This window comes from Sinohyriopsis cumingii, chromosome 2 (genome assembly GCF_028554795.1).
Source record: "Sinohyriopsis cumingii isolate HCF-2022 chromosome 2, ASM2855479v2, whole genome shotgun sequence".
Classification (NCBI taxonomy): domain Eukaryota; kingdom Metazoa; phylum Mollusca; class Bivalvia; order Unionida; family Unionidae; genus Sinohyriopsis; species Sinohyriopsis cumingii.
The window spans coordinates 110,465,460-110,537,548 of record NC_142962.1 but is presented as its reverse complement, the minus strand read 5'-3'; the positions used below and the strand labels follow the sequence as shown (position 1 = coordinate 110,537,548).

The following is a 72,089-nucleotide window of genomic DNA, read 5'->3' as shown; positions in this document are numbered from 1 at the left end:
AGTCATTAAATATACATATTCAACATTGCATTTACAAATTCATTTCTTGTTTCGCCTCATACATTGTTGCTATACGATGAATTCCAAGCCAATATGTCCGTTTGTATTCCAAATTAAATGGTAGTTCAGTTGCTGACTCCGGTTGTCCTCCTATACCTGCACAAAACCGTCTTACCTGCTTCCATCGGTAAGACGAATATAGATCCATCCGACATAGATAGGAACCAACAGTTTTCCAATTATGTCGTTTGCATTCTGAAGTATTCTCTAGAAATGTAATTGAACTCTAATATGTGCAATGCTACGTTAAAAATCGCTTAGACAAATCAGGTGTGACCAAATCTTATTCATGTACCGGCTACCTTTGACGGCGATATATATTGGGGTTTTTCAATTTGAACAGTTTGTGTGGTCGATACATATCTCGAACTGAATGTACCTACGAATTAATATCAATACAATAAATTGAATCAGACCCTAATCGACATCAAAAGGCTTATCTTAGAAAATACGTTCTGACGGTAACAGAAGTTTAACGAAACGGGGAAAATGTATCTAATATAAATAATATAATTAAAATATTTTAAATTGTAGCAAATATATATTGAAAGGGGGATTAACAAATAACAAACACTCAAACTGAATATACATTTTTAATGAGAGGTGATGATGACGTTATTTGGAAAGGGTGTCTGTGCTATCTTTGAAAGAGACTGATTGGGGAGGGAAGCAAATCGTTGTGTCTTATATTATATACACTTTCTTACATGTATTCCAATAATAATAAAATCAAATACAACTGAGTATCTACAATTCATTTGACACAATATTTATCAAGTTCTCACATATTAATGCGGCGATGTAAAGAAGCTCATATTATCATGTAATACATAGGTACTATATACATGCATACTCCAAGGTTTTAAATGAATATTTTAGACTGTAAAAGGAATACTCAGTTTCCGACACCGACATCAATTTTCAAAGTAATACACTTTAATAGTTATTGTGCGGACTGTTCTTTACAGAGGAATTGCTGTTCATGTACATATTACATTAACCTGGAACAGATCTGGTGATAGTACACGAGTAATTTTTCCCTCGGATTAAAAGGAGGTTCAACCATACATGTACCTTTTACCTGGAACAAATTTGCTAATAGGTCACGAGTAATGTTTCCTTCTGATTAAAATGTGGTTCAACCATACGAATGAAATTTAAATTATAAAACAAATATTATTCCACTTAAAGACTAGTTTTAGGTCACTTCTCACTTATACATTGTGTACCAAAGGTAAGAGACTAAAGTCAACTTAACAAAATTGAAGAATGCATGGGTGGATACATAGGGAAGGGGGGAGCTGCCGTCTACATGCTCCTCTCCCTCCGTGGCATATAAGCAATAATAACACCTTGTCACTACAGTGATTTAGTTGAAATCGTCCCCTGGATACACATACAGTGACAGAAATTCACATGTAACATTCTCGGCACCCACAGTGGTTACATTTTGTAATCCACTTGCCCTTCGTACTTACCCTCCCATGCAATATGCAAGGATCATCGCTAAAATTGATCGTATTACGATACAATGACTGGAACATGAGCTTGCATTGTATAACGGCGTTAAAGCATCCTTCTATATCTCTCATTTTCTGCGTTGACGTTAAAGCTTTAACATCAGCTAGTCTATGTACTGTTATAATACAAAAATGTAGTGTACCTCCTGATATGCCAGACATTCACTCTCCTATTTGTTTTCGAAACGTTGGAGTTCGGAAACCAAGTTAATGGTTCCCATTTCTGCTCGGAAAATGTCGAGCGACTTTATGAATTGAAATCAATTTAAGGCCGAGATTATTTGTTGTGAGCTAAACGGTACAGAGTTGCTTCCATGGTTTCCAGGGAACTAAAGGCATTAACTTTGTTCCATAATTAACAATTTAATAAATCAAAACTTAATTTTCCTTGATGCTTTCATTATGAAGTTTCTGTGAAAGATTTGTTTTTATTAGTTTGTGGCAATTTCATATAGTTATGTCCTTGTTTTATTTTCTTGAAAAAGACATGTTTCAACAATGGCAACTTTGACACTGGATATAAAGTGAGGATCAAGAATTAGGGTCCACTGTCATGTCTAAATAATGCTTGCACTGCGAACTGATGTATGAATTGTTTGCATGGACCCAAGCTCTTTTGGCATAATGTCGTCATATACGCTTCTCTTTGATATATATGTTTATTTAAAACAGTGTCAAGCGGCTTGATCAGCAAACGAGTGTTTTCAAATGCAATAATCAATATTGCAATTATATTTAAATCAAATCATATATAGTGTATTATCCAGAGAAGAAATACAAAACAAAAATTGCTAATACGAATGAAAATTATATTCGAACCGAGGATACATCATGAACGAGAGATTTAGAAAGACATACATAGTTTAAGGCTTACATTATGATGTGTATGTCTCCTTGTGCAAGAAACTATAAATATATTACTAAGATACGCACCACTGTTACACATTCCTCCATCCACCGTTCCCACTACACAGCACGCTTTAAATAGCTCTAAAGCATCACTTTTCTGAGCGTAAACACATTCCTTGAAACCAGGTGATATTTTCCTGGTAATGTTCGTGTTGACTGTAAGAAATCAGATTTATTAATTGTACATCAATTACAAAACCTGTTCAGTTTGCGTATACATTTCAACACTACAGATAGTATTAATATCAATATACATATAAGGGGTACAAAACAATGGGCTCGCTGTCAAATATACATACTTTTTTGAACATGAAAGCCTTCCATTCAAATGATTGTCTTATAAGTGTAATAGCATTCAAGGAATTTATCAAAACTGTTTGCTTTTTTGGGATATATTATTTGAAACTGTATTGAAAATGTAGGTAGCTCACTATTAATGGAGCATATGAGATAAATTCAATATTTGCTGCCATTCCAATATCCATGTTAATTATACTGTCAAATGATAAAAATCTAATACAGCATAGAATATCTTCAAATTAAAAACTCAATTTTTTGAAAGATAAATTTCGGAAATATTTAAAGCTTTATCTTTTCAATGCAGGGAACTAATTCTCATTTCATAAACAAATCAATCTCAAGATAAATTCGTATGAAATCACTTTTGGATTTTCTCCTTAATATTAAACATCTGGGATTTTGAGACGACATTATGCATGTTTATATAAATGTTAACTCGTTAGAATGTTACCATGGAAGATACAAGGACATACTTTAGGTTGAAAAGTACGTCTCGTTGCGGAAACAATGCCCTGTCCATCCATCTTAACCACATTTTGACATCGCTTAGTTTGTTCATTCTTAATTCAGTTGTTATGGTTAGTTCACAAAATACGACATAAATGTGTTTGAAGACATGCTTTGTGTTACAATTAGAAGAAAAAACAATCATGATTTAAAATATCCTTGATGTTGCAGTACAATTAGGTTTTGAGTGACACTCCTACTTAATCATTACTTAACGTTATCTTAACAGTGGTTACGTATGATATAAAATTACCTTTTTCATACAAGGATAATGATTCGTTTCCACCACATAAATGAGTCATATCTTTGTTACACGTGAAATCACAAACCTTCGATCGGGTTAGACATGTCTTATCCATAACACAAAAACAATCTTTTTCCTAAAAAAAAAAAAAAAAAAAAAAAAAAAAAAAAAAAAAAAAAAAAAAAACAAGATCAGCGTCCATCCCGGCATTACTATACACTATTAGTAATTTAAATTATGTAATCATTTATGAATGATCTTTTCCTTCAATGATGTAAAATATCTATATAGCATAGTGAATGAGAGAGAAGTATGTCCTTACAGTTGTCTTCAGCTGAGTTTATGGCATTTGTTTGAATATGTCCTCTTACGAAGTAGTCTTTGTTAGTACAACTTATAATGTCGTAGGTAAACGTTATATTCACTACTCACAACTGGAACGCTGCATCTTGATATTAATTTTTAAACAATTAAGCGAAGTATATATTTCGTCAACGCATCCAGCGAGATAGTCGTACAAAAATGCAACGTCAAAAACGGTGTTTAATCTCTGTGAAATAATATAATTGGTCTGGAAAATTATCGAGCAGAGAAAACTAAAGAAAGGTAAAATATTTGTAGGACTACCTTCAATCCAATATACCGATAATCCTTACAAAAGGTTAAACAATTACGGGTGATGTCTGTTTCAAACGTTTGTATCAAATTAGACTGTAAACATGTTGTTCATTTCCAAACTGCAAGAAAAGGACATATGTCAATGTTACATAGCCTATTTTTGTCTATGAATGTAGATTCTACATTAGTACCAGTATCTGGTCTTATAATAAGTAATTGAATAGGGGAAAAACCAAACAGTATTTTACAATTCAACAAATTATTTATTTTCCTAGAAAAAAAAATGTGACGATGGAGACTCAACATATGTTGTTGCGATTTAAATCACATATATTAATATAATTGTTTACCGAAATTGTAACGAACACAATTTGCAAATAAACAAACATTAGCAATATTCAAAGAAATCCAACTATGTTGATTCGCTTGTGATGGCCTTTGTCAAGCTGATGTGCCAACAATCTGTTTTGAACGCGCACTAATATAATGTAACGTTTCCTTGCTTGCATTCAATATAATACCATGCTAATATGTCATCCTTAAAAAGAATGGATGATAACGTTGTCTTTCCACTGAATACATAATATGAATGAATACATGGGAACACGAAAAAACAACAATAATACTGACTACTGCTTCAGATGTTATTGCAGGATTAACTAATTTTATAGTAAAAACAAATTTAAAAAAAATAATACACAAATCAAGAACCAGGACAAAATAATACATATAATTAGTATTACAGTCATTGATAGAAAGTATGCTACAACGATCATACTAAAGGATATTACATTTTGTCCCTGACTCTATAAATATAATGTCACTGACTATATAAACAGAATGTCCCTGACTCATAAACATACTGTCCCGGACTCATAAACATACTGTCCCTGACTCATGAACATAATGTCACTGACTCTATAAACATAATGTCCCTGACTATAGATATAATGTCCCTGACTCATAAACATAAGGTCACTGACTCTATAAACATAATGTCCCAGATTTTATAGATAAAATGTCCCAGATTTTATAGATAAAATGTCCCTGGCTCTGTAAACATAATGTCACTGACTCTATAAACATAAATTCCCTGACTCAGATCAAGATAATGGTATTAATATATTACACACTGTTATGAGTCTCTTAAAATGAGTAAACGAAACAATTGAGAAGCAGCAAGCTTTGTAAAATTTAACAAATGAAATTTTTTACCTATAATTCAAACTGAAAATATAATAAGAGCTTAGGGTGTTGTGACAAAAGGTATGAACAATCCTTGAATTAGAGTAAGGAGCTTGAATAGGTGCTGATCATATTTTTATATAGAAATCATGATTAAATCCAACGCTGAAGCGTTACTGTGCCTATAATAGTTTATATAGTGATATTTTACCAAAATTATATTTTTGAATCACATTAATATAATTCCAGGTTTTAATTAACTATAAATAACAATGAGTGTATCTCTCCAAATATAGCAATTTTATATTCACACTATATTTCACTCGAACTGAATTGTCTAACAAACTAATATCAGGGCAAATTGAATTTCTAGACAAAACAATAATACAATTGATTCTGCTAGATCTTAGAAGAAAGATAAATAATCATTCCAGCATCAACGTTATACAGTGCTCTACTTGACTTTAGGCCGCAATTAACATTTTCTGAACAAAATCAAATTAACCAAACAATAAAAACCGTCTTGATATTTCTTAATGTTTACAAAATTAAAATTGGGTAAGTGTAATTAGTTACAAATTGTTAAAATTATAGCACAACATATGTAGTAAACAAATCAAATGTAAATATACATAACACCTCCCATCATTAGAAAAACATGATTTCTGAAATAAATGTTTTCTTTTGGATGAACTTTTATGAATGACACACATTATATATAAATCAATATATGCATGTACACATGAAAATTAATCTGCTATTACACTGGTTTTTCATTTGACGTGTGATGTCAATATTTATTGCTGCAACATCAAACTGGACCTTAGTAATCTCTGCCTTTGTTTTCCATCTCGTAAGTGACAGAAAGTAAGGGGGTGTGACCATTAAACACAGTCATCAACGAAGGAGCTGAACTAACATAGACTTTAAAGTGTTGCAATGTCAATATCAAAACGAAACATTCCGTAATGATTTTGGAATAATGTCACTGGGTCTCAGTAAGTTTCTAAGAAACATCTCGCACTTAATGATTAACACCAACCCCAAATCACGATCATCAGCATACATGTTAAATGAATGACTGACATTTGAATCTGTAAGAACGGGAACACTCCTAAATATGGCCTATACCATATTTAAAACCTCTTGCCACTTTTATGACCAAACTTTTCACAGTAGCTGTTTCGCTGTTAGGAACAGTAGATTATTCGACGACCGTGGCCTTAGGATTATGGGTATAATATGTTCATGTTCCACTATGTATCCTATACATCTTAAAAAGCACAGGAAATGTCACATTTTATAAATTAATAGTCAAATTTGCATCAGTGTGTCTTTCAATGAATTGATGAGTTGACTCGAAATGATCGTTCTAAGCTGTGTTGTTAAAAGGATATCATCGATATAAGCAACATAATTATCCGAACAAGATGCAATCATTATCATCAAACTTTAAAAAGTATTAGGCGCAACTTTCATTCCAAATGGCAACACATTATACTGATACAGTACCTCTGGCGTCACGAATGACGAAATTGAGTTTCCCCTCTCCGTCATTGGAATTTGTCAGAATCCATTGGAAATATCTATCTTGTTAACATATCAATACAGTCATCCTGTATTGGCAATGCTAATTAACCTGTGTTGTCACATTATTTACGTTCATATTGCCTTTGCACACGTGGAAAGTTTTATCTGGCTTATGTGCATGAATAGATAGTGAACGCCAGTCACTTTTACTCGGCTGAGTGTAATCGGTTTCAAACATTTGTGATATAAATGTTTCATAATGTATTATTGGTGTTTCAATGTTAACATCATGGTTGACTTTTTTCGCTTGTGGATGACAATTTCTAAAGATATGCTCATATTCAGGTACTATCTGTCTTTCTTCATTGTATTTTTCTGGCGGGATATGCGAAAAATTATTGTCCATATTCTTCATAGTTTCTGAATGACGTATATTGGCAAATCCAAAGTCATTACAATCCGACTGCATGCCATCGATGAAATAGTCCTGTCTGGAAATAATTGCAAGATTAACCTGGTTATTTCTATAAACATAATACATGCTATATATGGTTTGGCCTCAAAATAGCATGTGTGATATAATTTAAAGTTTGTTCTTTCTTTTCAATTGTAAAAGGAACATAGTACCGAACCTGATAAATATTTCGTGGTATGGTCAAGAGAGCAAGATCACCAGGCCTAATTGAAAAACCTTTATCAATGTTTTTACTATGGTTTTAATATATATCAAAGTAATAGCCTTTGTAAATCGTTTAGACTGGCGTATTATGGTCAAGAGGTATTGAAGGCATGATTTGGTTTTAGGTAAGGAGCATACATACTCATCCATTATTCTGCGACATGAATCGTCAAATGCAGGAGTTGATTTCTGATTAGATTCCTATCACGTGTCACTTGCTACAAGATCAAAAGTATTTACAAACGTCGCTTTAAATTTGGTCAATTAAAATGATACAATATGTCATGATGAGTGTAATTGATCATTAGAAGATGAAACGATTGTGTTTTATGGGTTAAACTATGAATTTCAAGTCTATACCACAATCGATCTACATTCTGATGATTCAACGACCACTCACCACCAGCGGGTACATTAACTTGTCAAGAGAGCCAGATCACCAGGCTAAAACACAGTTAGTTTGTATTTTAATAATATCTCAGCTTCATTTTTTATTGAGCGGAGTGTAGTTTAAATAGTCTAACCTCGCAAGCCTTTGCCAACTATATGTAATTTTGGAAGCATAATCGAGAATATTAATTTGCTCGTCTTGATTTGAAAGTTTCCCTTCTAATAATTGCAATGGTCAAATGACAGTATGTCGAAAACTAGCTAAAATGGACTAAATCGTAAAGATTCATGAACTGATTCACTGACAGCAAACAACATTAAACTAACACCTTCATCTTTCTCTTCAGTACCAAAACAATATGACCGAATCATATTTTGCAAAGTTTGATGGGGCCTTCGGCTTACTGGATGATAGGCAGAACATATATAACCTGATGGAAACTTCTATACATAATGCTTGACCTTTGATCAGATTTAGCAGGTCTAAATGAGAAAAACATTATCCAAGAGTTTACTGTTGTTTTGAAATGTATCGACGTAATTCCCTCTGGAAATATTTGAAACTTACGTATTATGGTCAATACTTATTGATGGCCTGAAGTGGTTTTAGGTAAGGAACATGCATAATCAGCCATTATTCTTCTAAATGAATCGTCAAATGCAGTAGTTGATTTCTGATTTGATTCATATCATGTGACACTTCATGCAAGATCTGCAGTATTTACAAACATGACTTTGAATTTGGTCAATTAAAGTCATACACTGTATTATGATGTAATTGTATTATGAGACGAATGTGTTTTATAGGTTAGACTATGAATTTCCAGACTATACAAAATGGAACTACAATCTGATGATTCAGCGATCACTCGCCACCTGCAGGTACATGCAATTGTCGGAAGTGTATCATAATAACCCACATTTTAACAAAATAGCAAACACTTACTTCTCTGGCTTCAATGTCATTCATGACCCTTTGAAACGAACAGGATATATCAGGGTTCGTATATGTTCAATGACAACCGAATGTTTTTGTCATCCGATTAGAATAAAGATAACGAGTGCGTTAAAGAGGATCACTCTGATCGATGCAATTTGATCGATTTAATCCAGGAGTAAGAGTGACCTCATCAGAAGCCTGACAAATATATGTGTCAGCTAAAAATAATTTCCTTATCAACATCAGTCTCACGAATGTTCGTGGCAGTATCTCTAGTAACTGTACACGCTGGGTATAAATCTGTGATTTCCTTGTTTAACAGGATCGACTTAATAATCCAAAACTAGGCTTGACAGTGACAAGTGAATTAACCCAAATCTTATCTGTTCATTGATTTGCAATACGCGAATACTATCTTTGGGAACAAACGGCAATGTTCCATCTTGAGACAATGTCTGATAACAAATTTACACCATGGAGAAGGACGTTGTCTACTCCCTGAATAAGTACAATCATTAGAAGAAATTTTCTTAAAGGCAGGTTCACCTAATAATAAAAGACACTGAGAAGGACCTCTGTCACTTAAACTTTGAATTGGGATAGGATTTGCAGAATCACCTCTGCTTTATATATAAACGCTCGACATGAATCTTCAATTATTTTCATATTACACCCAGAATATTGCAGTGTGAAAGACTTAATAACAAAAGAACCTTTATAAGCTAGGGAATACTCGTCAGCTTCAACGTCCATTTCTGCAAAGTTCTCAAAGTCGGCAACTAATATGACTTGTCTGAGATTTACTCAATATTGAACAACTTTCCTTGCGAGGAACCACGTATCATATAACTGGTAGTTTTCTCTTACCAATTCTATATGCCTTTTTTCCAGTTTCGTTTTTTTAATAGATTTTGAACTTTCATCGATAAGACACGGGTACTGTATCATAGACAGTCAAGGCACATTCCTTCACCGGATCAGAATAAACACTTGTATTTAAGGGAAGTATAGATGTAGGAGCTGAGCCAATACGTTCACTGTGTAATAACACCGCTCAATACTCTCTTCGCCATTTCAGATTTTCAGCAAATATTTCAAAATGAGGATGATATTTATCTACTCCGTTTTCTCTAAATTACTTTATTACAAGCCTAATAGTCTTAATAACTTCACAACCTGGACTAGAATGTATATAGGAGATGTACTAGCCTAATAGCCTTCATAACTACACAACCTGGACTAGAATGTATATAGGAGATGTACTAGCCTGATAGCCTTCATAACTACACAACATGGACCTGAATGTATATAGGAGATGTACTAGCCTAATAGTCTTCATAACTACACAACCTGGACTAGAATGTATATAGGAGATGTACTAGCCTAATAGCCTTCATAACTACACAACCTGGACTAGAATGTATATAGGAGATGTACTAGCCTAATAGTCTTAATAACTTCACAACCTGAACTAGAATGTATGTAGATGTACTAGCCTAATAGTCTTAATAAATTCACAACCTGAACTAGAATGTATATACGAGATGTACTAGTCTAACAGTCTTAATACATTTACTGCCTGAACTAGAATGTATAGAGGAGATGTGCTTTTCACTTGACATATCTATTTTAAAAAATCTTTCTTCTTTCTGTACTTGCATTTGTTTTTCTCTTTCTTCTTTACGGAATAGAGTTTGCATTTGTTTCTCTCCATCTCTCTCTCTCTTTCTGCAAATGAAGTTTCCTCTCCATATCATCATTATTTGACAACACTGTTTTTAAGCTCAAGCATTTTCAATTCGATGTCTTTTATTTTAATTTAAGTTCAATAACGTGTAAGCCAGAACCAAATGGAGACTGACCAAATCAAAGCCAACTCACATTTATCAAAGTTCACAGAATGAGAAGTACATGATTGATAAATAATGTTTTCTCTTTTCAAATCAAGGTAATAATGTCAAATATAACTTAGGTATTGTGAATCAAATTCCAAATAACCTGGAATTAGACACGGGTATTTAAGATTAAGGCACTTAATAAGATTTAATAGAAATCAAAATCGAATCCATCACTGAAGGTGTTGATGTGCCTGTGGTGACCTGTTCCGTTGTTTAATAACATGAGTATGTTGTTGATTCAAAGAAATACATTTCCTGGCTTTCATTAACTACAAATCTAAATAAATGTCTCAGTCCAATATTTTTTCTCACTCTGTCTTTCCTGAGAAAAGTCGCTTGAATCAAATAATTTAGGGAAATAATTTATAGCCCAACAATAATTCCTGGCACAACATTAATGCAATTATTTCTGACAGGTCTTGGAGAATAAATAAATAATCCCTCCAGTTTAAACAATGTATAGCAATCTACTTGACCACATGTTTTTATTCTTTTCTGTATAATGATATAACATTACCTAGATAAACATAAACTTCTTGGAATGAGTTAATCTTAGTTACAATTATAAACCTATTACTTTAACTGTAACAGAAAATGTGTAGCACACGGCAGGTAGACACCGATTTTCGCAGGGGATTTTCAAAGAAGTTTATTCAGATTATGATAAGAATATTTTCTACAAAACCAAACTAAATAATTATAGTCGTGTAGAAAACTAATTTGATTTTAAAAAGATTTATTCCAAACTACAAAGTGACATTATCAAAAGCATATAATTAAAACATGAACATAATCAAAAAATAATTAACAAACAATACCAATTAACGTACATAACACCCTCACTCAATTACAACTAATAGTTATCATTTAATTCTTTAGAGAATTAACAAAATCGATGAAATTGGTCAGTTAGTTAAGGCCCTTCATTTTGGAAAAGGTCGGCTACGGGATTAAATTTTACAGACCTCACATTGCATAATGAATAATACAAGTAAACTACATAGCTTGCTGTGTATATTTAATGTACATAGCAACATTAAGATGCTTATCAATTGTATGTAAACATGCTTAAGTGGCCTTTAAACATCGGAAGTTTGTAAAGTGATAGTCTTTTTGAAATTGAAAGAAATATGACCCTCGTCTTGTTTATGTTACTGTGTTAGTCTTATATTTAGGTTATCTGCATAATATTGTAACATTCCTTGTCTTAACATAAGTCAGTTTTAGTTGTGTTCTGTAAGATTTGAGACGATTTATTAGTTTCATTTACTTATTGGAAATACCATGTGCCCATTATGTTTGGACTAAAACAATATTTTGGAATCGTCGTGAATTCATTGAAGAACATTTGGATGTAGGCTCTCCGATAAATCAAAACTGTTTGCATATTAGCACATTACGAAACTATCGGCATATCAACACATTCAAAATCGAAGTTTATTTGGAACCCAACTTGAATTCATTCGGAACATCATATATTTGTGCTTTTGATAGAACTTTAATGACTATTTAGCATTTGATTAACACTACTGACAATCCTTATACATATTTCACTTTGTATCGCTCGGAAATAACTAATTTTGTAGTATTTTTCAAAACATTTTGGTTTTCGCCCTTATCGGTTACTTAGTTTAAAATTACAGAATCGTAAGACTTATAATTTCTCTTTATCTTTCACTCTCCACCACATCTCAGTCAGAATGGACAGATCCGAAAATGTTTTAAGATTGTAGTTATTATTCCATAAAAGGTAAGGACTTTTAACATCATGAAAGACTAAAGATTAATACAATTACTAATTATAATAATGATAATACTGTCATTTGAACGAACATTTTTGTAGGGTATATATAGAGTACGAATAATGTCTACATAATTCTCAAACTTGCGTTTATCGCATTATTTGTTGCTTGAAAATATTTGGCATACCGCGATCTTGGTGGAATTACTGATTAAGAGTCGAGGAAACATGTGTATTTGTTGATAATCTCGAGTGATGTGATATAAACTTCAGCTGAATTGCTTCATAGAGTCTATGGTAGGGCCATTATGGGAATTTCGTGTTGTTTACTCTCTATCAGAATTTATGAGTAAACATAACGAAAAAGTAGCATGTGCATCTTTGCGTTGCGGGTGTGATTTTCAAGCGTTATTTTCATGGTAATGCCCATCGCCTTTTGTCAGCTAGTTTAGGCCTACCTTTTTAGAGAGACCGATTATCTCCTTATCTGCCTCTACCTCGATCAGTAGAATGAATGGCCTTTATGTAGACGAATTAATTTAATCTGCAAATAGGTTACTATGTTTTCGCTATACATATATCCATCAGTATCACTACGTAGTTTGGTTAAACAAGACTATTAGTCACTGAGTCATTTATTTATGTTTCTTTGCATAAATGAATTTGTCTCTTTCTGTTGGTACGCCCCTAGGGACCTAAACTAGGTAATAAGATAGACCATAACCAATACATTTTGTATAATTAAAATTAACAACTCGTTTCTCTAAATTACAAACTGATATATTTAAAATACCTTACAGTATGAATTCCTAAAATGCTTAAACTTCTCTTACTTCCAAAAATTCCGAGCAATCAAAAAATGTTCCAAATATATTCCAGATGATGTCACAAGTGTACTGTAATTTACAAAACTTCTTTATGTGAATTCACGCTAATTTCTCTACAGCTATATATCCAAATCTCTTTATTTGTTACACAGTAACTTCGTAGAGATAATACATGTATGAATACTATTTAAGTGCATATAATAATACATTTTCATCTCGTATAAATCTTCCAAGATAAATAGTGCTATTAACAATATTCAATACCGCACACTAATTAATTTATATAAAAAAATAATGCGCAATGGAGAAATTTGCAATACCAGGCTTTATTGAATTTGGCTAGTTATTAAGAAGTCATAGCGAACAAATCAGATTCCTTACATCGATCGATAACATGGCGGCGCGTGCAGAACGGATTTTTGAATCTAGACAATGAGCTTGGCAAGCTGTGCAAAAAAAGAAGAGAAGGACTAATGGAGGGAACGGTATCATCAATGCGTTATTATATGGAATAAGATTCGTTCGAAAGCATTTATTTGGTAGAAAAATTACTAGCTCCATTCACGAAGTTTTGAAACAATGACAGCTAGAGTAAACATATATATGCTACTTAACGCTCTCTAAGCGAACTGCATGCGCTGAGCGAAACGATCGACATAATTGAAATTTGTTGGAATACAAGCAGATATGTACGAACTCTAGAAGTAGGAGAGAGAAGCCTTTATTTAGAGTGGCACAGAAATCATCGGATGAACATTGTGTTGACATAATTAAGGATTTTCTGATTCCTCAATTTGACCTAAACCTAGAAGAGATTAAAATGCAACTCACAAATCATGTCGATATAATATGCATAATTAATTGATATGGTCTCGACGACAAAGAATATAATCGTTCTTTAATTGCTGCGTTCCTAGATTATGAAGACAGCTATCTTACCTTGAACAGCTAGGAATCTGCTAAAGAAATCAGTACATAGGGATTATCCCAATGAGAATACCGAAGCGAGGAATATATTATGTATAATATATCAGATGGTCAAAATGAATGACAAGCTTGCCTCTTTTGGATTTTCATCTAAGCATATTATTATAGCAACAGTACAATACAACATCTTCCCAGACTACAAAGATGTGGTGATGTGTAGTCTTGAGGATTTGATATCGGTATTGATGCAAATCATGCTGAAGAGACAGGGAGTGTTTTGCTCTAGCTAACACAGGCTGTTCAGATAGATCGTTCATCAGAGATCTATGATCCATGTCTCTACTCAGAAATGTATGAAACCTGACAATGCTCTCAGATGTCATACAAACCCTGTTGTTTGTATGGATCAGGACCTTGACGCAACGATTGGACCAGACCAGAAGCTGGACGACGAGACGTCATCATTTTCCGAGCCTTTGACCGAGATAGAATAGCAATACTAAATATGGAGAGCCAGAATGATAGAGTTCACACTTTTAGAACTCTGTACTAAATCAACACTTGAAATACCTAGAGGGCGAGTATGCCAGTATTCAAATAAAGGTGAAATTAATTTCGTATGCACGGGAGGTATAATCGTATTTGATTATATAATATGTAATCAGTGACTGTTACCTTTGTTTGATTTTTCCACCGAGTTCTTATTTTGATCATTGTGCTATAACTTTTAGTATGAAAGTAAATACTTCATCTTTAAAGAGTATTCATTTTTATTGACATATAGATTAATACTATATGGATGTAAGACATGTATATTAGTAAATTCTTAACACCAGATAACAAAGAAAAGGACGATGAATGGCCATATAGAAGAAATGCATAACCTAGTGAATATAAAATTCATATTTTGCAATAATAATTTCAAGATAACATATCAATACATATAATAATGTTAAGAATCCCCCCAACAATTGAGATAAGATTACATTAATGAGATAGAAATAAGATTGGATTTTAAGGTCACAATGATTTAGATAAAAACCTTTCGTATTTGTCATATGGTAAACTACTTCACTTTCCTTCAACCACACTAATACATTATCTACTTTCTGGCATATCCACCTATTGCTTTTTGACTTCTAAATCATGGTCATTGTTACTAATCTAGTTATTAAACAAGGCAACACGATTGCAAGGCTAAGAAATTGTATATTGGTAATGGATATTTATTTTGTATTGCGTTTTAGCTCTTGTTTATGATAATATATTATGTATATTTAATTTGTATTGTGTAATTATCCTTTGTCAATAATTGAGAATATGACCTTTAGGCTACCTTACTACTGCACCGTTTAAACAACATAGTACATAAATAGCTGTTGCATGTGATTGTTGGTTATCTTTTGGGCTATGTATTATTTACAAGTAAACTTGTTTACTTGAAGCTGAATCAGGACATTGGAATTCCCCTCGGAAAAAGAACATAGTCAATGTGATCTGTGTCATGTACCTTGCTAGAATTGCAGTAATATACTTGATCTGATTGATAAATAACACATTTTAGAAATGAAAGTGTAACCCTCATTCTGGTCCTCTTAACGTTTTATATAAAGGTAGTGATCAACATAATTACCCAATCGCACTTTAATATATGTGTAGTTTAATCAGTTTTTTTTAGCTGTGTTAAGTTTCAATTTGAGTGGATTTATTTATTTCGGTAATTCATTAGAATTACAAAGCGCTCATTGATTGTTTGCGGACTAAATCACACTTTTGAAACTAGTCTGAGTTCATTCAAAGCTATAATTGTGAATATCAAGACTGTTAGAATATCAACACTATTCCAGGCTATTGGAACATCAGCACATTCAACAATGGAATTCAATCGGAACGCCACTGGAATTCATTTAGATTACTCTATACTTCCGAACGCGTTATGGAACGTGTAGGACTATTTCGTATTTAATTCACACAATCGTGAGTACTTTATAAATGCTCATTTTATATTCTCGGGAAATACATATTGTGTGGAGTTTTACTAGATTTGGTTTTTACTTTTCCTCTTGCTTAGTTTCAGACCATATGCTCGTAATGATAGATTTTATTCAAAGGGTATAATGGCATGTTTTGTTTATTTTAAATTTGATGCATATACGATGATGATATTTTGATACTATGCACAATACGATAGAAATTGCGATAGTAATAAAGGTCAAGGGAAATACTAATTATTGAGCTGCAAATTAATTGTTACCTATGAACTTCTAATTTATATTGCTTCGCCTTGACTATGATTTCCTTAAAGTGTTATGGTAACCAGTAGGCTAAATAATTAGTCACCGAATAGCCTGTACTTAATAATATAACAATTAAATATCCGTGATATAATTTGCCCTTACATAAATGTACGTAACATAGCAGATGTCATTATGGCCCATCAATTTCTAGGTCAATATAAAATAAATTCCAGCATCCGCAACACGTTGAAATAAAATAGATTAATATACTGCATGTAAAGGTTAAGTCCTGTGGAAATAGTCATGTCAAGTTTTGGTGCACTTGAAACGACTGGTATCCGCCATATGATTTGTATATATATATATATATATATATATATATATATATATATATATATATATATATATATATATATATATATATATATATATTACCGACCCGCCAACAGTTGGTCAATGGTTAAGTGTTCATTACTATTTTCAAGCCAGCGTAATAGTTTCCAAACATAATACTTTAACACTTCGACCCAATATATATTTATCATGTGTATTGAGTAAGCCACGGCTGTTCTGAAATATTGCTTTTAAAATTGGGAGCTATATTCATCTTGTGTTAAAAAGTACGCTATCTTTAAGGCCCAATATTTGCATTAGCTCTGGTTAAAATAGGTTTAAATCTTTGTCTAATCTTGCTCATAAAGATATACACTGATAATTGTTCTTAAATTAGCATGTATTCTGTATAAATATGTAAAGACCTAAATGATATGGTATGGCACACATTTACCAAGAGTCAAATTATAGTGCATACATCTGTTTTAGTTCAACCTGGATGCTGAGTACAGTGCTGGTAGAGCGGAGTTGACGTCGTCTCTATTCCGATTATCAACGTGCATTTCATTTGTTGTGTATTATTTGTAATTATTAGGTCTGTAACGTATCCTTTATTGAATATGAGTGACGTTTATATCTACAGAGTTGTCCTAAAATGTATTATTCATTGCATATATAGACCGTTTGTAAAATTATGGGTCAACGAACCAAGACAAAAACTGTTGAAGTCAATTGTTTGGGCAGGGAGTCAAGTGGTTTATACATAGAATATTATGTGTAATATTGATCTTTAGAAAGTATTTTGCCATTGTAAAAGTGTCATGTGCATGTACATATTTTTCTCTACGTCCTATTTACTCAGTTGTATTTTACATTTATTATTTTTTTTTCGTGGCTACATGTCCAACGCTTGTAGTAGTCCTACAATATAAGAGTTAGAATGTGCAGTCCGTTGCTTCATCCTAAACGGTAGGAAAAAGCACATTTTCACAAACTGGTGCTATAATGTATTTATCATTGTATGTATACACCATTCGTAAAATGATGAGTCACTGAACCAATTCAAAACATGTTGATGTGTATTGTTTAGGTAGGGGGTAACTGGTTTATACATATACTATTATGTGTAATCGTTAGAAATAATATTTCCATTGCAAAAGTTTCATGTGCATGTATATTTTTTTCTACTTTCCTTTCTACTCAGTTTTATTGTACTTGTATGTTTTTTGGTCGTGGCTTCATGTCCGCCGCCTTTAGTAATCTTACAATGTCGTTCATACCTGGTATCCTAAAGTATGCCACCGATGTAACCATCATACCAGGAGTGACAACTCTGTAAGGAATGTAAGTATGCTTCATCTCTCTCTTTATGTGTTAGAGTTATCCTTCCAATAAATTAGAGATAGTGACAAGATAACTACGAAAACAACTGGAGGTGAAGATACATGTTTGCTGAAAAAGAGTGCACATCCTAATAATTGGTAGATGAAGTCATCCGAAAAGGTGTTGAAATCCCTATCGAAATGAATTATTTTTAACTGGTTGAATATAACATTACCAACACTTGAATTTAAAATGAAATCAAGCTAAGACATGTCTTGACAGCAAAACATAATTTATATTTGTATAGGTACATACAAATTATAAAGTTTTAGGGAGATACATCTGTCATGTTTATTTTATCCTATTATAAGTTACTTCAATTAATAGCTGTAGAGATGCATATTGCTTGGGATAGCCACCAATCAAAATTCAAGCCACTAGATTCATGAGAACATACATGACATGATTAGGCCCTAGAAACGTATGCTTTGGGTAACACCCCCGTTGCCGCATTGGCTTTAAAAGGTTATGTGTGCACTCCTCTGAATCAATTTCACTTCAGAACAGGTGTAACATCAGTGGCTGAGATATCACTTATGTCTACTTGACTAATGGGTTGGGTGATTTTAATTTTCTGAAAGATTTTCACCCTATAAGCTTGGAAAGCTTTCAGTATAGATCTATAACCATTTCGTTTAAAAATGTGTTATTAAGTTAATAGTTAAATACATATAAATTGAATATTCATATTGAAACAAATACAATAAATACTTAGATAAATAATGCAGAAATGCAAAACAAAGTGATAACGAAAATGCAACCATCTTGAACGCAGACAAACTGAAATTATTAAATTAAAAATCAAATTTGAAAACATATAGTCATTAAAGTTTTGATTTAAAAGAAATATAAATGACTTTATGCATTTTGCGGAGGACAATATTATGATTTATATGAGCGTTTGTTTTGAGATTTAATCACATTTGAAGAAAATCATCAAAAAATAATAAAGTACACTTAGTGTGACAACATACAAAATTCTGTACATGTATTAAGTATGGTCCAGATTGATAATGCTATGGAAGGTGCAACTTGATATTTTGATATTGAAAAATACTGCGGCATTTTACATGCCAAATATGGACAGAAAATAATCTAAAGTAGAAGATGGAGGCTTGACAGGATTTATTATTTCGAAATACATACATATGTTTTAACAACCAAGAAGAACATCACACTAACAAAATAGCTTATATAAGGTAACAAAACATAGACGGATACATTTTTTCTCTGTCCTGTATTATAAAATTTGAAACTCGGAACAAACGATTATCATATCTCACCAATATGGACGTTTGATAGAAATATGTCTTTTAGGCGTCTAGTGTAAATCAAACTTAATAGTCACAAACTGGAAATTTAAGTTCTTGGATCAGAATTTACTTTTGAATTAATTGATGGCGACCGTGTCCTGAACATATAATCTTGCTTCCATGCTACAATAATTTTCAAATAAATGTTATCCAATAGACTGATACTTAGATCAGCTCCGTGGTTTACTCACTGACATAATAAGTAAAGACCATTCATAAAGTAGCGATATATTTGTCATGAATGAATCAGAATTCATAATCTTTCAGCATAAAACTGGCAATATATAAACTTGCAGTATATGATTATCTGTCGGGTGGAAATGTTTATTTGTCTGATTGCAAATAATTGCCTTCATGTTATGCAAATATACAATGCAAATTCCGGTTCATTTCAATCACAAACACCACGCAATTATTTATTTGGGGAACTTCAAAGAGAGAGTAATTTAATTGTGTACCTGAGCAGAAGCATAGACTTTGTAACAGCACAGTACATACCAAGCATTCAACAATTAATATAGATTCAATATTCACAATGATAGTGGTAAAAGTGTTGCCTTATGTCTGAATGAAAGGTATTATTTTTTTTTCTTAGAATTGCAAACATTTGTGACAGCTTCAAAATTTGTTTGGAGGAGACTGACCTTTAATTCTTTGCAACCGCCAATTCCTAGCCCCTTGCTGAAACTTTCCGCGGAGAAATAAATGGATCGCTGATTATTTATCCCTCGTTTCATATATCCCCCGAACAATTAATTAGTTTATTTTGATTTAAAGACTCTTGGATAATAAGTTTAATGCCCGCATGTGAAATATCATACATGTAACCGGTCACTTAACGAATAACGCGATGGTGGACAAATTTGGCTGACTGCTTCTTTCCCTACTACATTCACTTGTTTTGGCTTCAGTGATGGACTCATTACTTCTCTGCTTAAGGCTCACATGTGAAACATAATACATCTAATGGCTCACATTACAAAATCTCATACATTTACTAATTTCAGACTATTAAGGTTCAGAAATGATCTACACGGAATAAGACACAACGTTTATTTAATGACCCTGCGTCTAAGTGACCTAACACTAAATTAAAATGGTTATTTTCAAGGTTTTGTAAAGTAAACTCCAGACTGAGTGAAAGTGTCAAAAGAAAGGGATGCTTTGTACCTCAACTAATCAAACTGCTTAACTCATTTGGAATTTGATCTACTAGCACTATGCACATAAATGTATCTGGATAACAAGTGATGATGCACCAATACTAGCAGCATCAGTTGCCCACATGGTGTTTGATTCCTTATTACTCTCCTGTAAATACTTACTTATACTGTTTTTGAGGTAATTGCTAAGCTTTTTTTTTCAGTAACCATTGTAGAGTGCATGTACCTGACAATGCTAATACGGCACATGTTGAAGCTCTCTATGCTTTCTGAAATTACAAAGCATATAGCTCTAAACATACAATTAACACCTCCTCGCACAATTTGCAATATGTTGTGGTTGATAATTTCTTATATAAATTACAATTTGATCGCTTCATAAAGGTGATGTGAATTTTCCAGTAACAGTCTTTGCATTGCTTTCTGGAGGTGGATTGAAGTTTTCCCATCGTATGTCATTGGACGAGGACAGATAATTTTGATTGCAGACAAACTGTACACTTTGTAATGCACTTATATATGAATCAAAGTAGAGGCTGTTACTGTTGGCCCTAGATTATCTCTACTTCATTTATCATAGTCACTGACCTATTTTATTCAATCTTGCATTGTGTTCTACAACATACAAGTTTCATGAGTTTATTTGTTTCAAATTATACCATCCTTCCCTGGTCCACTGTACACCCAATAGATCAGTTCATTAACATGTAATCAACATACTTGTGACACATTTATTTAATATACATGCAGTAAAGAACACCCACACTAGTTAAGAAATCGTGGTTATAAACGTCCTATTCTAAGCGGGAAAGAACTGGCTAGCTTATTCCTTCCCCAGGAAAAATGTCAAAGTGGAATACATTTGACAACTACACCCGCTATGTTATTATGTCTTCAGGTTTATAACAATATTGCGTTTCTGAAAAAGTGTTCTTTCCTGCGTTAACGTCTGAACGAACTTAGTCTAACTGATGTGTTAAGATTGTAATATTGGTCGATTTATTTGTTAAAATTATTCACTGGAATTAGACTATGTTCATTAACACTTCTGTGATGAAGGAATTATCTGTAATTTTACTGAATTCATTATAGAGATATTGTGGATTGAATTATTGTCATACATCAAAGAACGGTCACCATATCGTCATATTCGGAGTGTTTGTCACGTTCGCACATTCTAGACTACAAGCATATCGACACACTCCATATTTTATTTTGTATATATTTTATTTTGTATTTTTAATGGCAAAGTAATTGAATTAGAAGTCTATTCATTTGGATTTGCAATATATATATATATATATATTTTAAGAGTGTTTGGGATTTAATTCAAAACATTATAATTTCATAATAACGTTTAACTTTCAATTCTAGGGAAATACATTATTTGTTGAAATATACAAACCTTGTTGGCTTTCGATCCTTTCTGGTACTAGAAACAACAGATTCGCAACAGTATTATATAAGATCAAATACAACAAATATGTTAGGAAGCTTCGAATTAATATATGTAGATAGACAGCAAATGGAACAATATATTTGTATTATAGTGTTCCGTGTCTATGCTACTTAAATAAGTAATATAAAAACAACATGCTTTGAAAAATTCAACAAAAAGTGTATTTTCCTTGAAGATAAACTAAAAATCTTATTAGAAAGAAAGTTAGGATATTACGATTCAAATTCAAATTCATCCTAAAATTTCATACTGAAATCCTACTAATGTAATGTCCTGAATAAAGCTCAATAAAAGTCCAAATTAAATCCAAAAATAACGATGGTGATAGGTTTGAGAAAGCACGAACAGTGTGGATGTTCCAACATTCTTTGATTGAATCACAGTAATTTAATATCAGGTTTGAATTCACTACAAATTCCAATGAATGTCAATATCCAATAATTGTATCAGATCACTTTTGTATTTCCGGAGAAAATAATCACTTGGGTTAAATCATTTTAAGAACTGGATTAAAGCAATTACTGGACACAAATATAATGCAACTTGATTGTGCTAAAACTTAAAGTACAAATAAATAAATAAATAAATAAATAAATAAATAAATAAATAAGTAAATAAATAAATAAATAAATAAATAAATAATTAAACTTCATGCACAAATAACAAATCCTCTCAATTGCCAGATTATATAGTTCGCTACAGGCCCTAAGGTCAAAATTAGGATTTTAAATTCCTTTAAATTTTACAGAGACCATACTTTCGTAACATTCCGTTACTGTCTAATTTTAAACAACGGCATTCGCACGCGGAGTACACATTGATTTGAACGGGAATCAATAGAAGCAGGCAAGCATTTTTAAAATGGATATGAGAACAAAAATCGTTCACGTCATAATGATACATGGTAGGCCGAGCAGTTCATCATATGAACCGAAACGAGAACTGTGATCACATACGGATCACATACCCTATCAAACATAGGTTGGTGTTGGCTTCTTATGTTTATAACAGATTGGTCCTAAAATCATTGATTTCATGTTATGTAATGTATATTTTTCTAACTCCTAGCACCTGGTTTCAACGAATTTTAAAATAAAATTCACCTTTCTTGAAATCTAACTAAAGGTTTGAAGTAAGAAACTGATTTTCAAAATAGCTAACAGATATAAACCGTTCTTTGAAATAATGAAGATGCTATTTTTAAATGACGTCGAAACAATCAGTTTATAAGTAAGAGATGCCACCCTTTGATCCTATATGTTGCTTTCTTTTGTGGAATGCTCTAAACGAAGTGATGTGATATGTTCAGAACATTTATTTTCTGTCTAATCTACTAAAAGCGGCAGGCAAGCGTTTTTTAAATGCAGGGATGATAACGATAATTGTACACTAGATAAGAATACGCGGTGGGCCGAGTAGTGGATCATATAAAACGAGAAATGTGTATAACATACAATTCACTTACCGTATAAAACATTGCGTGGTGGTAGCTTCTTATGTTTATTACGGCAAGGTCATACACTTGTGTATATCATGTCACGTAATTTATATTTTTGTAACTCCTAGTTCATGGTTTTTTCTAATTTGTTTATAATATGAATTAACTGCCGTAAATTGTGCGGAATATATTTAGTGTGATGTTGCCTACGTGTCTTGAGTCTTAAGAGCGTATATAATACATATAATCAAAACATAAGTGCTGACTTATGTGTTGAGAATAGTTAGGAGTGTATTATTATTTTGCAACAGTTATGACCCACTCGAAGGAGTTCTGACTGAACTAAGCCATCTTGTCAACATCATGACTATTGGTGACCGGTACATTTCCGGTTTTGAAATGTTTACAAAGCTTTCTTTTAGAAATTTTATATAATTTTACCATGATTATTCTGTATTGGCTTCACAAAAGTATAAGCTCTTAGAAACCTTTCCTTCATAACTTAGATAAATAATTTCGGTAAGTGTTACACAACTTGATAGATTTGCATCTTTATGTTACCTACTTTGTGACCAATGATACGAAACAGAAAGTGAAGGCTTTTCCGGGATATGAATGTCGGAGAAATTCAAATTATTTTGAAGTTACGATATTTTTCATTTTTGAAAATCCTTAGTTCATAATCTTTTGATATTACATAATGCGGCCATCAAGCTTTCACAACTTCATCTAGCATGTAACATTTTATTTGTAATCCTTCCGAAGGACAATTAGAATACTCATAAATATATGAACTACTACAACGTGTCTGACAATACGATTATTCCGAGTCACATCAATCTTTGCTAAAATAAGAAATACAAATATTTCGTTTAGTATTTAGTAGAAAATAATATTTTGATTAAGGTTTGGGTTTGATACGGAAGTCTGATAGATTAATTGAAAAAGAAGAAACATCAATGGAAATGAAAATAGTTCAAGTGCAGGTAAGTTAATGCGAGACAACATCAGTACGAAAAATGGAAGATGTGGATCAAATTGCAATGACAGGAGATACAAATGAAATGACAAATGCATAAAGGAAAATATAAGATGCAAGTAAAATTCCCAGTTTAAAAAGAAGAACGAGGGATGGAAATTCCATTACAATTTAAAAAAGTTCGAACTGTCAAAAATAAAAGGCCCGTTGACAAAAGTTCAGTTTTTGATGTTTCATAAAATACTAGATTGATATATGCTTTTAAAGAAAATAATAAAATATATGTCACCTCTTGAAAACATATGCGATAATGTACAATGGACCACGTTGCACTTGACTTTGCTATTTCAACTGCAACTATCTTCCGTCACCTAGGTCGGTATTTTACAATATCTTGTGCAACGCCCAATGATCGGCATATATTTTACAACTCGGTTATCACTGTCCTCTGCCATGCTATCTTTTCCAGTCCACAGTTAGGCTTACCAGCTGGTGTCCGTCTGATGTATATGACTTCTGTTTGGTTGTCTGTTATCTATCCATTCATGACATTTGATGGTGGCGAGTCTGCTAGCTCATCATGCTATGGCGGGTTTAGTACCTTTTCGAAGTGATGAACGCGTCTCACTACCTGTTCGATTTCCTTTGCTATCTTTAGACCCTTTATTTCCCTATCTGGAATGAATTGGATGGGTTCTTGTCCACCTTACCTTGCTTTCGGACACAATGTTCGTGCACCATTGAAGCCGTTGAAAATTTTAAAAAAATATTTTAACTGAAGACTATGAGTTTATTTGTTTCTTTTTGTCTCTGATTTTAAATACAAACTATCAAAATCATGTCAAATGGCAAGAAATAATATTAAGTCTAACTAATCGGAAATGAAATTACGAGATGGCAAATTAACGACAAAAAGAACGTTTCAAGCTGGTGATACACTTATGGCTCTTTTGCCCATACTTCAAGGTCTTCTTCAGGTTGGCAGTATGGTGCTTACATAGTTAAAAGGAAAGTAAATTACGTAGATTATATCATAATCGATGCAATATCTATAAGTTCTCGGAGTATGTTGATCTAAATAGTTCTCTATATACCTCCATAAATACCCCGTACAATTTAAATTAAAATGATGACGTAAAACTGGATTGCAATAACTCTAGATCAGCCAGTTCTCAACATTATGAAATATTGAAGAATCAAGACAATACACTTTCACATATATATCCGCATATATAGCCACGGGCAAATAATGACCTACAGCAGCTAATACGTGAATATGAGCACGTAGTTCCAGATATTCCAGCTCGAGCAAACAAAGCATATCATGAAGTTGGCATTTTATGTTCATGCCAGTAGAGCAGTACTATTACATGATTAATGTCTGCAAGCATTAATGTTTGAAAAAGGAAGTTTAATATTTTCAGACACCAGATCATTATTTGTATATGTGCACAGACAAGTGAAAAGTGAATAGTGTCAGGAAAACAAACTCATTCCCAATTCCTAGAATTGACAAGTGTATCAGCCGAATTGGATATGCAAAATATGTCAAAACAGTTCACCTTTTAAATAAATTCTGGCCGAATCTGGTTACGAATAGAGAAAGATAAATTTGAAACTTTATTTAAACTCTGCCAATACAAAGTGATGTCAGTTGGTATGCACATATTCCCCATCAACATTCCAGAGGTTAATGAACATAACTACACTTGGTATAGATGGTTGTGATACAGATAGCGACAACTTTAATAATTGCAGGATTCCTATAAGATCACCTGGAATATATCCGGCAATTCTTCGTTCGATTGAGTTAGCACATTTGACAATTCAGTTAAGTAAAATGAGTTTAAGATATACTGTGGAATACTTGTCAAGTTCAGCCTGTAGAATCTATGGTTAGAGCTATCCATGGATAACTTAGGTCTATAAGTACAGGCAAATGATGCAAATGTTTTGTATGACTGCTTATTTCCGGAATTGGTTTTCAAGCTTTTTCCATAATTGCTGTGACACTGAACCATTGATTAAGGCGACCAACACTTATTAGTATGACAATTGTCTGGAGGCATTGGATAACTTAAATACCGCATTTAAAAATAAAGTACTTCTTACAGCTCCCAAACGTTTGAGATACATGTTGATGCAAGTAATGAAAGGGTTGGTGACGTTTTAACTTAAGATAAAAAAAAAACTATGTGAAGCTCCCCTTATGCCATGTTTCTAAAAAGGTAAAAAGCACAATTCACATTGTTCTGTTCTCGAGGAAGTCTGTTTAGCAGTGAATTTTATGTTAATTATGCCCATTCTCCAATTCGTTGGTACATTGATCACAACAACCGTACTTTTATCTGCAAAATTGAACATAACAATCAAGATCGATATTCGGCACATCACAGTAGTTTTATATTATTTTTATGTATACATATTTGGATATTCATTATACATCATTCTGTGTAATTTTGTTATTTGTATTATGATTTGTGCATTTGACTAATATGCAAACGAACGCTTTATTACTTAAATCTTTATATTCGCGTTGGGGGGGGAGGTGTTATGTATGTCAATATTTGTATAAATCTTGGTACAGGATTTATTGTAATATTTGTATTTCTATTCGTGGTCGTAAATTATACAAATTAGCGTAAGTTACCTCATGCCTATGGAGCATCAGGCTTAAGAGCGTACAAATTAAAACAGATCCTTAAATAAATGCTGGTTTATATGTTGGCAGTTGCTAATAATAATCTTAATAATAAGACTTAACGTTAATTTTGTCTTCATTCTCATTGGTTGATGCGGTTTCAACGTTTGTGGAATAATTATGTAACTTTTAATTATTTGGGCTTGATCAAATAAATATTCAAGATAAACAAAACATGAGTTGTAATCTTAATTGAATCGGATCTATTGCACAATATAGTGACACTATTCTATGCAAGTAAAGGGAGGACTATGCAATAGTAAACATGAAAAGTGGCATTGTTTCTATGTTCTAGGCAGAAATCGAATAGTCCATAATGTTAACAAATGTATATGCTACCTAGTTTTAGCTGCATCCAACTATGTTAGGAGCAATAACTTTCAAAATTATGCATTGTCTAGATGATTTGGCATATACAACCGTTTGCACGACACAGGGGCATTGTTGATTTAAAAAAGAAAACATATTTATTGCAGTGTTAAATTGTTGACTTGAGTTATTTTAAAGTTTTTTGCAAGGGCCATTAATCGTACTAAGACAACAATTACAAACAATAGTAGATAAATTATACAAAGGAACTTGCTGAGTCGCGATAGGTAGACGCAGAAACGTTACACACTTTATATTCGAAAACTATTGCATATACAGCCTTATTATTATAGGATGACTTTAATACTTTATTATTTAAGTATAAGAGGTTTACATTAAGACAAAATCGTAACCTATAAGTAGGGTATTTGGTAAACAAACACGGGGACATATGCATACTTGTCAAGGAAAACAGTAATGTTAATATTGTGTTTAAATATATGCTCTTCAAAATCAAAACAAATTCTACAGAAGTATTGACAAATTGAAATAAGAGGGTACATTGCTGATTAATATATTAACACTGTGACGCAATACTGAAAATTATTTTCTTCCGTTATCACCATATTGCTGATTAGAAGACCCTAATCATCGTCCTGATAATCAGGAAGGTGGAAAAGGTTTAAGTTCTAATTCTCTAATCGCCAGTTTTACTACTGATGACGATTGTAATGTCATCAAGTGAAGTAAACATAATAGTGCTTTACAAAGACTGCTCTATAATACATACAAAATACAACGCAAGTATGCGCATGCATTTGTAGATGATAATATCTTGTCATTTAGGTCACATACCTAAGGTGAACATTACTATCGCAAACAAAATTCAATGGATTAGTACAAAATGAAAAAGTACTTCAATGCATGCCAGATAAAATTCGTGAACATAAACAAAATTGGAAGGAAAACGAATTATATTAAAGCTTAAAGAGCAAAGCTGTGGTAAATGTATTATTCTATTTCACGGCAAACAGTCAGAAGTACCAAAATTAATAATGTAATGTGTTTAAAGCAGAAAAAGGATTGGATAATATCAAATGTCAGGCTTCGAAATTTTCCAGAACACGATACGTTTGTAAACGGAATGTACAATTCTTCTGCATGAATACCACATTGTAATATATATATGCAATAAACTGACAATGAACAGTGTACATCTAGTATCTAACTAACAAGAACGCTTTCAAATCTTTAGTCAATCTTTTGTAAAAGGCAAATAAACAACATTGACAAGACAAACAACTAAAACAGAAAAACGGTCATGTTTGCGAATATTTACTTTGATGTTTCTACGCGATTTAAAACCTTTAACTTGATTAAGTTTCAACTAGTTTGTTCCAGTTTGCTGCTGATATTGGATACTATCAGTATTGACCTAGAAATTGATGAGCCATAACGACATCTATTATTTTATGTAAATTGTAAATAGTTTGCCCTTACATAAATTTATATAAAATAACAGAAATCATGACATTTTTGTTTTATCACTAAACGTTATGAACTTTTGAATTGTTAAATGTTGCCTTTAAGAGTTTAATTCAGTACCATTTGTGTATAGATTTTCATTCGGTACCTGTTAGTACGACCAGTTTTGTTTTATTTTAGCTGTGTGTGCGGGTGTAACAGGCTATCGGTCTGGGCGTTTGCAAGTCTATCTGTATCGGGTTTGAAACATACGTGACAATCAAGTCCATACAATGATTGAAGTGCTGATTTGTAAACACGGTTGATCCATGAAAGGGGAGTGTATCAAGTCATAATGGTGGATGACCCCATAGTTCAAGAGAAGTGAGATTTGATAATGGACAAGTGAACTATGTTAAATTATTTTGCTTACAAGGTTTACAAGTATTTAAATGGGTCATACTTTGTTGTGAATATTACATGTTGTACAAATGACTAGATGAGTCATGAGCCATTTGTTTGATTACGATTGATCAAGTATGTTGTGTTTCAATTGAGTACATGGAATATATGTTTTCTTTCAATTGCCTACATTTGAGTACAACTGCGTTGCACCTATTTACATGAGATTATATGAATCTTACCTCCATTACATGAGATTATAGGAATCGTAGCTTCATTACGTGAGATTATATGAATCTTACCTCCGTTACATGAGATTATAGGAATCGTAGCTTCATTACGTGAGATTATATGAATCTTACCTCCGTTACATGAGATTATAGGAATCTTACCGTCATTACGTGAGATTATATGGATATTACCTTCATTACAGAGGCCCGAATGGCCACTTGTTCTAAACCGCTCATCGTTATCGATCACTGCCATCTCACCGCTGTCTGGGTGGGTTCGAGTCTCTGGCTCGGCCAATGTGGGTATGATATGACGCTTGAATGTAGCTTCACATTGGTCGTGGTTCTTTCCAGACTTTCACGTGTTCTTTCTCAACCATTAATACTGGCCGTCATGTATAACCCATACAGTGATGATAATTGGCGTTAAATCGTATAACAACAACCTCATTACATGAGATTATACAAATCGTATCTTCATTACATGAGATTATATAAATGTTATCTTCATTAGATGAGGTTATATGAATCTTATCCTCACTACATGAGATTGTATTAATCGTGTCTTCATTACATGGGACTTTATAAATCTTATCTTCATTAGATGACATTATATGAATCGTATCTTCTGTACATGAGATTATATCAATCATATATTCATTACATGAGATTGTATGAGTCTTATCTCCATTATTTGATATTATATGAATCGTATCTTCTTTACATGAGATTATGTTTAATCTTGTCTTCATTACATGCGATTATATGAGTTTTGTCTTCATTACATGAGGTTATATGAATCTTAACTTCATTAGACAAAATGATATGAATCGTATCTTCATTGCATGGGACTGTATGAACCGTATCTTCATTATATGAGATTTAATGAATCGTATCTTCATTACATGAGATTATATGAATATTATCTTCATTACATGAGATTTAATGAATCGTATCTTCATTACATGAGATTATATGAATATTATTTTTATTACATGAGATTATATGAATCTTATCTTCATTACATGAGATTGTATGAGTCGTATTTCCATTAGATTAGGTTATATGAATCCTATCTTCATTACATGAGATTATATGAATCCTACCTTCATTACATGAGATTGCATGACTCTTATCTTCATTAATGAGATTATTGAAATCCCATCATGATATTACTGTATATTGTGTCTACAGTCTTTGAATATATGAATCACATTATTGTTTCCCAATTTTTGAATGATAGCATGAATTATGTTTTGACATGGTCCTTTTGATGGATCCTTATAAGTATATAAATTATAATTGACATGACCCTTCTCATCAACCCTTATCAGTATATCACTTATAATTGACATGGTCCTTCTGATCAACCCTTATCATTATATCACTTATAAATGACAAGGTTAATTATATATTTATTGAATTGACGAGGTCATTTTGTTGGATCCTTATCAATATATCACTTATAATTGACATGGTCCTTCTGAGGGATTATTATCAGTATATCATTTATAATTGACGTGGTCATTTATATATTTCTTATAATTGACACGGTCCTTCTGATGGATCCATATCAGTATAGCACTTATATTTATCATGGTAAATTATATATTTATTTTAATTGACATGGTCAGTTTGGTGGATCCTTATCAGTATATCATTCATAATTGACACTGTCCTTCTGATGGATCATTATCAGCATATCATTTATAATTGACACGGTCATTTATATATTTCCTATAATGTACATGGTCCTTCTGAGGGATCCTTATGAGTTTATCACTTATAATTAGCATGGTCCTTTTGATGGATCATTATCAGTATACCATTATAATTGACATGGTCCTTCTGATGTATCCTTATCAGTATATCACTTGTAATTGACATGGTCATTATGACGGATCTTTATCACTACATGCCTTATAATTGACAAGGTCCTTCTGCTCTGCCATTATCGGTATATCACTTATAATTGACATGGTCGTTCTGATGGATCCATATCAGTATATCACTTGTAATTGACATGGTCCTTCTGATGGATCCTTATCACTATATCACTTAAAATTGACATGGTCCTTCAGATCAACCCTTACCAGTATATCACTTGTAATTAACATCGTCCTTCTGATGGATCCTTATCAGTATATCACTTATATAAAACTCTTTTTTTGTGATTTATTAAATATATTCTTCGTACAAATGAAATGTAGAACGTTCAGGACTATTAGTTATTTAATTCACACAACCATGAGTACGTTATAAATGTTCATGTTGTATTCTCAAGGAATACATATCGTGTGTAGTTTTGCTAAATTTGGTTTTTGCTTTTTTCTCTGGCTTAGGTTCAGACCATCGGATAGTAGCAATATAATGTACTCAAAGATATACTGACATGTTTTGTTTATTTTAAATCTGATGCATACACGATGATGATATTTTGATAATATTTACAATTCGATATAAATGTCGATATTAATAAAGGTCAAGGAAATACTAATTATTAAGCTGCAAATTAACTGTTACCTATGCACTTTGCAGATCACAGTGGAGCAAAGGATAGGTTTAAATATTTGTAATATATCTGATTGGGTCAAATTGAATTTGATAGAATATTTCGCTTGTTCGTGTAGTTAAAGACTACTTGCATGCTATCGGATCATATCCTATACATATTACCAGTCTAGGTATTTTAGTATTTCAGCAGAATGTTGATGAAAAGGTCTTCTGTCACGTAGTTGCTCGAACTTTAATTTTGAAGAGCTTCTAATTTATATTGCTTCGCCTTGACTAGGACGTCCTTAAAGATTTATGGTCACCGGTAGGCTAAATAATTAGTCACCTAATAACCTATACTTACTACACTACCAATCAAATATCCGGACTATAATTTGCACTTACATAAATTAACATAAAATAGAAGATGTCGTTATGGCTCATCACTTTCTGGCTTAATATAAAATAAATTCGAGCATCCGGAACACGTTGAAATAAAATAGGAAAATATAATAAATGTAAATGTTAATTACTTTGGAAATAGTCATGTAAAGGATTGTAAACACAACGGTTTTTATGTTGTATTTTTTGTCTTGTCTATGTTTGTATTTGACTTTCAAAAGTGAAAAGGGAAATATAATGGACACAATAGGATTAGTCTATAAAATGCAAAATTTAAATCATTTATATTCCTTATACAAATGTTGCATATAGTACATACAATTAATACAGTATTTAAACTGGCTTTGCAAATTTATTTTAATGTAAAATACCATATTTAATTTCATATGGTAAAATCTCATATCTTGTCATTGTCTTGTAAGTCGTTGAAATTACACAGACACTGAATATAGGTTCTGAATTTTTTAGTAAAATAAGGCGTATATAAATGTATTTGAAATGTGCGTTTTCCACCGTTTAGGAAGAAGCAACGTAATGCACATTGCATTTATTAACAATTTGTAAATATCAGTTCAAACTCTTATATTGTAAGACTACTAAAGGCGGCCGACATGAAGCCACGACCAAAAACCATAAAAGTACAATAAAACGGAGTAGAAAGGAAAGCAGAACAAAATGTTCATGCACATGACACTTTTACAATGGCAATATAATTTCTAACGATTGCAAATAATAGTATATGTATAAACCACTTACCACCTGCCTACAAAATACACATCAACAGGCTTTGAATTGATTCATTGACTCATCATCTTACGAATGGTGTATACATGCAATGCTAAATACAGTACAACACCAGTCTGTGAAAAGGTACTTATTCCTACCATTTAGGATGACGCAACGGACTGTACATTGCATGTTTTAACCATTTGAGGTAATTACCAGGTTATTGCCCGTGCGTAACTTATTACACTCAGCTAATGCAAACAGTTTACACTTTGTCCTAGTAACCAAAACTGAATCCCTCAAAATATGTTTCGTGTGACAAGCGGTTGAGCTGTATAGGTCATGCGATAATAGAAGACACGTGCCTCTCCACAGAATTTGTCTTAATGAAAGCATAGTGCAAGGACGAAGCAAAACATTTTATTTATCAAAGCGGGAACTCGGTTGAATGAATTTGACTAATTGACAGATCATGCGTTATGTGCACTGAGATATAGTTCAGATTACGAAATAATACAGTGCAACAAAGTATGATTGCACCGAAATACAATTACGCAGCCAAATACAATACACATAATTACATACATTATTAAGACAGACATACATTAGAAGTACAAACTATCAGGGTGTTTTGATATTTTACATTTCATTCAGTATTTGAGAGCTAGCTTCCATTGTGCTTGCATTCGCAAAGTATGATTGCCACGTCCTAATATAAAATACACTGATGTAATAAAGACAATTTGAGATGCAACCTACATGTATCAGACTAGATACGTTTTCACCAATAAATATAGCAGGAAATTATATTGCATGTACAAGCTGATGTGCCGCCTTTACACATATCAGGCACTTACGTACACATACTAATTACATGATATTCGATTCAGGCGGGATTATTTCATATTAGTCGGTGACAAAATTTCACATGTTCATATTGGCAAGATTCTACGAAATCCCTGTGATGACCATTACACAATTGTTTTTCCTCCTACGTGCTATTGGTCAAACCATTCTAACGTAAGCAAGCATTATTATATATCTCATAATCATTACCAAAGTGTATTCTGTATTTGTTTATTATGTACAGATATATCATCGACAACATCGCTATAACAATCAGTGCAACATGTATAACTGACATAGTCCTTCTGCTCGATGCTTTTCTGTATATCACTTATAATTGGCATGGTCCTTCTGATGGATCCTTATCAGTATATCACTTATACTTGACATGGTCAATTATAAATTTATATAGCTGACATGGTCCTTCTGATGGATCCTTATCAGTATATCATTTATAATTGACATGCTCAATTATAAATTTCTTATAATTGACATGGTCCTTCTGATGGATCCTTATCAGTATATCACTTATAATTGACATGGTCCTTCTAATGATCCTTATCAGTATATCACTTCTAGTTGACATGGTCATTTATATATCTCTTATAATTGACATGGTGCTTCTGATCAGCCCTTATCAGTATATCACTTATAAGTGACATGATCCTTATTATGGATCCTTATCAGTATATCACTTACAATTGACATGGTCCTTCTGATGGATGCGTATCAGTATATTTCTGAAAGTTGACACGGTCCATCTGATCAACCCTTATCAGTATATCATGTATTATTAACATGGTCAAATATATATTTCTTATAATTGACATGGTCCTTCTGATGGATCCTTGTCAAAATAATTCTGATAATTGACATGGTCCTTCTGATCAACCCTCATCAGTATATCACTTATAATTAACATGGTCAATTATATATTTATTATAAATGACATGGTCCTTCTGATGGATCCTTATCAGTATATCACTTATAATTAACATGATCCATCTAATCAACCCTTATCAGTATATCACGTATAATTGAAATGGTACTTCAGATGGATACTTATCAGTATATCAAGAATAATTGACATGGTCCTTCAGATGGATCCGTATCACTACATCACTTACAATTGACATGGTTAATTATACATTTCGTATAATTAACGTGGTCATTCTAATGGATCCTTATCGGTATATCACTTAAAATTGACATGGTTCTTTTGATTGATCCTTATCAAGGTATCACATATAATTGACAATGTCAATTATATATTTCTTACAAATGACATGGTCCTTCTGATTGATCCTTATCAGTATATTCATAATTGACATGGTCCATCTAATGGATCCTTATCAGTATATTTCTGATAATTGACATGGTCCTTCTGATGGATCCTTTTCAGCATATCATTTATGATTGACATATTCCTTCTGATCTATTATTATCATAATATCACTTATAGTTGACAAGGTCCTTCTGATGGAACCTTATCAGTATATAACTTATATTTGGCATGGTCCTTCTGATGGATCCTTATCAATATATTTATGGTAAGTTACATTGTCCTTCTCATCAACCCTCATCAATATATCACTTATAATTAACATGGTCAATTTTATATTTATTATAATTGACATGGTCCTTCTCATGGGTCCCAATCAATTCATCATTTATAATTGACATGGTCCTTTTGATGGATCCTTATAAGTATATAAATTATAATTGATATGACCCTTCTCATCAACCCTTATCAGTCTATCACTTATAATTAACATGGTCCTTCTGATCAACCCTTATCATTATATCACTTATAATTGACATGGTTAATTATATATTTATTTAATTGACGAGGTCATTTTGTTGGATCCTTATCAATATATCACGTATAATTGACATGGTGCTTCTGATGGATTATTATCAGTATATCATTTATAATTGACATGGTCATTTATATATTTCTTATAATTGACACGGTCCTTCTGATGGATCCATATCAGTATATCACTTATATTTGACATGGTTAATAATATATTTATTTTACTTGACATGGTCCATTTGGTGGATCCTTATCAGTATATCACTCATAATTGACACTGTCCTTCTGATGGATCATTATCAGCATATCATTTATAATTGACACGGTCATTTATATATTTCCTATAATGTACATGGTCCTTCTGAGGGATCCTTATGAGTTTATCACTTATAATTAGCATGGTCCTTTTGATGGATCATTATCAGTATACCATTATAATTGACATGGTCCTTCTGATGTATCCTTATCAGTATATCACTTGTAATTGACATGGTCATTATGACGGATCTTTATCACTACATGCCTTATAATTGACAAGGTCCTTCTGCTCTGCCATTATCGGTATATCACTTATAATTGACATGGTCGTTCTGATGGATCCATATCAGTATATCACTTGTAATTGACATGGTCCTTCTGATGGATCCTTATCACTATATCACTTAAAATTGACATGGTCCTTCAGATCAACCCTTACCAGTATATCACTTGTAATTAACATCGTCCTTCTGATGGATCCTTATCAGTATATCACTTATATAAAACTCTTTTTTGTGATTTATTAAATATATTCTTCGTACAGATGAATCTGCTCCAAATGCTTTTGTATAAAACAAATTAGGAACAATTAGTATGCAATGTATAACAAATTAACGTTTTCTTCTGAAATTTTGGCTAAGATCACTAAAAATGTTGAAAGACCTATATAATACCAATGATTACAATTCATGGTTACGAAGGATGAAATTATGATTCCTGGTCTAACATTGTTCACAATCTTATTTTCACATTCGGATTTTGCAATGTTTGGTCTACTCAGGGCATATGTAATGAAAATGCATTTCTTAGATTGTTCAGCCGGATGTTTGAAGACATTTTTAGGCAAGCATTACAGGATGACGTCGAGGAAAAGACTGCGTTACTAAAGGTCATTTGAGGCAGAATTCACTTGTCAAGATATTTAGCCGTGTTGGGAGATAGTGAATTTTGCTATATAATCACTATGCTTAGAGTGGGGAACTTGCCAATCAGAGGTAACAGGGGAAAATATGAAAGTATTTGCTATGAGGAAAGATTGTGTCCAATTTTTAACCTTAACATCGAAGATAAATTCCATTGTATTACTGCTTGTCCGCTAGATGGGAAAATACGAAGAAAATATGGATCGACTTTTGTATACAAAAATCCAACTTTCGAAATATTTAGGTGTATCATGGGCCAGTGACCTGTATCACGAATACACACTTATTATTTTTAATAATATTATGATCAATATCATGTTTTATTTCTTTCCTGCGCCCTCTACCTCCCAACCTGTATCCATTAGAATGAACAGACATTAGCCTGTTCCAAGACTGTAGGCCGTGGTGAATATTGACTTGATCAATGAAAAGCAGCAAACAATATGAGTATAAGGCCACATCCCAGACAATATGGCTATAAGGTCACATCCTAAATAATATGAGTAAAAGGCCACATCCTAAACAATATGAGTAAAAGGACACATCCCAAACAATATGAATATAAGGTCACATCTAAAACGAAATTCGGTTTCGTGTAACAAACTTCATTTTATTTGTTTTCCACTTGAATCATGTCAATTAGCTGAGACTGAATTAATTCATATGTTGTCATTCGATGTTTAATATCACTCAAACACCATCAAATAACATATAGACTCAATTACAAACGGCACACGAGTCCAGAAAAATATATTGATTAAACATAGAATTAAGATAACTATTTGGGTGAGGCTTCTGTTTTCGGAGTAGATTACAAGTCTTTCTGTTACACGCACAAACGTGCGTTTTACTGCGGAAATGTCATGTCAATGAATCCAAATCCTTACCAGAAAACTCATAGTCATTAAAGTATTGTTTGTAGAGATATTAAATTCTTAGGTCCATCGTACATAATTGCCTTGCTATGCAGTTTCTACAGCACATCCCCCACAAATAATCTCTATGTCTATCCCAAGAATGCAACTATAACATACCTTCATTTTTATATATAAGCAGTGATTAGTTTCGCCGGATACATAATGTAATTATTTATATTTACACACTAAATGTATAAACTGTCCTTGTCCCAACATAGTACAACATAGTATAAGTATTTTTAGTTAATGTCATTTATGTTTTAATTATGTTATTTTGGACTTGACATATAACATGTTATATTTATGTTCTTTATCCATTCCTTAATCTAGTAACTGTTGTCATGCTCTTATGTCGATATGGGTGATTTAAGGAGTGCACATGTGCTAATAATGAAAGGTACTGTTCACCACCAAATGTTTTCACAAGAAAATACATTAAATGTTGGGGAATAATTTCTAGTGATTCAGGTTTTTTATGTGGATTAGCTACAAAAATAAATTTGTTATTATTATAAGTTGATTGTTGAAATTGCAGCGCGGAATACATTGATTCTGAACAGACGTTATTTTGCAGGACTATTGCGAAATTTCTCAAACAATTTTTTACTTAATTGAGTTTGTTGATTTAATGAAACTTTCAAGGACATTTGTGAATATAAATCTTCATTATACATTTTGGATGCCTTATTTCCTTATACGTAATTTTGATGATGTTTATGTATAGGAACAATATAACAAAATTAAAGGCAAATTGCGATAGGTTATGGAATGAACAATGATGCTGTAGACATTTAAGACATTTGAACGAATAATCCTGCAGTTTTGGTCATCGATAAAAAAGAAAAGAAAACAACTGATGGCAATTAATGGAAATAATTGCCGAAATACTTTAGTGTTTTTCAACGCATATCATAGCATATTTTAAATATTTGCTGTATTGTATAATGCACCCTTGAATAAATAAATGAAATGGACCCGGTTAAGATCATGTTTATCGACAATACGTCCTTGGAAATCAATCACATTTATTGTATATGGTAATTGTGTCATGTTCTATATGATACTTTGTTGTTTTGTTTTTTTTGTTGTCTTTTTTTTTTTTGCTTTTTTATTTTATCGCAAACATGTTCTTAAAGCTATTGATTAATACTGATTTGTGTCATTAACTGGTACGGGTTATTTAATGTTGGTTTTCTCCTTATTCTTAAAAAAAAGTAATAATAAAGTGTGAGTCGGAACAAACTTGAATGACTAATTTATTTCCCTAGGATACAAGGTGAAAATGTAACAAAGAACTGATAGTGTTGCGCATTATATTAAAACTAATCATAGCATTAGAGACATACTTCGTATTTGTTAAAGTTCTGAATAAACTTTAGCGGAAATGCAAAATAAATGCAAAGCTAGAGGTTTTGGTGTGCCTGTGGCTGTCGTTAGTCATCAATATTTTGTTGCATCATACTAATATAATCCAGGAATATGCCCGTATTTGCAATTTTGCATTAAAGTCAAGGTCTAGATTTCCAAGTTTATTAAACAATTTTCATAAATAAACTTGCAGCCCAAATGAAATACTTAGGTGAAATTATTAAAGTTTAGATGTGATGGGGCAAAGACACAAAACCGAGACATATCGTTACGATAATAAATGAGTGTTGATGTTGTGTTGTCTATTTTGTAATGACATTTTGCTTTGACGGTCAAAAAAGATGATCAAATCCATAATTGTAAACTGAAGGTGGTGGATAAAATGATAATTATCCATCATATTCAAGAAAACTAACGTTTAACCTTATATGACAAATTTGCCAACATCAACTACCATTTTACGTTCTCAACATTTTTATATATTTGAAGCATATTTAGTCTAATTGAGAGTGATTTGTAGCAGTCTTACACATTTGTATATGCCTCAGTGAAATAACACCCTCAACATAACATAAAATATCTGATTTAAATCATTGGAACCTATTTTTCTCTTTCCATTTAAGCCAACTATATTTTTCAATTCCGTCATCTATTGTATCCGAATCATATTGTACATGCGTGCCAGATTATATTTCCAATATATTATATCGTTGGTTAGATTAGTAATGATTAATTCTTGTCTTGACGTATTCCAATCTAATGATTGTTGAAATAAGTGATTTCACCCTCTGGCAAATCCACTATGTCATACAGGTCGTCTATTTTACTCCTGGATTATCAGGTCATAGACATGTAGATCTGTCTCCTTGTCATGTTCCCCATGGGTATCAAGTTTCTCATAGTCTGTTTGAGCAGGGCTCGACTGTACAGGCTGGGACTCCGTCAAAGTTTGTTCATTTTGGGTAAGGACAATATCTTCGTATGGAGACTGTTCAGGTTCTGTTTCATTGTAAACCGGTCCAAATGGGCTGATTGTTAATGTGGATGCTCGTATGTGTATGGCTGTATGCTGTTCACTTGTACGCCCGGTGGCTCGTATTTCTGTATGCTGTAATTGTTGCCGTCTCTTCCTATAATTGAAGCAAAATCATTGCAAAAGATATGTAAATATATATGTATGGGACGTGAAACTAGCATGACCCGTTTTAAATGACACAAGTCATAGAAAATAAACCCTACTGTTTTCTTATAATTGCTGAATGTACCATATCTTTAATTGTTGCTTCGGAATCACATTCCTAAATATTACTGCAGTTTAATGAAAAACTAGTTGCTGCATTTCATATTACATAATCAGAACCAATAAAATAACTAGAAACAAGCATTGTCATTACCACTGTAAGCAAACGGCTTGATGCTCAATTCAGTAAACATTTTCTTCTATCAGAATGCTTCCTTCTTTTAAAGACAAGTAGCATTCATCGCTGCAAATAATCGGGACAAATGCGATAAAAAAGTAGAAATTTCGTAGGAACTAAACTTGGTTTCAATATCATCGCACCCGGATATAGAGTAATACCTTGTATGTAGTCCTTGCAATATGACGTATTATGTAAATATTTGAGAATATTACCACGAAACAAAACGGTTGTCGTACGTTAATATATACCTGATAACAAAAATCAGAGCAACGAAGAATAGTGCAAATAACATCACCGTAGAGACAGCAATAGCAATGTAGACGACCATGTTATCTATAGAAGAAAACATACTATAGTATATTGAAAGGTGACATGATGATACTAATAATAATGATTATAATAATAATATAATTATAAAAATAATAATAATATTAATACTAATAATACTGATACTAATAAGAAGAAGAAGAAGAAGAAGAAGAAGAAGAAGAAGAGGAAGAAGAAGAAGTATAAGAAGCAGAATAAGAAGAAAACAAGCAGACAAAGAAGAGGAAGAGGAATACAATTATGACGAGGAAGAAGAAGAAGGCAAAGAAGAAGAGGAAGAAGAAGACAAATAAGAAGAAGAAGAAGAGTAACATGCATACTCTAAGCAACTGGATATGTGCTATGTTGACAGAGTAATGGATGGAAGGCCTGGAATCCTTCGGTGGAAATACGATGTTCTTCCTATACAATATAGACCTATGAGCGGGCGTGGGAAACATCGAGATTGCATGAAATAGACACAGGAAATTAGTCAAAAACTTGGTAAACACGCAGAGGAAGTCTCCCTTTTGGATTTGGCGGAATATAAAAGAGTAACGGAAGTGCTTATGGTTCCGGGCTAAGTCTCACCAACACAGTGCACATCTAGAGCATGTTTTGATCAGCCGAAAAGCTCTATGAAAGACAGTCCCATCCGATACGTTGCAAAATTGCATTCACACCGACCCACAACCCCGCGCGCGCGCACACACACACACACACACACAGACATACAGACAAACACATCGCACACATATATTAGAGGAATAAAAATAGCATTAATCAAAGTAATTGCAAACATTTCTCATTGACACTATATGCATTACCATTATCAGCATCACCCCAGATTATCCGATTCAAATTTGGAACAATTTACTTTTGGTGTTTCATTATCAGCTAGATATGCAACTGTAACTTCCGTAAACACCAGTCGTAATTTAGATTTTATTTACCACGATAATGGTTATTTAAATGGCTTTCCACTGTGTCATATTGTGTTGTATTATACTAATTACATTTGTTTATGTATTTGCTTATATTTGGAATATTAAAATTTATCCTCAACTGACACTAAATCTTATTATTTTGGAATAAAGTATGTGAAGCTAAATTAGAATAATAAACGATTTTGTTGTATCAATGTTATGTCAATTTCCATATTTTAACTTTAATTGTTAATGCTAACAGTATGTTTGAATCATACTTACAAAAATAAAATCATTTTCTTTAATTTGTGTTCATTTTGAAATAAAATTAAATTAAAGTCAGATTCATTTATGACAAAAGTATATCCATTTGAAATACTCATTACGATAATTAGTGAAATAACGGGCGCCAATTAAGCCTCTTTTTTAGAAAGGTATTACTAGTTTTCAACATGTACGTAAAGCTCATTTCGTAGGTCCTATGCAATATTATACTCTTACCAGTAAATGATTTACAATAAATGAATCGTTTAAAGCGATACAGACATATTCATACCTGCCAGGTCTGAATCGGTTCTAGTCCTTTGATTAGTCTTCTCGTTGGGCATTGTACTCAAAGATGATGTGCTTTCCAGAATCTCTTTATATATCGAAATAACAATGCAAAGTGTGAAAGATTAATGTATCATAATGTATGTCTAACTTTATATTTTTCATTCTTTACACTTGCAACATGCATGCTTTTGTTGTTTAATTACATTTAAGAATTAAAAAGACACAATATTTGCACATGTTACTTCTTTGGCGAATCGTAACTTAGAGCACAATCATTCTGCATTTATATTTCACTTAAACACATGGAGGATTCTGTCTCGCAAGAAACATTTTATATTTCAAATCCTCAGATTGCATTACTATAGGTCAGTATGGTATAATAATGTGGTCAAATAGTTGTACCTGCGGATCTAAAATTTGATTTTTGATGAAATACTTTCGTAACGCAAAAATTGGGTAGGGCAAAAATATGGACACAGTTGATGGACATTAACTTGCGGGTGAAGTCATTAACAGAGGGCGAGAAATTTAGGGATAAAATACATTTTCCACAACGGGCACACCTGGCCTGAAACCCTCCCTTGTCTGGTTTGTCACCTTGACCGACATAAAGGCACTTTATCGAAAGGAGATCCTGAACCAAGATATGAAAGTTTTAATTTCCGAAACAAATGAAAAGGGTTTATTTCGCTTAACGACATCGTCGAATTAACAGACCATACCATACCCATATTGATTAATCAACGTGCACAGCTCCCAGAGGCATATCATCAAGGCTCTCATATACGATTGTAACACATGTATTATATCAATATGCGGGTGCATTCTTTGCTACTAATACAAACGTTTTACATGCACTGTTTTATCAATGTACATCCACTATTTTAAAGTACAGCGTTGATTCTAAACTACATATCAATATATTCCTTTAACATCGTATATAATCTGACATCATGTGAAACGAGGATACAGACTACCCAACTACATGTGAAATCAACTATACAATATAAGTACTGTCTAGGGTTAATACAATTACGTAAATGATCCATATCATGCAATTGAATAATTAAATTGATATTATGTACATATATATATATATATATATATATATATATATATATATATATATATATATATATATATATAATAAGAATAAAAATAATAATAATCAAATAAAACATGTATGCAGACTATTAACAGGAACACATTTAGTGTGAATGTCTAAACAATACGGAAGAACTCGCAGTAGACACCACTTGATATCATATAATATTGACATAACACCGAATTAGGCATATTCACGTGACCTCGCGCAACTTATACAAATCTACATAAATATTCTTTTGACATCGATATCCAAAAAATCACTGAAAAACTACGTCACGTGCGCCATTTAAACCTCTTTTTTAGAATAGTATTACTAGTTTTTAACATGTACGTAAAGCTCATTTCATCGGTCCTATGCAATAATATACACGTAACAGTAAATGTATAGCAATAAATGAATCCTTTAAAGTGATAAAGACATACTTATACCTGTCTGGTCTGAATCGGTTCTATTACTTTGAGTAGTCCTCTCGTTGGGTTTTGTAGTCAATGATGATGTGCTTTCAAGAATCTCTTGATCTATCGAAATAACAATAGAATGTTTTAATGTTTAATGTATCATAACATATGTCTAACTGTATATATTTCATGCTTTACACTTGCAATATGTGTGCTTGGTTCGTTTAGTTACATTTACGAATTAAAAACACACAATATTTGCACATATTACTTCTTTGGCGAATCGAAACTTAGAGCACAATCATTTTACAGTTATATTTCACTTAAACACATGGAAGATTCTGTCTCACTAGAAACATTTTATATTTCGTTGCATCAGATTTCGTTCCTATAGGTAAGTATTGTATAATAATATGGTTAAAAAGTTTCTAACTTAGTCATGATGTTTCTTTTTTATTGTTCCTTATGGTTAACATTTACAAGTCTATTTCCTGCATTACGATTCAAATCAGTTTTATTTACTCAAGAAATAAATCGTTGCTTAGCATTGATTAATGGCAATACTTCATTCATAATGTTGGCATCTACTTGGATGCAAATTTGCGTTTTACTTCTAGCTTCTTGCTATTTTATAAATTCGCTAAGTGTCGGAGATATATATGGTTTAACTGCAACGCCGATAGAGCTAATACAGGCAAATAAAGAAAGCCTGTCAATAAAATGTGAATCTAAAATAGTTTCGAAATCATTGACAAGCTAAGGGCTTCTATTAATAGTGTCGACAGCCAAACGAAGAGAGGCACATTATGAAAAGCGACTTTATTCACATCTATATCTTTCCCACACTCTGCCTTGCAAAAGTAGTTGTACAACAGCTTCTTACAAGATCGGTTTTGACCTTTAGGCATAAATTTATTTAACCCTATGATTACCGCTTACTACTACTAAACTAAATAATAATGATAATACAAATAACACATAATAACAAAAAGAAATATTGGAAGAAGAAGAAGAAGAAGAAGAAGAAGAAAACAAAGAAGAAGAAGAAGAATGACAACAACAACAATAAAGCTATCGATGTCGAGGTGTATCCGTCCCCGACATTTAAAGGGGCTGGTATCGCAGCATCCGGAATTCTAACGGTGAATTCCAGGTCGACTAGACCGTTCACCTGATTGGTTTCAGTGATGGAACACCTTGGTACGGCAGCCATTGGGTAGGACAAAAATATGGACAAAGATTCATAGTCAATCATGTTCATGGACATTAATTTGCGGGTAAAGTCATTATTAGCTGGCGAGAGATTGAGCGATGGAAGACATCTACCACAACGGGCACGCCTGGCCAGCAACCATCGACATTGCGGCGGAATGCAAAATATATGCTTTCTGGTTTGTCACCTTGACCGACAAAAAGGCACTTTATATAACTTAGATCCTGAACCAAGATGTGAAAGTCATACTTTCCGAGACAAATAAAAGAAAACGGGTTATTGTGCTAAGTGACATCTTCGAGTCAAACATCACAAGCAGACTAATCCATGCCCATATATATTTATATTTATGGCATCAACTTGCACAGCTCCCATAGGTTTGCCATCAAGGCCCCCATGATAAGTATGAACTGTAGAGGACTATTTTCGATGGTCCACTAGTGCGTATCTGGCAGTTCCATAGATTGGCCGTCTCAGCTTGACCAACTTGTTGTCGCCCACTGACTATGGATAACAAGGCTAAGTGATGGCCTACTGGGCATGACATTAACAAAGTTATCCACAACGTGCCGCATACAAGCAAGATGATAAAAAATCGTCACATTATAACTGGTGCAGACCTGCTCAAAGTCAATGGACTGCTCCCTATCAAGAAACTACAAAATAGCTGCTGTGCCGTCTGCAACATATAAATGCTTTGAAGGCTCAAAATAGCTAAGTCTAAGCCACTTTGACAAAGCACAGAGAAAGTGGAAGGAAAGTGTGTGGATGGGCTGTTGGGAATGCGGGCGCAAAATATGTGTTACAACACTGTCAGGTAGCGCAAACAATGTATAATATCAATTTTGATCACAGCGACGTGAATATTGACTCAGGACCCTGTCCGGTGGTGTCACACCCAGCCCACGAACGCTTAAGTTCTGCACCACTTGTGTTAAGCATATATTATTGTCCAGGCAAGCCGACCGTATCAATTGCATAATCAAGCCTGTACTTTTAAATTGTCCTGACGATGTTGGTGGCATGAGGTTGTTCTCTTTTCATTTCTCACATCATGCATATTATCAAGGTATCTGAGGGCACAACTTTCTCTTCCAGGCCAATTTGCCGCGTAAAAGGGAATACAAGCTCAGACCGCATCGGATTTTTACGAATGAAACCAACGGGCGTTTTATCTATGATTTATTGTGACGAGGACATAATGCATTCATACAATATTATTCCTTACAAAAGAGTTGGAAGTATGTATTATATCGGCTATTGACTCATTGTTGTTCCAATGAGACCGATAATTTTGCCTTTGTCGCCCTCCTTGCATTAGTTACGGACTAAGCAGCACGCGAGACAAGCGGCTACAGCTGGGTCCAAAAAACAAACACAGCACAATGTAGTATGTGCTCCTTTTTAGCTATAGATGCCTGTACTGAAGCAATTTGTGTCGACGTTTTTCTCCGACTATCATTGTTGCGTTTGAGGAGCATGATGTTTACAAGAAGAAATTGTGCGTAGTTGTTCAGCATTATTTACTTGTACTAGCTCCTGAAACTAGTGCACAAATGCATTCTAAATCACATTCATATTGTTTTCCTCTGGAGGTTACTTAGGCCAATCCTTGTTGATTCGTTTCCTTTCAATATTAAGATATGGTATCATGATAACTTCAGCTAACGTTAGTACAGGGATGTAGATGTATAACATGTGACTGGTGATGCTTGTAAATGAGGAACTTTCTAACGGATTGTACATTAAATCCGTGTGTGTGAACGTACATGTGCTTGTATAATTGTACAAATCTTTCAGAAAGCAATTAAGATTTATTTTGTTCACTGCACGGTGGATTGTTATTGCAAATTTATACAAGTAATAATATGTCAGTGAACTGATCTCTGGTCGTAATAATTTAAAGTCATACGCGACATTGGCACTGATTTTTATAGTTTGTATTTTAAAACGTCAGATCGATAAGTTCAATTGTATTGGCATTCCTTATAAAAGGATCATCAGTAATGGAAAATATTTTACTAGCATTATCTGTAATCATTTTTCGCTTGCGATCTTCATTAGAAATCTCATAAACAAGAGTAATACAAGTTAGACCTTAGTGAAAAAATAGATGTTCTTCTTTATATTAAGTATCCAGAAGCCAGCAGAGTATGGATACAACTGTGATTCGATCCATTCATTGAGCTTCCAATGTTCTTTACATAAAGTCGGCCAAGGAAACGGAGAAAATGGTATTATTTTATCAGAGACATTCCATATGATAAATGAAATACCAAAGAAGCAGTAACCATATTTTGGTTTGCCAACATAAGACGATCGTTCGCAAGATTTCTTTTTCCACGGATTAAATATAACTTTTATTCCTTAATCTATTAAACAGCAGCTGGCTCATGTGGAATAGTGTGGCCGCATTATCTTTAACAATCACATAATACCCAAGCAAAGACTATATGCATATCAGTTGTTCACCTTTCTGTGCATGCCTAGACAGCTCAGTGGATGATCGTATGTTTGTAATTAATAATTTTGACTAGTAATTGTAATGATATTGCTATAGTTAAGTTTTGTTGCTTTCCGAACTGCTACAGATGGAACAATTTAAATAAGATTTCAAACGAGTAGTTATCATGCCCACTGCTTTGACAATTTTATCTTCTGCTCAACATAATGTATTTGAACAGTTTCCGTAACGTTTATCTAGCATATGTGTATGTAATGTCCTGATGTTGCACGAACTTAAGGTTTTTTCATTTCTTGTTGATGTATAATGCTGACAAAAGCATATATGTTTATATTATATGGCGTATCAGATTCAAGAGCACCATTTGTGTAGATTGTATCGAGTCATGTGATATCAGCATCCGTTCTTAAGCTCCTTTAGTCTCAAATCTTGTGATATAAGCATCCCTTCACAGGCTCCGTTAGAGGCGCTATGCAGAAGAGTCAGAATGAAAATTTATAGTCATTTATCGTGAAGCATAGGATGGTTGGTATATAGATTTGTTGAAAGTAATGGTACAATCATAGCAGATTCGTAATATTTGAATAGAAGGGAAGGACAACACTTTACATTATTGCGTTTCTATACGCGTAACGTTGAACCAAACATTTTTACGGTCAAATAATTAGATAGAAGAGCCATAAGGTGAATTTCATATACTTTATAGTCTATCCCAGGATTTTGCAAAAGGCTCGTGAAATGAAAATAAAGTCATGTCAAATTTATAACTTGGATTGAATGAAACGAATACCGTTTACTTCATTGAATTGCTTGCGTGATTTTTAGCTATATATATATATATATATATATATATATATATATATATATATATATATATATATATATATATATATATGTATATATATATATATGTATATATATATATATATATATATATATATATATATATATATATATATATATATATATATATATATATATATATATATATATATATATATATATATATATATATATATATATATGTCACATTGCATTAAGTAGACTGGATTAGACTTACCTTCCCAAAGAGAATCATATATTGCAATATCTGACACTGAAACGACCATCTAGAAAACAAATTTTCTTTATGGACAGGTTCTGCAGTGCAACAAAAGCCTTACTATAGTCTAGATGGACATTTATTATTAGGTGTCTGGTTACACGAGACTGCGTCATTTCTTTGTTTTCCAATTCGGAACAGATATCAAATCTATTGCTATAATTTCGTACAGCCTTGTATCAAGTATTTGCTTTTTCGACTCAAACGTTATGGTTTCGGTGTTTGCTTTGCCACTGAAAATATCTTCAACAAACTCTCAACGCCTCCATCATCACTAATCCAGCCCAATGAACTCGCCTTGCTCGTATCAGAATTGTTGTATCAGTATTGTTATATATATATATATATATATATATATATATATATATATATATATATATATATATATATATATATATATATATATATGTATATATATATATATATATATATATATATATATATATATATATATATATATATATAGTATATATATATATATATATATATATATATATATATATATATATATATATATATATATATATATATATATATATATATATACGCTTTATATTTTCATATCGTATATACGATTCTGCATCATGACGGTTCCGGTGATCTAGTGGTTAAAGCGTCCGCCTCGGAAGCGGGAGGTCGTGGGTTCGATCCCTGGCCTAGTCATACCAAAGACCTACAAAAATGGTACTAACAGCTGCCTCGCTTGGCGCTCAACATTAAGAGGTTAGTGTTAGGACTGGTCGGCCCAGGGTCAGGATAATGTGACTGGGTGGGACATGATGCCACATGTCTGCGGCATGATGCCCCATTGCATAGACATCACAAAAAACTGCCACACTGCAGACATCGTAGCGATATGACTGAAAAATTGTTAAAGCTACGATAAAAATCGAAATCACACACACACACAGAGACACACAGACACTCATACACGATTCTGCATCAATATATGTGTATTCGTATGTCATTAACAGCTAATTACTCGGAAAACAATTGATATTTGAGTCAAGTGTACAAACATACTTACTCCATTTAAATGATCTTAGGTGCTTTGTACAAGGAAAGTCGCGTGACGTAAGTGCAACAGCAAAGGTTTTATTGATTATTTGGTCATCGACATCACGCTTATAACTCTTTATGGGAAAATATAACTTGCAGTTTGTTTCGAGTAATTGTGAATATTTTGAGAGGCGGTAACTTTAAACTACTACGCAGTGTTGACTTTAAATGTGATTCGTTAGTTGGGGATCCTGATAATATTGGATATTAATTATTTGAAAATGCTTAAATGAAGATCTCGTTCACATTTCATTAGAAGTTATCAACATATAATATATCAAACAACATATCAAGAAGGTGATTAATCATTTAATTGAGTTATTATGAAACAAATTGATGATATCATCCCCATATTGATAAAATAATTGTTTCAAATCAGAATAATTTGTTTGACCTGTGTTATATACACACCTTCATACATACATGCATACATACATACATACATACATACATACATACATATATGCATACATACATACACACACACGTACGTACATACATATACATACATACATACATACATACATACATACATACATACATACATACATGCATACCTACATACCTGCATACATACATACATACATGCATACATGCATACATACATACATACATACATACATACATACATACATACATAAGACATAAGACATACTGACGACAATACAATCTACATGTGGCTCAATGGAATGATGTATCTCAAGAAATAAGTTTGACATAAACCAAAAATGTAAAATAAAGAATTTTGAGCATGTTCAAATTTATGTTTTTATACACAAATGCATACTTTGTTTGATCTTAAAGTTACGGTTGTACTTATTTTCATTGTCATTATCTGGGCCGGTGCTACGTGATATTCGTGATTGGACATGAAACCGGAAAAGACCCAACAGTTCAGATTTAGTCTTAATTTTGTATAATATTTGAAATAAAAGAGAGTTACCTTGGCATACAATGGCATTTTTCTTTAAGCAGTCTTCTCCCTCAATCAACACTACGTCTCCCTTTTTACGGGCAACTGCACAATACGTGTCGTTTTTATTGAGCTGTAGACCTAATGATTTATTTGAAAATTTAAACATTTATATATCGATTCGAACACAGTGTAAACAAATATTAAATCATATATCAAAATTACCGTTAAAACTAGGTATATGGACCAATTTAAAATGTATAAATCACACAATTATCTCCTCCAGAAAATCTGCTTTCTTATTCACATGTCTTTGCCTCTATGAACAAGGTTTCTAGCTAACATGTCACCAGAGGTAATAAAGAAATTTCTTATTTTTAGAATTATATAATTATATTTCGTTTCAGATTTATATACTTTCCCTGAGTTATACGTTTTCTTCGTCATTTAAGACATTTTTCACTTCCCTTTTAGCGTGTTGTTACTTATGAAATGGTACAGTCTCTAATGTATAACAAATCTTGCAGATATTTTTGAATCTACACTTACAGGCATTACATTGAGTTTCAACGCACAAAAATCCTTCAATTAGAATAAATTGTCATTGAATGAATTGTCCCCATACATGTATTTGTGTTGCGTAAGAGAAATCTAACAAGATGTGAAACATATAAGGATCTCAGGGGAATCAATTTTGAAAGACTATGACGTCATATCATACTTACCCATAAAAAATTATATACTTGTACATTGATATATTTGATAAAACAAAATGTATCTTATTTTCTAAAGAATTGTTTCTTACCGTTTGCTCTATGGAATGTTGGTATACGACGAATTCCTAACCAGTATGTCAAATTGTCTTTCATCCTCCACGATTCTATTTGTGATGACAGTTGTCCTCCTATATCAGCACAAAATGTCCTTGTTTGGTTCCATCCGAAAGGAATTAGTAGATCCATCCTACATAGTTCTTTCCCAAAAGGTGTCCACTTACGAGCAGTGCATTCTGTGTAATTGCCTAGAAGTGTAATTGCCTAGGAGTGTAATTGCCTAGAAATGTGAATAAACTAAGACATGGGAATACATAATGAATGTGATGAACCAAACTGTGAGTAATTCAACAGATACTGTATGTAATATTAATCATTTGTATTTACTGGGCGCCCGTTTTAATGGATACCTGTGTCGGTTCATATCACGACCTTAAATGTCCAACTAACAATTATCCCATTGTCAGTATGATAAGAGCACCATTTAACATAAAGGCCCATTCGAACATGTAAGTAACGACTGAAATTTCGTTCTAGAGAAATAACAAAAAGTTGTATCCTCGAAACATATTAAATAATATGAAGAATTAAACACCATAATTAGCCTGTATATTCTAAACATTTATATCAAAACGAGAGATGTCCACCAATTTACCAGTTAATCAAACATTTATCAAATAAAAGAAAAACAACGGTAGAGCTCATTAAAAAAAAGCTAGATAGATACAATATACAAACAATTATATAGACTGGTCCTAATTTCTCCGATATGAATGATTCGAGGTAAAGACTGTCTTTGTATCACACACATAAATACACACACATACACACACATAAACACACACACATAAACACACACACACAAACACACACACATATACACACACTGTTGCAAGTCTAGCCTCTCAGAAAATGTAACAAGAAAAGTGAAGACAACAACCTTTATAAAATTTAACAAATATGTTATTTTCATATAATAAACAAGGTAAAAATGGTAAAAATTCAACAAAACGTTACACCTGTACGAATCAATGCCAAATAAATCAAATAATTAAAGCATAGAGATCCTATGATTAAAAAGTTCTACATTATTCTGAGTTTGAGTCCCGATGAAATCTAAAATGGAAAGTGATGACGTATGATGTGGCCCGCGTCGTTCTGATGGGTCAACAATTCTTTGTAAAATCACATAAAATATTATTCCAGTTTTGACTTCCGAATAAATTTCAATACATTTTTTTATCTAAGTATTTGATTTAGTGAACCGTTATTTCTATGGAAAAAATAATCTTTTGGGATCCAATTAATTTAATGAAAAGTAAAATAATTAACCCCAAGACTGGTCATAACATACAACACTTGGACATCTCCAGTGTTATAGCAAGAACAACAGTTATTTCTCAAAACATCAATTATAATTCTAGCTACAGCACACAAGAGATGCCCCGATGTAGGTCGATACTCTGGAGAAACCTAATTGATACATGTTATTTGACATGTTGGCCAGAAATGACCATGTCACCTCTTTATGAATCTTACTCTGATAAATAATATTAAAAAAAATAAGAAGGTCGTTTATTAGAAACTATCACTAGGTCTGAATCAAGATCAGGGACTATGTCAGCAATATATACAATGTCCCTATATAGTTGTTTACGTAAAAAAATAAAAGAAAACAATCTCTGAACTCTATTCTAGACAACTTTAGAATACTATGTAATGGAAAACAAAATTGCGAAACTAACAAACACACTTTAAAGTCAATCAAATATAAATTAAATCAAACATACATAACACACACATAACTTCATTTTATAACTAGTGAGCTAATGTACAGAGAGTAAGTTTGTTGATATATTGTGCCAATAGATAACATGTAAATGATATTCAAATTATTGTGCTTTGAAGAATAGTTATGATTCAAAATTAACGAGACGGATTTCCAGTGGTTAGGTGCGTCCAATGATATAATTAGCTACACAAAACAAAACTAATCAATTGACTATTTAAAAAATACATATAGAGCGTGGACATTAACATCATGTGACGTGACCTACATTAAAGTATGTGACGTGACCTACATTAAAGTATGTGTCATGAAACAAGAAGTGAAAAATAACAATAGATCAAAAAAATGGTAGATGAAGCGGGCAACGCCATTTTCATAAAACAATTGACAAATTAAATTATTTAAAAAACAATTAAAACGTTTAAAGTGTCAGTAGGAAAAGACAATTCAATAAGGCAGATAAGAATGAAGGACACCTATCTCGAAAACCAGAGTACCATCGAAATTGGAGATTTACATTCCACATTCTCGTCCAATAATTGCATGGATGTGGAACGTCATACGCTGTGTTTTAAGAAGAAACATTGACATTAAAAATAAGTAAATAATTACGACCCGTACCTCCCTCACATATTCCTCCGTCCGCAATTTGCCATACACAGCTTGCCGTAAACAACTTCGTTCTTGTACTACTTTTCTTTGCGTAGACGCATTCATTAGCATTGGGTGCTATCGTCTTGGTATAGGACGTATCGACTGCAATGAGACAGTCGCATTTATTAGTTGTATGATACGTACATTTAACCATATTATATATACCAACAGTATACACCACCTAAATACAACCTGCATAGCTACAGGGCATGGAAGAGCATCAGCTGTCAAAAATGAAAATAACAAAACCAAAACAAATTTCTGTAAATAAGATTACTTGTAAAGACTGACATCTTTCTTTAGTTTATGTCTCTAGATTTGAATTATATATTTTGTAGCTCTTAATTTGGCTATATAGCATGTCCTTCATCAATATATTATCAATTATAACAACCAAGTTTTGAAAAGTCTGCAAGTTAAATACTTACGTTTAAAAGAAAGAGATTGAAAATAATATTATTATTATCACAAGAGACAGAAAAAGGATTCATATTCATAAGCCAATGCATATAACTCTCTCTCTCTCTCTCTCTCTCTCTCTCTCTCTCTCTCTCTCTCTCTCTATATATATATATATATATATATATATATATATATATATATATATATCCATCTAAAGAAACAGGGGAATCACCCATTATGTCAGGCGACAGGGCAATATTATGTATTAGACCTTAATATACAGGCTTCCATGCCGGTTACCTCCAGATAATCGTAAGATAAACGAATTACGGTTCATGGACATCTTGCTAAATCTCAACTTATATCACTACATGCAAACATTGGCTCGATTATCAACCTAAGGCAGCCTTTGTCCTCAAAGCAATTTAACGAACTATGCTGGTACGAAAACCTCACGTATCAATCTTTAAAAAGAGAAAATAAGCAGTTTTTCCTAGACATGATTGTCTTAAATACTAAAAAGAAACATGATTAACACCGTAAATTTCAAATTTCTTACTTCGTGGCAAAATCTTTGAAAAAAATAATGATTTTAGCAGACACAAAACGCCAATCAATTATACATTTTTGTATAATAGCTATAATCTTAGCGTTAAAGGTACGTTTAAAATGATACCTGTAATTCTTTGTCCAAGGTCGTATGGTTTCGAATGAGAGATTACCTACCTATGCCTCTGCTTTCGATGCAGTTTACTGATCAAATGGCTATGATCTTAATCCGATTTACAAACTACTACCTTATCTTGAAATCCAACCTAAACTGAAATTTCACTATTATCCTATGAATCTTTCTGCTTCTTGAAATCACACTATTCCAAATGGAAGGTACTATTCTACAAATATCGATAAGTCTATCCGACGTACCAAGACACCTAACACAAAACCGCTTAATTTGAAAGACAAGCTTGGAAATATCAATCTTGTTTTATCCAGCACGCCACATAGGAATTGTATGGGTTTTTTTTGAATTAGGAATGCAATTCTTTAAGTGATTACCGGTGGTTTTAAAATAATGTTAGGTCACAGACTGTGAATTGAAACACTAATAATTTTCAGTCCACTCAACACTTACTCGCTTTGGAAACTACTTGGCACCTTATATGGTGTTTCCCTGTTCTAATGTAATTATATTTACAAAAGCAGTTGCAAGTAAAATAGAGGTTTACTTTTAATGATAAACATATTTAACTCTATATTACCTTTTTCATACAAAGATATTGATTCGTTTCCACCACATTGATGAATTGGATGATTGTTGCACTTGACGTTGCAATATTTTGACCGTTCAAGACTGCTTGCATTCGTGAAACAAATGCAATCCCTATCCTGAAATATAGCACCATCATTTATATAGTCATTGATATTGCCATAATGTTTTAGTGAATTACATCTCTTTATCGGATATTAAGGCTGATTTCATCCAATCATATTTGTTTTATAATTGCTCATTGTCTATTCCCCTTGTACTTATCTCATTCAATCTTATGTTGTTACTCAACGGTTGAGAATTACATGTTGAAATTAAAGCTTGAACTCTGGTACAGTTTGTTTGTTTCTTATATTAAATCGGAAGAGCATCGACATATTTTTGCGTGAATACTTTTGCTCAGAACTTGCATCATCACATTCAGAAATAAAAATGATTCGTAGACAATAAACATGTTGATATTATAGCGAATAAGGAAACAACATGTAATCATTACCTTCAATCCTATAAATGGATTCCCATCGCAAAACTTCAAACAGTTTCCTATGGTGTTTGTATCAAACTTCTTCCTGTCAAATTGCAAACCGGTCGTTTTCATACAGACTGTAAAAAGACATGTACTGTTAATATTTAAGTAAAAACGCGTACTTTGTAATTCCAATGACCAATTGAAACACATGTCTCCTTTAAAATTCTATCTATCGATCTATCTATCTATCTATCTATCTATCTATCTATCTATCTATCTATCTATATATATATATATATATATATATATATATATATATATATATATATATATATATATAAACACCATATCAAGCATATTTGATAACGTTTCTTAAAACAAGAATCTAAAAAATAAGAACGCAAAGCAGAATTATTTAGTATTCTCGTTATATACATATAAAATTGTCTTTTTACGTGAGTATCTCACGTTTTACCCTGCGTGACAGACTTTATTACTGCATCACATATTTCAAAAGAACTACTCACATGACCTACTTATTAATGAACCCATTGGGTTTTGAAATACCTAAGTCCCTCTAATAACACCCAATGAGATATTGCTCCAAAGTTGTCAACAGGTTCTGTATATAGGTTAGCATTAACTTGCAAAAATCTACCTATAGCTTATTATCTTTAGAATGAATCTTCACCCATTGACACAAATAACTATGTAATATGGTGTTTATAGATGATCCTTACAATGTACAGTGATTAAACAAAATTACATACACTTTGGATACTGCAATGCTTCTATATTTTTATAAAATATGGGTATTCATAGCATATAACCTCATAACAAAAAATAAATATATTTGTTATAATAAAATATCCTTTATAGGTTGATTTAAGGCATATACAGGTAATATACTAATAAAGGTACACATGAGTATTTGGTATCACTGACACAAAATATATCATAAATAAATACAAATAAAATATGATAATTTTTTTTTTTTTTTTTTTTTTTTTTTTTTTTTTTTTTTTATCGGGAAAGTGCAACTGCAATCCAATTTTCGTTTTCCTTGATGTGCCTAATGTTGATGTTCTGCCTTGTGTCGTCGCACTCGACGTCAAAAAATATCGGATTTGTGTTTTAATTTTGTTATTGAAAGTATGGATGTTGTGCTCACTGAACAGAACACTCGTACAACAGCTGAATTAATATACTCTTCAAAGTGTTGTAAAGACAAATTTAAATTCAAACACTCCATATCAATTGCATAATAACATGAATTATGCTTATGTAATATTTTAAAGGAACAACATAATGCACGATTTAAACCATTGTTGTCTTCCTTAATTAATACGCTTCCACCCCTACGTTACTTGCATCAAACGCAAGTTTTAAATGATTGGTTTATGTCTGGAGATGAAATAATATGTACACGTTTACGAACCGCCTTTAGTTATCGCTCGCCTCTTGGCATTAGCCAGTTGCATCAGTTGCTTTATACGGATAGGTCCTGTGAGTTTAGAAATATCTTTAGAAGTAACTTTTGCAGGTTCAAATTACAAGTCATCGCTTTTGGTAAGGTTATCAAATCGTGATGGATTTACTCTACGAAAAGAAAATACGAGGAACAAAGAAATTCCAAAGTTTGATAAATTTGAATTTTAAAGAGAAAATGCATGTTCTCTGAAATATTTCTGAAATGTGTACCCCATTTGTATTAAACTAATAATGTATTTGTCAACATTGTAAGATGATAATTTAAGATGAACTTATACTAGTACGTACTAAAACAATAATAATCCGAATAAGTCCTAAATAATAAAATGTTGCGAATGACTTATTTGACCTTGAACGTACTTTTATGCCAAATGTCCATATATGTTCCAGTGGCATTGTCGAAACTTCCATTTAATAACTTCAAAATAGTTCCCACATACATTATTTAGCGCAATGAGAACTTTGTTTTTCAAATGAATAATTCAAATACATATCCATATTCAAATTATATCGAAACACAAATTTGAACACATATGCAGACAAAGCTTTAAACAAAAATACAGGAAAAGGCAATCCCAAACATAAACTTATTAATTGCACAATTTTCTGCTTATATACATCTCGATGGTTATATTATGCCAAAATTCAACTATATACTCACGTGGTATACCTTACTACTGAATCTAACATTTCCAAAGATAACCGCATATGGCACATGTCGCAAAATAATCCACATGTCATTCCAGTCCAATGGAAAATAATTTAATTATTCTACCACCCCACATGACATTGATAGTAAATACGATATTTCTCCAAATTTGTCAACGGCTCAATATATATGATGAATTTATCCTGTAGCTCAAACTTTTTAAAACATAATCTACACCCATGGACACAAATAATGTATGTAGTACCTTATTTTATAGATGTTTACTGTCATGAACAGAAAATACAAATACAATATATACAGTCATGCTCCAAAGGTTACACAACACGTACATCTACGAAACACTACTATTCGTTTAAAAGTACCTTTATGATATAAACTGATGATTGTCAGTGTTTCTTAAATCAAATTGATTTCGAAACCTTCAGACTAGCATTGCAATATATTTGCCCTACTTTGATTATTACACCCGAAATAACATTATATGTTGTATATTTAATTTAATTTGATTGTTGGTTTGTTAGCTTTATATTTGTGTTATTCCATTACTTGCTATTGTAATTTAACTTTCTTTACTGGATTTGACATTGTCCAGAAATTCAGTTGCGTTATGCTTGACCTGACTGTTATTGATAAACACCTAAAAATATAATCATTGTAACTAGTTTATATCGTTGATACATAACCATTGATAGTTTCGGTAAACAGCATTTTAATGTTTTCATTATTTCTAAGAGTAAGATCAATTAAGTTTAATCAAGGCTATACCTGAGCTACGTGACATCAAGCATGTTTCTATTATTGCCAAAATCTATTTGGTTTCTAGAAGATTGAAAAAATATCCGGGAATATGTTATGTGTCTCAAGCTTGTGTATAACGTGTGTCTTCATAGGGATTGTTCAATCAAGCTACAAACATATGTTGTAACAAGTCTAATTTGAGAGATTATTTTATTGAATTTTAAGTGATCCTTTTCCCTGGAAATACATAAGTGTTCCTACAAAATTCTTGGACAAAGACAGTCACTGAAAATGATACTGAATTCAACATTGGAATAATATTGTATGTGATCCAACAAATAAATGTCGACATAACATCACTACGCACGTTACAACATACGTTATCATCTTACATTTTTGATTTCATCGGAATTCAAAGTCAATTTCTTTCTGCATGTTGTGTTACTAGCAGTTTTATTTGTTATAATTCTTGGATCGTTTTTGGATTTGATCCGTACAACTGTAAGCTATTTTATTGTTCACTTGATATTATAGGGAAATAAATTGATTGTTAAATTTTCCAAAGCTTTTTGTCTTCACCCAGTTGTGTTAATTTGTGTAAGAATAATAACAACACACAAGTCATGAAAACGGACCAGATAGTGAAATGGGTAGTTCATTTTATCTCTCCCCTCCCTCATTCCATTCTCTCTCCATAAATATGAGTATATACTAGAATGTATCAAGACTATGTATCCTCTAGCTTTGATTTACGTATTCAGTCAGGAGTTTGGTGAAGAAATGAATTCGTTAAAGAGATCTCCAAACAGAAACGTATAATTCAATCATTAACTTTTGTAACTAGTGTTCAATATGGTACATGTAGATTCGTAGCAAATACACTTACATGACCTTTTGCTATTATATGCTCTGTGTCAACGGTACAGTCGTATACTTGTTAATCTACATGGTACGGTCCACATCGTTACGAAAGGCTCTTGATTAAATATAGTAAGATAATTATTTCAGCAGCAATTTTAACTCTTGTTACAATCATACCCATGTCTCAAAACGATGAAGAGATCGAACCGTGATTAGTAATCAAAATAATGTGACAATCGAAATGTTGTGTACCGTCTGTTGTTGAACATGATTGCCAGATTAAGAAAGGCCGAGTAATAAATAATCGCTTGAAAGCAATAATAAACGTAAAAAAAATACATATTTTGAGGCAAAGTCACAATTATTACACTCTTTTCAAACGAATGCCCGTTTTGAAAACTGTGGGATACAGATATTTTCGTTTTAAAATATATCAAATGAGGGAACATGAGTGTTAAATCCGGGTTGATAGACATCGTGGCCAACGACAAAGTAGAAGTGACAGAGAGAAGGAGACATCGTTGCCGAGCAGCATGGTTTCCTGGAGTACGTACGTGTCCTATCGGCACACCAGTTCTCTTCATGACACCAACTGTCAGGGGCTATTTTCTTGCAACCTTATTCTTTTATGGTAGGGTCTGAATGGGAGGGTCATCAAAATGCATGATATGGTTAAGACGCACCATTGTCGTTCGCACAAGTCAGCCAAGATTCTTAACTGTTGGACTTTGACTTGCCTTAGTGAAATATACTGATTCATTATCACAACAAGAGGTAGAGAGGGATATAATCATAAGGAGGGAACGAACGTGGTGAAATTATTTCTCAACCAGTAATCGAGATGAAACCATCGTACGATTTCAGTGAGAGAGAAGAAGGTTAGAGGCAATGACTTGACATATCGCCTTACAGTGTTCGCTCAGACGAAGACATGAACGAACCTGAACCATCACCTTCCACCTCTTCGACCAGAACATATTCCAAACCAAAGTCCACCACCAACACTAAACCCTGAACAGTACTACCACATTCGAAACATGGAAAAGCGTTTCTCTAGAAAAGTTAGAACCACGTCCTACACGTACACGATGGAGTTTAAAGATTTGAGGTCCGACGTACCGGTGGAGAAAGCAGTGGGGTTCATCGCCGAGGTGTGGGATTCTTTGTTAACCACACCAAAACAGCAATGTGAAGCCAACACAGACGATCGCTTGAGACTTTCCATTCATCACGACAGTTTTAAGTCCCCTGTTTGCATCGAGTATAGCAACCAAGCAGAACTGACACCTTGCAAAGTCATCGACAATATTCAACGCGTATAACAATCCAACGACAAGTGTCACATGACCGATGGAAAAACGATACTGTTCATCACCAACGTTTCTCGTCCCCAAGGAGGAGGAGGCAAAAAAATGTTATTGGTGGACTACCTTCATTGCACCAAAAGGAGCCTCGTTCAGATTAACAACACTCAATACCAAATGTGTTCAACCCTTGACAACGTTGTGGGACAAACGTATGAATGACAAGAACGATACAGCAGAATGGAAATAAGACTGGGAGAACATTCGACAATCGGACCGAGCCAAACAACGAAGTGAAGCATGAACTCCTGTTACAGCAAGCGGAGCTATCCAATGACACACCCTGTGGCATTCCTGACATGCAAATATAGCCATACGTCTTGGGTACACGGTACACCTTGAAATTGCACCCTCAAGGAGTGTCCAGACCTTTGTTGCTTTGAGACAAATATTTTAAGGACGGAAAATACATTGATGTATATCATTACGATGAACATTTCAATGCCATTACCAGTATCGCCCCATTCCGGGGATACAGTTATTACTGAGAAACATGACTATGGCTATACCAATCGACAGCAACACAAACATTGTGGATCGAAATACTCAGGATGTTTGGCCTTTCAAGCTTGTCTGGAGAAGGAGAAGAACGAGTTAATTGCCCTGCGTGTCAACGAACTTGTGTCAGTCCAACCTCTTACCAACAATATATAAAGGCGCAAGGTTAGCAGCAGACAAGTGCTTGTCAACTGCTGAGATTGTGCCCTACTTATGGACAATACATACGTACCAATAGTGCCAAGTTACACGCGTGTCGGGGAAACAAACGATGTTACATTTGTCGACAAGTTGTCAACATGGAGACGAATGATACATTCAAAAATACAATTCCAAACAAGAGGACCAAGATGACCAGAAGAAAGGGAATTCCATCTTTTTCTTTTTTGAATGCATGCAATAGACCGGCATTCACATTCCTAATTTATGCTTGGATCATTTAGGGAGAGAGAAGTGAATCCAAAAGCCTATATTTAGTCATTGCCCTCACTGCCGCACGATTCATGGAGGACGTGACAATTTATTTCGGTAACCGAACACACTAGCTGATTACGCCCAACGGATATTACACCCAACTGACAAGACGTGTGGCCAAGAGGACATCGAACGTTCCGGAGATTGTCGTCGCCATGCCACGGTGATGGCTCACAATTTTTCGGGATACGATGGGCAATTTCTTCTTAGATACAAAACAGAACAAAATACCGAACGTCCGAAAGCGAGCTTAAACGGAGCAAAAATCATGTCCATGAACGTGGGTAAATTAAAGTGTAAAGATTGAATGAGTTACTTGGCCATCCCATTGAGTAGAATGCTTAAATGGTTTGGAATAATAGAAATAGCCAAAGGTTATTTTCTGCACTTTTTCAATACAGAAGCCATTCAACACGCCGTTTTACCTCATTTGCCTGAGGCTCACTAATACGACCCCGACAACATGCGTACCGAACAACGAGAAGCTTTATACGCTTGGCACCAAACTCACTCAACGGACCCCTTCGACTTTTAGTAAGAAATATTATGGACATTTTACGGCGATGATGTGGAACATTTCGAGAACTATTCATGGAACAAGGAAGGATTGGTCCTTTGAAAGAAGCTTGCACCATCACCAAAGCGTGTTCCTTAGCATACAGCCATCGAGTCATGCCCGAAAACACCCTGGCTGTCATCAGTCCTCAAACAACCAACTTTGTCAAACGTCAATACTCGGTCAAAGCCCTACGCTGGCTACATTACTTGTTTTACAAGGAAGACAAATGGATCCAACACGCCCGCAACGTAGAATGAGTAAAGATCATCAAAACGAATTTGGTGGATGGTTGGGACCTAGAAAACCCCAAGATTGTGTACGAATTTAACGGTTGCATATTTCACGAATGTCCCCTGTTACCCTCAACGTGGTACTACAAATCAGTTTTTACAACAGGCCAGGGAAGACTTGTGCCAAACCACTTGTCAGCAACGCTTAAAGTTAGAACAGCAAGGATAACAAGTGGTATAAATGTGGGAACACGAGCACAATCACCGTTTGAAAACCGATTTCGAGTTTGATCTCATCGTGGAAAGTTATAAGGTGGTTGACCCACTGAACCCGCGGCATAGTTTGTACGGAAGAAGGATATAAGCTACATGTTTGCTGTACAAAGCCGACGAGGAGAAAGGAGAAGAAATCAAATACTTGGACGTGTGTTCGCTGTATCATTACGTCTGCAAATGTTGTAACTTTCTGGCAGGGCGCCCATAATTGCTGATGTAACACATCGATCTTGACAACATACGACAATACGATGGATTTATCAAGTGCAAAGTCTTACCTCCCACCGACTTGTTCCACCCCATTTGATATCACCATTGCCAAGGAACATTGATGTTTCCCTTGTGCCGTACTTGCACAGAAACGTGCAATCAAGAACAGCCTTGTCAGCATACCCAGGAGTAACGCACCTTGATGGGAACTTGGGTCAGCGTGGATTTGTTTAAAGCTCTGGACTTGGGATACCAACTGTTAGAAGTGTACGAAATTTAAACAGTACCACAAGAGTGTCCAAACTAAAAAAAAGGCATTTTCACTGACTATGCGGATGCCTTTTTGAAACTAAAACAAGAAGCCACGGGCTATCATTCCTGGTGCCACACTTCCGAAGACCAAAATATATTAAAAGAAAATACTGGGTGCAGGAAGGAATCACTCTAAACCACGTGAAGAAAACAAAAACGAAGGCAGGCGATCGTTTGCCAAAGTGATGTTAAATTTCATGTGGAGCAAAATTTCACAACGACCGTGCTTACCCAATACATACTATTTGACAGAACCTTCCAGCTACTTCCAGACGATTCACGACAAATCCAAGTACAATAAGCACGTGGACGTAATTCGTGAGGAATTGATCCTGTTCAATTACAAAGAAGAACTTGACTTTGTACAAGCCGACGAATTTCGAAATGTCATCATTGAAAATTTCATCGTTGAGGCTTACGTGACAGCCCATGTTCGCTTAAAATTGAATGAAGCTTTAGAAATGTTGGGAGTTCGCGTCCTGTACACGGACAATTTCATCTACATCGATCGCCTGGATCAAATTTACCTTCACATCGAAGGTGAACGTTTAGGAGCCTGGACGGACGAGCACCCGACGACGAGTTTCTAAGATTTGCTAGTGACGGTCCTATAAATTACGACTACGATTACTGGTACATGCAAGGAAATATGCACACGGAGCGTAAAGTGAAACGATTGACTCTCCATTCTCGCAACAGTCGACTGGTGAACTTTTGGAGTATTGATATAAACCGTGCAATTTGGACAGGATGAAAGCTTTGAAGTGACCAACCGTGCACAGAGCAAGAGTATATGTTTAAACACACACCAAATCGCATGTCGACCCTTGGATAAAGTCTGTCGAATCGTGTACCAGAATATAGTTCGGCTTCACAATCACTTCACTTTACCGTACGGTCACGTCGATATTGGTCAGCATATTAAAAAGGGACAACGTCCAAGACCGATAGTTTGTTGTAACTGCCTAAGTCTATGGAGAAGGTTCAATAATTTCACAAAAGAAAGTATCAAACATAAGACTCAAGTCGAACGAGAAACACAGATGTGATGCTATGCATAACGATCACATCACGAATGCAGTACCGCATTTTAGTTGTTTATGTACCAACGGCATGACAAAGTACGTGCAACCAGTGCAAGTTCCAGACCACTAGACTTTAAATTATGAACATGCTGATATCGCCCATTATAAAGAGGGACGACTTCCTAGTGCGACACTTCATTGCAAGGACAAGCGACGAGAAGGATGAACCACAGTATGCAAATGAATAAATAAAACGAACAAAAATCATTTACCTCTGTCACCACCATACCATCACAGCAAAGTGCGTTCAAAAGGAAAAGTGTTCAGTAGACATAAAATACTACTTTAGCATCCAAATGACTCAGTCAGCGACTTCGAGAAAATTTAAGACAACTTATACCTACACGGTGAAATTGAAATACTTCACGTTTGACGTTCCACCCGAGGAAGCAGACTGTTTCGTTACGGTCCTACTTGACTTACTGCTAGAGGAACTCAACCCTCAGTGCCAAGTCAAAGATTGATGTCGCTTGAGCCTCTCTATGTATCACAACAGTTTGAACCCGCCTTATGTCTCGGGTTTAGCACACATGCAGAATTAATTTCTTCCAGACTTGTGAGGAATATTGAAAACGTGCAGACGATGAGAGAAAAAATTGACATCACCGATGGAAAAGTGACCATTCATATGGCATACGTTGTACCTCCATGGGAAGAAGACGATGACTGCACTTGATATGCTTACCGACGAGTGTGCCTAGCAAGATGAACATAACAGCAGATTTACTAATGAAAGGCAGCACGTGATGGGAAATATCCTATTTGATTGTGTGTTACTTGTTTTGTTTTCGCTATTCCTTATAAATGAACATTTAATGTAAATACGTTGCATATGAAGTGAATTTTACAAAGGCGTGAACATTAATTTTGAACAGTAGTTTACTAGACCTAATAACTAAATAAATAGGTTCGTTTCATGTCTAAATGTTACTGTAGTAAATGGAGAGTGCTTAGACCAAAACACAGGCCATAGAGCCCGTGTATGTACTTGCATATATGTTTTGTACCCATACAATAGACTTTTATTTTTCGAGTCTCTGTTCTATCTAATAGACTTTCTTTAGAACAGTTATGTCCTCTTTTCTGAGTGTTTCCATCTTCTTTGTTTGAATGTGTATTTGTTTGTTTCTGTATGTCCATGTTTGTCCCCATCAACCATATAAATGCATTTCACCCTATAAATAACTTTAATCTTATAAACAACATGACGTCACCCATGTTCAATTCGCTAGGTACCATTCCCATGTTAAATTCCCGTTGTTCATTTACATGCCCTCCCATGCTAGATTCCCAAATACCCAATAGCGTCGGGACACCTTTTTGACTGGGACTTATATTGACCCGATACAATCCCAAGCTTTTGCCAATGTTAATTTTCCAATAGACCCTAAACAGCCCTCTACTACTAGTCATAACTTACTATTAAATTTATCTCGAACTTCACTATTCATGTAGCTTGTACACTCTTAACGGACCCATATGTCACATAGGTACAATTTAGCTATTCTGCACAAGTTACAGCCATAAATAAAAATTAAAAAATGAGATAAAATCATGTACCAGCAGCTGCATATATATATATATATATATATATATATATATATATATATATATATATATATATATAAAGTATATTTATTTTGCATGTTTGTGTGTTTGTTAGTCAGCATTTTACATTTGTTTTCATTACATTCTATTGTAATGTAACATTGTATGTTGGACTTGACCTTGTCCGAAATAAAGTTCAATTTCCGCTTGACCTGAATTGACTTTTCTATTTTATTTTCTAAACAACTAATATGCACTTATGATTATGGTATTAATATCAATTAGTAGAAAACATAAATATGTTTATTTGGATCAGGGTCTGAGTTTTTTATATTTCCTTATTAAACTTGACGTCGTCCAGATTATATAATTATTTTTCTCAGTATGTTGCCAATAATAAATAATGTCTTATTCAAGCAAAGTAGAGACCTATGTAAACATGATGCGGAAATAATTTTTCATTCGTGTTTTACGTTCTAGCACAATAAAGTTATATTAAATGTTGTGTTCATTTAATTATGTTTTTTGGTTTGAATTAATTTCTTCAAATTATCATAATTAGAGATTTACTCTGGATATATAATAGTGCCTGATAACATTATTCGACAGAGACAGTCAATGGAATTTTATAGTGTATTCTAACCTGGAATAATATTATTGTTTCAAGAAAAGACTGATGACGGATCACCATTTTAGCATTTTCAGGAATTTAAATAATTAGGAATTGTGTAGGAAATTCTATATTTATCAGGAGTTCTAATTCGCAATAATGGGTAGTTATTTTTTCATTTTAACTTAGCATTCTCTGGAGAAAAAAATGTTGAATTTCACAAAGTATGTTGCTTTTCATTAGTTCCTGTTACTTAGTTTAATATTATTTACTCGTAGTGTATATACATATACAGATAGATAGATAGACAGACTGATGTGTAGATGTAGATATACAAACAAGATTTGTATATGTTCTTTTCAATTTGTGTAATGACCAGAACACTTAGATATCCTCTTTATTTGCTACTTAGTTTAAGAATATAGACTCGTAATTTATATATTTATAGAGACATACAAACAATATTCACAGATGGTCGTTCCAATTGATTTATATATGTAGTGACCCGAACACTTAGATACCCTCTTTATCTTGACAAATGATTGAACTGGTCAAGCGTATTATTTATATTTGAACTAAATAAATGTATGAATTAAAGGTAACACTGGTTGCAATGACACTGCTATATTTAGAGGTCATTTCGAGGGAGGACTTGCTTAGCTTGTTATTATATTAATAATTCGCATTAATTGTCACTGTCACTAATGGTTAAATAAAGAAAAGGCAAGAATTTGTTTCGCTAAAAAAAGTACGAGAACGAGCATGTGATATTTAGAATATGGTGAATGCAACTCATTTTCAAATCTATTTTAACACAAGCAAACGTGTGAGCGAGTCTCATTTCAATACCAAAGCATTATATATATATATATATATATATATATATATATATATATATATATATATATATATATATATATATATATATATATAACAGTGGTAAATATATTTCATCTCACCGGGTTGTTTGATGAAATGACTCAATTCCATTGTGGCTGCAACCCATGCTTGATCGGTTTCGTTAAGAAGACCCTTCAGGGCATCGTCATACCCATCTTTAGTTACATCAAAAAACGCCTTCCCATTACCCTGACAATACTGCCTTGCTTCATTCCATGGTACACTGACATTCATCAATAACGTTTCCCCATTGGCTGAAACTGGATAAATCTGCATTTTAAATATATATTGTTTGATGTTGCATTTTATGTTTCTCAAATTTAATTTTAATTTGAGTGCTTTTTAGTCTGTCTCATTATTCTCGAGGGTTTTTGTTGCAAATCACACAAGCATGGCTCGGATTGACATGCCGGTTTGTTGCCCAGCATCGTGGGTAGTCTGTTTAGTGCCAAGGCATTAGCAGTAAATTCTGTGCCTAGGGATATACCACATTTGAAACACTTAACGAGTAATTTAATTACTAAAGTTATTAGATGAATATTTTAAAAGAACTTCAAAATCTTTGGTAACATCCATGTTTAAAAGAAAGGACTTTCCAAAAACAAAAATAAAGTTCATAATTATTACAGGAATGTAATCGTATTTACTGAGTAGCAAAGAAGTAATTTAAATTGATATTCCGGTCTTGGTGTGCCTTCTTGATTTTATGCCTGTCAACCAAGCCACAGTTTTAATTCTCAATTGATAATTGCATAAGTTCATGTTAACATCGCAAAACGTGCATTTACTAATTTATTTAGTAGGGTGTTAGCATTTTACGTTTCTGATATATAGCTGTGACAAGGATAAACTGTCTAACTGATTTATGTGGCTGATATCGTCAATGGCTAAGATATTGATTGTTTATTACATTGTTTATTTTACCTTTGTGGGCGATACTTGATACGATATATCAATATTATGAAGTCAATATTCAGGAAAATTACCTCTTTCATATTTAAAGTAACTTCTCTGTACAACATTGTAGATCCTGAACGGTCTTAGTATTCATACGTTAAATATTAGAATGGATATAAAATGTGTCCAACTAATGATCATGTCCTACTTAAAATGAATTTACCATACTTATCAAACGTGTAAACTATTTCTAAAATTTCTTCACATATAACAGCAAACCGAAATGTCCAGGGAGATAGTTTGGACACCAATGTCTCATTAAATGTAAAGATAACTTCTAGAGTATTCGAGTAGAATAATGTTTAATTCAGAAATCTTATTTTAATCTGCAATCAGTAAAACAAGACAAATTAACATTTAATTTATTTTGTCTGTAATTTACGTTTACACCATGTCATGTTCACGTCATGAAATGACAGAATATGAATTCCTCTTTCATATAAGCTTACCGCTCATTAGGATCCAGAAGAGTCTGCACAAATTCATCACGTTCAATCCCCTGAAAGCCATCTTAGAATGTAGCGGTTTACTAGGCTATACTATCTGTAATGTATCGAACCTTCCCACTGTTTAAACTCCATTCAAATAAGTGATTATTAAATATCGTATCTACCCACATATAATATAAACCAGATGTTAACGACTTTGTCGGTCAATAATACGTATTAAGATAAATTATCAATGATGCATATAGTGCGTACGGTATTTTACATTTTATCAATCAATTCTTTCCCAGTGTGTATGTGATTCATTCAAACACTTATGTAACAACATTATGTCTCTGATGTTGATGACTTCATAGCTTCTTCAAGTGCTCATACATACATACAATGAATGCATGACTTGTCTAACCCATTCGCACATCCGTCCCATCAAGTGATTTTACGTGCTACTTTTCCATGTTTTAAAAGGATATTAAAGAGTAACGACATGCCCTTATTTAGAACATTGACTTTCAACTTTCTGTCTTCCACTCTCCTTTCCATCAATCAATATAATTATGTATGAATTTACAAACGTACGCACGTACGTGCGTACTTACCTATGTATGCATGTATGTATGTAGGTATGCATGTATGCATATATGTATGTGTGCATCTAGGTATGTATGTATTTATCTAGGTATGCATTTATGTATTCATGCATGCATGTATACATATATATGTATATACGTACATACGTACTTATGTATGTATGTATGTATGTATGTATGTATGTATGTATGTATGTATCGATGTATATATGTATTTATGTATAAATGTAGGAATGTATGCATGTATGTATGTATGTATGTATGTATGTATGTATGTATGTATGTATGTATGTATATATGAATGTATGTGTGTATGTATATTTTCCTACACATTAAACGAATCGATAAAAGACACTCAATCATAACTTATGGACGAATGTGTACTTGTGGAAATCTAAACTCATCTGGCTCTTTTCTAACAAAGCAGTATATAAAGACCTGAGACTCTTTGAGTAGAAATAGTTGTTAAAACGCATTGTTTGTGTTAGCCACCAATCAAATATCAGTGCTGTGGATTCGAGAAAATAAACAAGCCATTAAGGGTTATGGTATGATCTGGACATCGTGGATGGTGCGAAGCTTGGTTTAAAGGTGCCCCGTCCTTACAAGCAATTCACTTCCGACTTTGTGCAATATCGAGCCTGATATTTAGTTTATGTGATTTGTTACTGACCGATATTTAATTATTCTTAAGGCATCCACCATGTCGCCAGGAATGACTATTGTAAACATTTGTATTTTACATATATAAGTTATATAGCAACAAAGACTGACATTTGTTTTACACCAAATATATAAGTAGGAGCTAAACTGTAAAGCGAAATATATATATATATATATATATATATGTATATATATATATATATATATATATATATATATATATATATATATATATATATATATATATATATATATATATATATATGTATATATATATATATATATATATATATATATATATATATATATATATATATATATATATATATATATATATATATATATATATATATATATATATATATTTATTATAAACTAGCTGACATTTAAAATTATATTTAGCAAAATTATAAATCGTTGAACTCATTGCTGTTGAAAAGTTAATTAGTATTCGGATATTATTTGGTACATAACCTGAGCTATAACTGAGGAATATATATCATCATTAAAATATGAGATCATTTGGTTTGGTGATAGCTTCATTAGATTTGGTAATGAGAGTTATGAAGATATCGACTGATTGTGGATGCTAAAATAAGCATGCATTTTGCTGAGTAAATAGTAAATTGGGGCGAGTTTGTTAATGATAGTGAACGTTTTTTGACGAGTCATAAGCGATAGATGCAGATGTTGTTGCGAAAGACTTACGTCAATATGTGGGCGGAACAAATTTACACGATGGTGCCTTTCAAAATCTGGTAAAACAACAAACACATCGGTATTCAAATTTATTTCACTAATCACTTTTTTTCGAAACATACACTTCATAATAATATCCAGTTGGATGCAAAGGAATTATTGCCACAGATTAGGTTTGGTCCAAATTCAAATAGGCTGCAGTTAACTTTCATCTATGGTTGTAATTCTGACCGATCATGTGCGAGTAAGTGTCGGACAATGCCAGTGAACATCGTGATGGAGCCATTCGTGAACAAATTAATATAATTTGTTACAAACGTACAAAGTCTGGTCGTATTCAATGTGCCTAGTACTCACAGAAGGGAACATGTCAGCTCCGAGATCATTCATTTGAGCTGACGCTTGGCTGCAAGTTGTCTTATCTTTCCCTACAAATGAATGCCACAAGTTAGTAGCTATTTTTACAATTGTGTATATCTTGATTACCAAATGTTCATCAAACATTGTAGCTGTCAGATGAATATATATATATATATATATATATATATATATATATATATATATATATATATATATATATATATATATATATATATATATATATCCCTAACCCTAACCCTAACAATGTATGCGGTACAGATGATGTCCTACATTTAG

At 33.0% G+C, this 72,089-nt stretch overlaps 2 protein-coding genes across 6 annotated transcripts in view; both read right to left on the bottom strand.

The window, feature by feature from the left end:
- The window catches only part of LOC149805606 (uncharacterized), a 90,402-nt gene extending 86,208 nt beyond the window's left edge, over positions 1 to 4,194 (bottom strand). Inside the window, exon 1 of the mRNA XM_089950239.1 lies at positions 4,168 to 4,194. The gene's annotated coding sequence lies outside the window, so the exon portion shown is untranslated. The remainder of the gene's footprint in view (positions 1 to 4,167) is intronic.
- A 28,919-nt stretch (positions 4,195 to 33,113) lies between these two features.
- On the bottom strand, positions 33,114 to 69,764 carry LOC149805605 (uncharacterized). 5 transcript variants are annotated; one of them, XM_089950234.1, is made up of 11 exons: positions 69,487 to 69,764; positions 68,140 to 68,340; positions 56,282 to 56,388; positions 55,778 to 55,904; positions 54,084 to 54,218; positions 51,706 to 51,921; positions 50,931 to 51,041; positions 44,180 to 44,269; positions 42,645 to 42,728; positions 41,105 to 41,189; positions 33,114 to 40,565 (listed from the first exon to the last, which is right to left on the bottom strand). In XM_089950234.1, exons 1-11 carry the CDS (start codon positions 69,545 to 69,547, stop codon positions 40,259 to 40,261), a joined length of 1,524 nt encoding a protein of 507 aa, XP_089806360.1. In that variant the 5' UTR covers positions 69,548 to 69,764; the 3' UTR covers positions 33,114 to 40,258. The 5 variants fall into 5 exon arrangements, with proteins under 5 accessions (XP_089806360.1, XP_089806361.1, XP_089806362.1 ...); XM_089950235.1 differs by lacking the exon at positions 42,645 to 42,728; XM_089950236.1 differs by lacking the exon at positions 68,140 to 68,340.
- Positions 69,765 to 72,089: the final 2,325 nt, after the last annotated feature.

Excerpts from the sequence above, each read along its gene's own strand:
- LOC149805605 (XM_089950234.1), bottom strand. The coding sequence starts at position 69,547 with ATGGCTTTCAGGGGATTGAACGTGATGAATTTGTGCAGACTCTTCTGG. Across the intron at positions 68,341-69,486 it reads CTTCTGGATCCTAATGAGCG|TTTCAGCCAATGGGGAAACG; the intron begins GTAAGCTTATAT and ends AGATTTATCCAG. Across the intron at positions 44,270-50,930 it reads AAATGCCATTGTATGCCAAG|ATCAAGAGATTCTTGAAAGC; the intron begins GTAACTCTCTTT and ends TTATTTCGATAG.